Genomic DNA, 71,892 nt, shown 5'->3' on the forward strand with positions numbered 1-71,892 from the left:
GTCTTCACGTGCTGGGAGCCGAGTTGAAATTCCATTCTCACGGGGCCTCCAAAATGAAGACTTGCGCGAAGTGGTGCAACTCCGGCACAAGACACGATCGATGACGTGGATATTCACCCTTTCCATCGACCGAGTGGTCCGTGTGCATCAGCCACGCCTTATGTCGTGGGCGGTACATCAAGTGTCGTCCACTGCCCCCCTGATTGGACAAACCTGTGTGAAGTTAAATTCCCTAGCCAGGGATCTGGGGAATACGAACTCTATTTAAACGACTATATTCGTGTTATTCTTGTTCTCCTGCCTCGACTGTCATCATGTAGAATAAACCTCCTGTACAGTTTCCTCTTAAGCAGTCATCTCGAGTCTCTAGTCCGACACCATGCCGAGCTGGGACCTGCGGGCCTGAACGAGTCAGACAACCCAAGGGCCCTCATCTCTAACAGCGGCGTTTGTTAGCGGTGGTCGATAGCAAGCGCAGAATGAGCAATTGATCCGGCGCGTAACTAGTTCTGTCGTTATGAGAAATATTAGAAAAAACAACAACTATACGCCAGCATCCAAATCTTCGGCGTCGATGAAAAAATTCGCACCAATACAGGCCTGCTGTCAGTAGTATATTCGCAAACCATGCGCCTCAAATAAATTGTTTGAACTGCAATGTGCAGCTGAAGGTTCGCAAAGAATATTGAATATAATTTTTACTCATCAGCATTCTTTGCGCTGTACCCCAGAGCACAGAACTGTGCCATACCACACGAGGAAGGGTGAGCAAACGTGCAGGCGAAATGCGGGCGTTTCACCATAAAGGACTCGTACATGGTACAACTGCTTGGTTCGCACCCGATACCGTACTTTACCTCATTCACTTTACTTTGTCAGCCGGTAATTATGCAAATAATTATGCAGTTATAACAAAGCTTCCCCAAAATTCCCATCTGTGGTTGCTAAACCTCTTTACATTAAGGATTTTACTTGCATCTGCGCATAAGTGTCGTAACCTTTTAATCTGTCGCATGCCTTGGTTTATACATATTCAGAGCAAGCTAAAGCTTCATGTTGCGGCAACACAAGATGTGACATGTACTAAAGAAGCCGTGATAATACCATGTGCTACCCATAACTTTTTTTAGCACTCAAATGTTCTTGTTTACTGTTTTATTGTACGATTGCACGTCCCTGTAAACACATGGTCAACAAGCACACATTACTTCACATTAATTTCGCTTTTTGAGTAAAAAAAAACACTGCTAATAACTGGTACATTCTTTTTTTCTTTTTTCGAATTGAATTCTTTGTGTAACACGAGGTCGCGGGTTCGATTCCCGGCCGCGGCGGCCGATTTTCTGATGGAAGCGAATAGCAAAAACGCCCGTGTGTACGACGTTTCGGCGCGCGTTAAAGATCCCCAGGTGGTCAAAATTAACCCGGAGCCATCCACTACGGCGCGCCTCATCGCCTGTGTTGCGTCGGCGCGTGAAACCCTACAATCAATCAATCAATCAATCAATCAATCAATCAATCAATCAATCAATCAATCAATCAATCAATCAATCAATCAATCAATCAATCAATCAATCAATCAATCAATCAATCAATCAACCAATCAATCAATCAATCAATCAATCAATCAATTCTTTGTGTAAGATAATATTTTTGCTATGGTGTACAGTAGTAGAGCATCATTATCATTTAGATGTTAATGTGATTTCGTCTGGCATTGTGAATATGTTTATTAATTATTGATGTTACATAGCAAAATAACATTTACATGTTCTTGTATGTTTCTATCAGTGTCATTAATTTGTCAAACTTAAAATAAAAGCACCTGTTTTTATATGCATTGTTTTTCATGTGTAAATCACTTCCATGGCTTTATGTTACCTAGGAAAAAAACACTTGTATGTTTTTATACGCGTTGTTTACCATTATGAATTAACAAAATTTGCGCTAACTCGACATACAGAGACAGGAAGAAAATATGTCCAGTTAGCGCAAATTTCGTAATTCATAATGCACCAACTAGCCCAACAACACATTTTACTGTTGTTTACCATGTCTACATCACTCAAATGGCTTTGTGTTACTCAGGCGAAAAAGCATCTCTAATTTAGTTGAGTTGTTTTCCATGTGTACATGAATTATCTGTCATTGTCTGTGTGCCATGGGTACAGGGACCCCCTGTCAAGCTGTCATACGACAAGCCTTTTTGTCTCTGTTTCGCTGAAATAAACCTCAAACTACATATTTTTCATACTTGACATGAAAACTACCTCTTAATGCCTTTTTCTGTAGCACCAATGCCACCTGTTTCACCTTCCATAACAATTGATTTGTTGATCGTATGGTTTAACGTGCCGACGCAACGCAGGTGATGGGGTACGCCGTAGTGGAGGGCTCTGGATTAATTTTGACCACCTGGGGACTTTCAACGAGTGCCGAAATCTTTTACACATGGGCGCTTTTGCTTTTCGCCTCAATCAGGAAAGCGGCCGCCCCAGCGTGGAATCGAACCCGCGTCCTCGTGCTCAGCAGCGCAACGCCTTAGCCACTGAGCCACCTTGGCAGGTCACCTTCCATTATAAGAAATTATGCATATGGTAATGGCCCTTTCAACGTGCACCTGCACGAAATTTCTGTACTTAGTTTTAAGTGCGAATGCACTTTATAAGCGACCCCAAACCTTCCACCGCCGGCGGCGGCGGCGGCGGCGGCGTCCGCAGTCCTCCTCTCCCTAGCAACGGCGTGGAGCGGAGAGGAGCGTCGGTAGCAACGGCGCGGTGACGTCACTTCACCACGTGACCGCGCTCGCTCCGCCTCCTCGCCGTGGCTGCGCGGGTGCGCGCCGCTCCCCGCACCGCTCCTCGCGCCGTGACGTCATGGTACGACGTCACAGCGCGCCTCCTCTCCCCAGCAGCTGCCGCGCGCCTCTCTCTCCACCGTGACGTCACACTCTCTCCTCTCCCCCTCGCTCGGCTGCAGCTGCCGTGCGCCGCTGTCCCTCTCCCCTTGCGCTCGCCTCCTCTCTCAGCCACCTGGCTCGGCGCGGCGTACCCCCCTATATATGCAGCGATAAACTGCCAGACCTCCGTGGGTCGGCTCGCGCGCGCTCACGGGCGAATGCCAACGGATTTTAACTTTACTCCCCCTCATAGCATCACCCCGTGCATTCGCACTTAAGCATGTTCACCCTCGGGGAAATGCTTGGGAGTTTTTTTCATTACTGGTGAGTGTGAAGGGGCCTACGTTGAAAGGCATCTATGTTGAAAGCAGCCTTGTCGAACCCCGGTTCTTATACTTTTTGCCCCTTTGAACATTAAAAATTACTTGAAGGAGTACTGACATGAAATTTCCAATCTTAAGTAACCATTTACAGTAATCACTCATTAACTTGAAGCTGTAAAATCCACTAAATTTTTTTTGAGGTAGGCGGAATTTAAGTTATGCGAAATGTCGCAAATTTGTGACCATATAATTGAAATGAGAGCGAGTGCTGGTAACAAAACCTCCACGTCAGACAAGAGCTTTCGAAATACAACAGAATCGACAGCTGGGCTAGTTGGTATCCGTCCATCCTAAACAGCGCTTAACAACACAACGACGAGGAAGAAGGGACACAGGACGGTGCTGACTCTCAACTAAATCTTTAATCGGAAGAAAACACACATATATACAATCATACACCACACGTGTCCCTAAACGTCATATAAAGTGTTTCTCCTCCTCCTCCTCCTCCTCCTCCTCCTCTCTAAACGTCATCACTACACAGCGGGGCACCAGCAATCTTAGCGTAGCCCACTCCCTCCCCCCCCCAAAAAAAAAGTTGTCTAAAGAGTGCGCCCTGGGGCTTCGCTTTACATTTGATCTTCCGAGAGGCGGTCAGCTACAGTTCCTGGATTTGCGTTTGTCTTTGGAACCAGGGCATGTATGCTGGGCATACTGTCCTAGATCTGCCAAACCGCTTTTGAATTACAGCTCTGGGCACTCCAAACTGGTTAAATGTGGGATTGCCTTTTCTGTGTTAAGGTCGGCCGTTTTTAAGTCTTGTACGCATAACATTGGCAGTAGTTTTGGGGCCCAAATCATCAGGCTTAACTCGGCTGGTTTTCCTGAGGAAATAATGGGCAGGAGTGCACAGAAGCTACTTAAAGCTGTGAATTCAGCCGCGGGGTGTGAAGCCGGCCGTCCGGTTGAAAGAAACCGGACCGCTGTTATCCCCTACATGCATCGTATCTCATATGACCTGAAAAATGTAGCCGGTCGTTACGGGGTTTGGCTGGTTTTTTTGGCCCCGAATAAACTTGGAAGAATATGTAAAATGGTGGAAAATAAGTTGTCAGGACAAAAAGCTGGCAGCGGGTGCAGTGTGAAACATGTGTCACCTTTTGTTCCCTGCTCGACGGGCACCGTATACGCCTTGCCGTTTTCATGTGGTAATGTGTACCTTCGCCAATCAGGCAGGTGCGTCAATGTACGGCTCATGGAGCACCGTGGTTCACTCAAGAATAATTCATTTGCACATATCACTCGGCACTGTAAGGCCCACGAGGAAAAGAGTCAAGAAAAATGTAACCTAGTGTATTCTTTGGCGCCACAATGACGAGTTGACAAGAGAGTTGGTGGAAGCGTTTCATATAAGAAAAAGTGAAGGCAAGTGCATTAGCCACGCTTCTGTGACACTGTACGATAAGGAATTTGCCTTCCTGTCAAAGAAGATGCCTTTGGTTGTGTTTTTTTTTTGGGGGGGGGGTGAGCAACGATAAGATTGTTGGCGCACCGCTGTGCAGTGATGACGTTTAGAGACACGTGTGGTGTATGATTGTATACATGTGTGTTTTGTTCCGATTAAAGATTTAGTTGAGAGTGAGCTGCTGATCCCCGATCCCCGACTGATCCCCGACCAAGAAAGCGTGCTGCCATTCCCTACGGTACGTCCCTGGTGTAAGCGAAGCCTTGTCCCGCGTGCTGCGTAGTTATGACGTTGAGGTGGCACACGTGCCTGCGTGTAAGCTGCGGAACGCACTCGTGGGCGGTAAGGACAGGCTTCCAAGAGAATCGTTTCCTGGCGTAGTCTACAAGATTTCATGCGCAGATTGCGATTTCGCTTACATAGGTGAATCGGGTAACTTCAAACAGAGATTACGGCAGCACCAGAACGATGTAAAAAACAAGCGTGTGGCGTCGAATGCTCTTGCCGAGCACGTGGGTGCAACGGGCCATGGGATTGATTGGGATAATTCCACAATCATCGGCCAAGAAAGGAACTTCAGATCGCGGCTCTATCTCGAGTCTCTGCAAATACAGACGACGCGTCATACACTTAATCGAAATGAAGGATCCCTCCCCCCGTCGTACACACGCTGCTTACGTCACGTGCTCAAGAAAAATAAGCGTGCATGAACTTTTATTCTCCTCATTGTGAACAAGGCTTCAGTAACGAAGCCGAAACGTCTTGTTGTTGTTTTAAAGTTTTTAAGTTTCTTTTGCTCGGTGTCTCCGCTTCTACTCCTAAGTCCAGTTTTATGTGACCTGTACACAGAAGCCTACACACTGGAAAGACTGCTCCCCTCATTCTCACAATCGCACACTGTTCTCATACCGAAAACAGATGTAAAAGAAGAGCTCAGAAAAGTAACTGCGTATAGGCCGATATCTTTGACGAATGTAGTTTATAAAAAATTAATGAAAGTCTTAGCAAGGAGGTTACAGGTGTGATAATAGACATAGTAGGCGAACACCAAACATGTGGGATAAAAGGAAGGTCTATAACTAGTAATATACACATAGCACGGAGCATTCTCGAGTGTTGTGACGGCATGAACGAGGTTGTAGCCATGCTGCAAATAGACCTTGAGAAGGCCTTTGATAAGGTCTCTCATGAGCTACTCTATACTATTTTGGAAAAAGTAAACCTAGGGAAAGTAATAAGGGAGGGCGTAAGACTGGCGTATAAGGAGTGCTCAACAAGGCTGGTAATAAATAAGTCAGTGAGCCACCCAATATATGTCACGCGTTCAGTACGGCAAGGATGCCCGCTGTCCCCTTTACTCTTTTGTTTGTACATCGAGTCGTTTTGTGCTAGTATAATAAACAGTAATATTATTCATGGTTTCCAGTTGCAGGCATGCTAGGTACGTGTATTGGCATACGCGGACGACATCGCTTTATTTTGTCGTGACAGAAAAATCATAAGTAGTGCAGTTGCGTTGCTTAGGACGTTTTGTGAGTATACTGGGAGCTCGGTAAATTGGAGCAAGTGCTTGGGATTCTGGCACGGCAATTGGGACGTAACCGCTAGTGTCTTTGAAGGTGTGAACTGGCAGCTTGTGCCGGTCAAATACTTAGGCGTTCCACTTGAAAACTACAGAGATAGCGACCCGTACTGGCGAAGCCAGATGACTACGATGCGTGATAAAGCGGAAAAGTGGGAAGGGAAGGGACGTGCGCTGTCGATGTTTGCGCGCGCAACGGTGTGCAACATGTTTTTCTTCCAGAAACTTTGGTACGTTTTGCGAGTGATCCACTGTTCTCGCGCCAATGTTCAGCGGCTGCATCGCGTTTGTGCGGTTTTTGTTTGGGGCTCGTCCTGGGAAAGGACGAGTAGAACGAATCTTTTCCGAAGAGTACGCCAAGGCGGGTTATCGCTCTCTCATCTTTTTTAAAATACACTTTATAAGCGACCCCAAACCATCCACCGCCGGCGGCTGCGGCGGCGGCGGCGTCCGCAGTGCTCCTCTATATTTAAAAAAGAAACAGCATCCGGCGCCAGGTTTCGATCCGAGGACTTTGCGGCCGCAGCGCGACGCTCTACCGACTAAGCCACGGACGCCACGCTGATATCAGTGAGAGTAACGCGCCTTATATCTTCAACGCATTCAAACTACGTCGTCAGCGGCGTGCGTTGGCGACTCAGCGGCGTTATAGCGGCTTGATAACTGCGTGGTGTACACGTGATACTACAAACCCGATGGAAGAGATGGAAGAGAAGGCGGCGAGGCGGTGGGCTGCGGGGGCCGAGCGCAAGCGCCGCAAGCGGGCCGACAACCGTGCATTCGCACTTTCACATTCTCCCCCTCGGGGAAATGCGGGGGAATTTTTTGAGACAAGTTGTGAATCGTTTTTATTTCTTGCGCGAGGTAAAGGACCCCCTCCTGCGCACTGTTCTTCAAGTCAGGTTAGGCCGACTATTGCCCCAATTCATTGTTACGTCATGTCAAAGCTACAAGGGAGGAGTTCACGGGTATTTAAAAGAAATTGTACAAGCGACACAATTTCTTTGCGTACGGTTCTCGATGGAGTACTTGAGTGCCGTGTTGAAGAAAAAGTTGTATAAAGACCTTGCTGATACCTGTTTTCCGGTTCCTTTATACCGATCCATGTTTCCGGTGGGCCCCGGGCAGAACGTTTTGAAACGGGTAAAAGCTATGGCCATTCCGCCTGGTGTAAAAACTTTTTTCTTTAAACTGCATGCTGGAGTGTTACCAGTTAAAACATGGATGTCGGAGAAGGGTCTGTTTGTGCCATGGGGTGTGGACTGTTCTTTGTGCAAAAAGCCTGAGACGGTGGAAGATGTCTTTTTGGATTGTTGGGATGGAGTGTTTTAATGGGACGTTCTTCAGCTAACCTTAAAAAAGAGTTTCCATTGAGCCCATATGACATCCGATTTTTAGCGGTGGAAAACGATAATGGAGTGCCTTATGACCTAGTGATGTTGCTCGTCCTCCATGGAATATGGAGGTCACAAATGGCGGCTCGGCACGGTGACGTTGATGGAAAGCCGACAAGGCAGTATTTCTGTGAGAGTGTTCAACGTATTGCAGAAATGTGGAAGAGTCAACAAAGTACTCCTGAATGGTTGAATGAATTCGAAAAGGTATTATCTATGCCCCGTTTTTAGATATGTTACGCTGGCTTAAGTGAAGTCAGCGCTTTTATTATATGTACCGCTGTTTCTGGATTTTGTCTGAAACCGGCAATAAAGAAGAAAAAAAAGCCGCGGTGGCTCAGTGGCTAAGGCGTTACGCTGCTCAGCACTAGGTCGTGGGTTTGATTCCCGACCGCGGCGGCCGTTTTTTTTTCTGATGGAGGCGAAAAGCAAAAACGCCCGTGGGTACGAGATTTCGGCGCACATTTAAGATTCCCAGGAGGTCGAAATTAATCCGGAGCCCTCCATTACGGCGCGCCCCATCTCCTGCGTTGCGTCGGCGCGTTAAACCCTACAATCAATTAATCAGATGAAATTCGCAAAACACCAGATGAACTTTCTAACAGTTTGCTGTGCTTTTGAGCAGCTCCACCCCATAGAGTGAGCATTTAACGGAATAATTTTTTGACATACACACGATGCACAAACGGAGAAATTGTTTGTAGGACGCAGGCGCCAAACACATTCCGTGTACTGGCTATTTGGGTGCATTGGTTGGACACAACAGAAAAAAAAAAAAAAAACACGTAGCTGTAACGACAGATATGTAAGACGTGAGCCACCCAGCACTTGCGGGTGTGATAAATTGTTTCCCGTGCCCTCTTCTGCTGTTTGTGATAAATTGCTTCCCATGCCCTCTCATTCAGTTCAAGTGTTAGGCATGAATGCTAGTACAGCGAAAGGGAGGAATTTAAAATTAAGCACTCATAATTCTCAACCAAGTACTGAAAAGCATGAAGTCAACATTAAAACATTTTTCGTTCTTCCGCAGTGTCTACAAGGTCTTTGGCACCTCACTGCACCTAGCCTAGCTAGGACTTTGTGCTGTGGAAAGCAAAGATTGGCTCGCTTCCGCACCGTGCCTGTTCGTTTAGACCAATAAAAATTAAAGCACGCAGTTGCAAGCAAGCATCAGCAAAGACCAGGGCCGTAGCCAGAAATTTTTTTCGGAAGGGGTTATGAGCTATCGGAAGGCAGGAGTTTTGCCCAAGGGAATACCAGTTCTCGCTTACGCGCTGCCCGGAAAATGTTCGGGAAAGGTTCGAACCCACAAACCCCCCATCTGGCAACGTTCCTGGCAAAGACTGCACCCAAGGTCTGATGAATCTACCACACACGAATGCTCAAGTTCACCGCCCTGCCGCGATACTTTTTTTGTTTGTTTTAGTGCAGTACGACATCAGTCATCCAAACTTTTTATGGGCCTGGTACTGGTACTACAGCGGAGTTATGGTGAAGTCAGTGACTGCCCAACAGGCAACATGAGCAACACGTTTACAGCAGATACGAGACGCGTTCGTCAACCAACAGCTCGACACTACACTTGACAATCGTGTAAGCAACCGTCCACGACAACATATAGCGCGGGTAGCGGCTGCGTTGACAGAAACTCGGGCATCAAACAAGCGCCGAAACGAACCTACCGCTGCAGAAGCGCGTACTTGCGCAATAGTGATAAAAAAAAAAAACACATTGCCGCAGTGCATAGCTTCTTGATGCTGTTCGCAGTGCCTTCGTGATAAAAGAAAAAACAAACAAAAAAAAGCCCACGGCCCAGAAAGTGACGAAAATGTCTTTATCCCGTGATTTTTGGCTGTGACGTCACGACCCCGATCTGTTGTTGGCCGGACAGAGCGTCCCCGCATAGCTGTGCCACGCAGGCCGTGTTGGACTTTCCGCTGGCGCAGTCTGTCCGACGTATCGTCGCCGGCCGCGCAGTCGCGCACCCGTGCGCTGGCTGGAATAGTCGCGCGAATGACGTCAGCAAGCGGACGGGCACGCTCGTGCCGCAGCCTCCCCGGAATCGCGCCTGTTCTGCGCCTGTTCTGCTCACAGAGCGCGGTAGCTGCAGTGCCCGCGTCCTGTCCTGCATGCGGCATTCGCTCCGTCATGCTGCAGGGCAAATCTGCAGTGTAGGTTCGTTGCTCCTTCAATTGGGGGTAGCAACGTCCCAGCACTGATGCTGATTTCAATATCCTTATCACAAGATGCCCGACAAATTAAAGTAACACATGCAGAATTGAAAAGCTAGTTTTATTCACAGCGTGCCATCCTGAGGTAGTCACACAAGAAACATTTTGTGTGCCTTGTGACTTCATAAAAAAAAAAAAAAAGACACAAGCAACCTTAAAGTCGTGCTACTAACAGAGTAACGTGTTTTTTTTTTCTTTCTGTACAGTTACACGATACACCGAAACAATCTAACGCCAATTCTGGCAAAAAAAGAAAAATCTGAATGTCTAGTTTCACAGTAATTAAAAAATGGGATGATGCTAATCGATGCACTTTCTGTTCATGGGTGATAAATAACAGCCGCAGTCATCTCCACTCTTCTTTCTGAAAAAAAAAGTAAGACAAAGGGATGGAGCGTAAAAGGAATGTTGCATTTCTTGTTGCATGTTGAAGCAGCCTAAGTAAAAAATCCTGCGATAACACACCACGCTATATAAATGCGAGAATATTCCTTATTACTCCTGTAATCCTGGTTATTACCCGCCTTAGCGGCGGCTCAGTGGCTAAGGCGTTGTGCTGCTGGGCCTAAGGACGCGGGTTCAATTCGCGGCCACGGCGGCCGCTTTTCTGATGGAGGCGGAAATCGAGAACGCCCGTGTGTTCGAGATTTAGGCGCACGTTAAAGATCCCCAGGTGGTCAAAATTTATCCGGAGACCTCCACTACGGCGCGCCTCATCGCTTGTGTAGCGTCGGCGCGTTAATGAATCCATCAAATAATCCTGGTCATTAATAATTCGCCTTACTATCATTCGACACCACTTTGTACAGATATGAAGCTCTGCGTAGCCGCCCATAATAATTGGCCGCAAATGTCGGTCGGCTTGGTACACAATGTTTTCAGTAGGCACAGTCCTACTAGTAAACCAATTTGGCAAAAAAAAAAAAAAAAAAAACACGTGTCTTGTAAGCGTGCTGATGGTTTGAAGCAACAAACTGAAAGTCGTGAATCAATATGTAAATCATGCATGTACATAGGAGTCCACCGACATATGCGACGGATGGATACTACCAGTGTAGGAAATATTTGGACTAGGTACTGCTTGCAAACCATGCAAGCCATGAAAGGATATGGTAGATCGTTTTTCTAGTGAAGAGACGAAATCTCGCCAATCGCTAATAACTTTTTTAGTTGTGAGCATTCGACACCGGCACCCATAAAAAATCCGGCACCCCTCCCTGTAACGGCGATGATGGTTGGACGCCAAGCTTTCTCGTGGTAAATCATCGTCGTCTTTACACGGTGGGGAGCGGGATTTTTCTGTCTAATTTTGCACGTCCATGCACCCCTCTCCAAATCCAAACCGCTTCGACCATATCGAAATGGAGCAATCGGATAGACGGCGGCTTCATGACATGCATGGACCCATGTTCGATTACAGCCGCGGGAAGCGTTTTTTTTTTTCTTTCACTGGACCCGTTTCCGCGTTACGGACGCCAACAGTAAGAATACTAAAGCTTCACTTTAGTGTAGCTTCGCTTGTGTAGGTTTTTAACGCGAAGCTCGTAGGAACGCATGCACGCTGCCAATCAACGCTTGGACACGTGCTTGTGTTTACGTGCGAGCGAGGAAGCAGCGCGAGCGGCGCATCTTGTGGATTGTGCATGCCAGGCGACTCCCCCTGCGCAGAAGTATGCGCGTTGTCCCAGACAATTCTTCAAAACGGTCTTGCGCGCCTGGCCGGCGGCTCTTTTCCCCCGGGGACCGCTGCCGACGACTGGTTCAGGCACGGCGAGCAACGGACGGGCCCAGCTGCCACGCTTGGGCCTTCTGCATGGAACCCCGCGCCTGTGTACCCCATCGGCGGCACCGGTCTACCGCACGGCTGCTGACGAGAGCACCGGCCACCGCAGCTGAGGGCAGCCAGCGCCGGTACCTCGGGAAGAACCACCCGGTCTTCGAAGATCGCTCCTGGCGCCGCCGGACTTTAACCGCAGGCATGGACTGTTGTGAGCGGCAAATGAACCTCTGTGTTGTCGAACAACTGCTCCAGCGTGCGCTCCTTGCCAGGAGAAGTAAGGGCGAACTGCTTCGCTGGCGCCCAACGTGGGGCGCCACTGCACGTCTACCAGGGGAGTCGCCGACCGAGACCCAGGAAGACCGCCAGCCACCTCCCGGAGCACAGCTGGCGCACAGCCGTTCGCCCCGACGTTCCGTAAGGCGCCGGACATTGGAGTGAATCGGCGAATGTGTCTCCTGTGCCCTGTATGTTTGGTTCCACTGCCTAAATAAAGCCCTTTGCATTCCAACGTCCTGTGTTTGGGCAAGGCCTGGCCACCTAGTAGACAGCACTACCCGCAAGCTTTATAGGGCTAAGTGAAAGGAAAAGCTGGCGGTCCCGTGCACTCAAAAAACTCCTTCGGGGCAACCCCATGCGCATGCGCGAAAAAAAAGAATGGCTGCGGCTTAGCTCAGCTAACCTTGGATATGCAAAGCAAAAGCTTGGCTTAGTCTTTGATGTAGCTGTATTGCCGACCACGGCTCAAAGCCGTTCGGTCCCGTGCAACGCTCACAGAAGGAGGCCCGGCGAACGTAACGTTCCTCCTCGCCGGGCGCGAGACGAGTCACATAGCCCGAAACGAACCCGCGGCGCATGCGTGGGAGGCAGCGGGGGTGGTCTGCTGCCTATCAGCTGATCGGCCGCAACCGGTTGAGCAGAAAGACTGTAAACGGGGCCTTGTGCGCAGCGCCGAAAGCGGGCCCGGCGAATCACGCAATGCGCTTCGGGGGATGTGTCGCAGGGGGTGTGTCTGCGGTGGCGCATCCGCGGCGAAAGCGCTGGACGAAAGTAGTAAAGCTGTGCTCTAAAAACTGGTTGGAGAGGAAGCAAAAGGAGACGGCGCATCAGAGGGAGCGAAAAAGACCTCTCTCGCAGCAGGGGCGCAAAGAGCGTGTATCGGAGCACAGGCGACAACGGGGGCCAGGGCCGGGAAAGCGTCAACGTGGCAATGGCAAGCACCTGGTGCTCGTAGCAGCTTCGCTGATTAGCCACGTACGCGGAGTGCATGGGTGCATTTTTTTAGTTGCACTTGCCATCGAATTTCCTGTAGTCTAATATTTTCTCAACACCTGATTTCGGCTTCCTGTTCGCTTTCTCGTGTCGTCAGTCCGCCATTGTCGCTGGCTGCTCCTTGGTTCGTCTGTGTTCAATCGCGATAAGCCAAGGTGTCATCTTTTTCGCAGACCAGGTTGCAACACAAGAAAAAAAATTAGTGCCCTTCCACTCTGTGAATTAGGATGACCTGCAAAGCTGGACGCAGTCCACGGAGTGCACGAAACAAAACACGTTAATCTTAATTTGCGATGGAGCACACTTCCTAGCCAATTAGCAGAATGAACCTCTGAAGGATCCAACCTTTGTTCTGGTAGACAGAATGGAGCTGTCTATGTCCCTCCCGTGTCATAAGCGTCGTGCTGTTTAGGTTAAACGGTCCCATTGGGCCGTTTAACGTCCGCGTTTAAACCTCGCAGCAGCACAGCGGACATGCCCTTCCTCCTCCCTCCCACTATTCTCCGCTACAAACCTGCGCACGCATAAACCGGCAACCGGTCGTGTGCGCGGGCTTAAAAGTGACAGACACGGCCGAAAATATCCCCCGACAACCCTCGAAAGAACGGATATTGGCTCGTTCCAAGCGGGCAAGTTGCTGGTCGCTACTTGACGAGCTGAAAGCAGCTTTTCGTTGTTTTTGCGCCCATTCGCGCTTGTGTTCGGGACAACGCTTGCTCTTCTTGCTCTTCTTCCTCCAAACGAACGGCATGCATCGTCCCATAAAGATTTAAAACCTGGAAGCCCTTGAGCTCTACACTCGCGTACAAACATGTGGCTGTCCGTTTTCCTTCCCCCTCGTACGCATCTTACTGTTTGTGTAAGATGTCTGTGTCACCCACACCACTCGATTAAGGAGGACAGCCTAGTAACCGCATTGATCCATGTAATTTCTACATCTAATTCTCCCACCAGCACAACCGCCATTTCATCGGTAGCGGTATGAAGCCTAGCTGTGCGTGCACGCCCCCCTTTTTCTACCCGCAAACCGTGCACGCATAAACCGGCGACCGTTGATGGCGCATACGTAGGCGTGAAAGACACCGGCGAACATGTCGCTCGGAAGGCCTTCCAAGCTGAAAAAAAAATATGGACTCAAGCCGGCGTTCCAACTGGGGAAGTTTCTCTTCTAGGGAGCAGCCACTTGGCGAAGTGGAATTTGAGCGGAAACGGCGACGGCGGGTTTCGGTCGTTTTAGGGGGCAGCCCTTTCGCAGCCGTTACCTGGGCTTCGCGGGAGCGGCGTCTGTTTATGTCCGCGTAACTGAGTGAGCGAATGCAGCATCGACGAAAGAAAGAAAACGGAGAGGAGCGCCCAGCGAAGGGTGAGGTGGAGCACGAAACGTGCGGCTACGGCTTCATCGCTCTCACTGCTTTTCCTTCACAATTTCCCCAGACGCTGGTCCTCCTCGATTATCAATCCCGGATCGTCCGCAGACTACCTCCGGTGCTCGATTTTCTTGTGTATTCCTATGGGACTTCCGGTCCGAACGCAGTCCTCGGACTGCCCGCGGACCGCCCAGGACTGGTAGATCGAGGATTCCCGCTCTTCCATTCTCCGCTAATCCAAACCACGTGACGTTTGCGTGGCAGGTTCAAACACGACATGCAAAAACATGCTCGCTTCTCCCTTGTGAGGGGCTTATCCAAACCACGTGACATTTGAGCGGGAGGTTCAAACTTGATTTGCAACATGCTGGCCGGCGGCGGCGGCGCACTGCGAGGTAGCCGCAGAGTAGCGCACGCCGCCTTGCGTTCGCTGATCACGCGAACACTTCTTGAGACGCAGCAGAAATGCGCTGTGTCCGAGAAGACTGCAGCTCGCGCTGCGCACAAATGTCATATTAGGTAGTGTAGTAATCGCCTGTGCATTTTTACATGCGGAGCATCTCATGCTCGGGGCTGTGTCCCTCCCTCCCTTGTCCGCCGTCCGCACTCTACTGGGCATGCGCGTCTCTTCAGCCCCGTCAGCGTCTGGGCTGATGTCAGCTCAGTTCACTATAAAAAGAAATAGTTAGGCGGTGCCTGGTTTCGATCCCACGACTCTCTGGCCGCAACGGGAGGTACGTGGCGCTCTTCCCACTACGCTACAAACCGAGACGGGAGCATGTGCTACGAACGCGCCTTATGTCCTTCCCTCATTCAAACTACGCCAAGAAGCTACTGATACAACGAAGGCACGCGAAGCTGAACGTCAACGGGTACGACGAACGGAAAACTAATAGGAACTTCAGTCGACCCCATGGCTGCTTAGCATACTACTCAGGGTTCCCCTACGGGAAGATGGTGTAATTTTTACGCCCACCCGTGCTTCTGTTTATTTTTCGCTATCATCTGATAACCGCACCACCGCCGTTAGCTGCCGACAGCGCAACTTGCCAAATGGGCATCGGTGGAGGCGAGGGGGAAAATAGTTGTGAAAGAGGTTTCAGCGGTGGTGAGGAGGAGCCCCGGAGCGGCGCCGAGTAAATCGATGACACCGGAATGAAAACTGGGGGGGGGGTTGGACATATACTGCTTTGCAGTAAAAAGACATGTCGATTGCGATATCTTGTAATGTTGCATCGCACTGCCGCTAAGGTGCTTTGATTTTGCGATATACAAAAGCAAATGCTTTGATACGCGCGGGTACAGACCACTCGCTCCTCCTCCCTCTGCTACGTAACGTTTCACTGATGGATTGGAGAAAAGTTAGTGCAACGTTGAGCTAATCAGATTTTGTTTCCCGCCTTACGGAAGGGTCACTGGAAGTGGTGCCTGGTTCCGTGGCCGTAGCTCCTCGACCTCGGCGCGACTGCTGACGAGGGGCCGTACGAGTGCGCTGTCCCGCCACCCGGCCCGAGCAGGGCCGCGTAGGACGTCCCCGGCGCGGCTGCCGCCTGCTGGACAATGCTCAGCGCCTCGGCAGCACGCAGTTGCTGGAGCGACGAGCTCAGCGACGGCAGAACCTTGGGCTCGCGGTACAGCGTCGCCGCCGCCAGGTGGGCCGTGTGGGGCTGCGTTCGCGCCGGCAGCGACGCCGCGGCGCCGCCGCCTCCCTGCAGGGGGTAGCCGGGGAAGCGGCCGGCCTGGCCGCCGCCGTACTGCGGCCCGGAGGGGCCGCGGCCGAAGGTCGGCGTCTCGGGCGCCATCAGTCCGGCCACCCCGCTCGGGTGCAACACCGGGGACACGAGCACGGAAGCGCCGCTTGTGGGGCTGAACGCCGCCGGGCTGAACGCCGCCGGGCTACCTGCGGGGGAGAACGTGTCTCTTAGGTATGGCCTTCCCTCTGCGTTCGAGCCGACCTCCCAATATTCGGCACACCGCCCTTGCGGGGAAAAATATTTTGCCGTATGCAAGTTGGCTGAGGGTTCACGTTGTACGCAGAAATGCGAGAATCTGTAGACCACTTGTTCACCTCGGCATCCGCACCGTTAGGTCACTTTGTCCGCGCGGAGTTGTTTACCGGGCAGTAAGCTCGAGCTCCTGTGATGACGCCGGTACATGGCGCCATAGCAAAGAACTTTTAACGCAGTTTGAATTGAATAGGACGAACTCACGTTCGAAGCGAACAGACGGAGAGCGTTGGACAGGGGAGCGCGCCGGTTGATGAAAGTGGCTCGAATAAAATCCAAAGATCTGGCTCTCCTCTCCCTTTGACGCAACGAACTGCGATCTTTAGCTACAGCTGCACGGAAATGCCAGCCTGGCGTTTAGACTGTCCGCACTTTTCTTGCTTGGAAAACAAGCAGGGGTCATGGATGAAGCAAATGAAAATAAAGCGTCGAAACTGAATGCAGGGGAACGCTCCGAGCTTAAAGATAGCAATCATGAAAACAGACTAGAAAGCAAGGTAATCATACAGCAGCATTTTTACGAAATAGAAATAAGTCCACGTTACGTTACAGGGAGTGTAGTAATGCTTGTTGGTAATGTCAGAGGGGGTCAATTAATTGCAGAGGTGCAAATCCGACGTGAGGCAAAAGCAGCAGAACCATTTCTTTTATCGTACCATATCCTCCACCAGCCGCACTATATCCTCCGGCAGCCGCGCCGAATCCTCCGACGGGTACGGCGAATGTTCCAGGAGTGGCGCCGTATGCTCCGGAAGGGGCGCTATGTGCTCCGGCAGCCGCGGCATACCCTACGGCAGGGGCGCCGTAGCCTCCAGTGGCCGCACCGTATCCTACCGGCCCCCCGAGGACGGACGTGGCGGAGAAGGGGCCCGGCACTGTCGACGACAGGAAGCGCTGCGGCTGCGTGTGTCCGAAGATGGCGGGTTCCAGCGAGAAGGGCTGTTCCCTCGCGACAGCGCCGCCCGCGGCGGCCGAGTACGGACTCGCGAAGCCCGCGCTCGCCGGCGCGGTCTGCAGCTGCGCTCCGTAGTGCTGCTGGTGGCCGCCGCTAACGGAGCTGTACTGGCCGCTGGCGCCGAGTAGGCGTCCCGCCAGCAGCACGCCAAGGCAGATCCACTGCGTGCAAAGAACGGACCCGGTCAGCTATGCGTGCGTGCTGCGCGGCGAAGCCAAATAGGACGAGAAAAGGAGCAACACTCGCGAGCGACCGTTGCTCCTCAAGAGGAGTAACTGTGGGAGCGTGTGTGTCGCGGGCATAATTCGCGGAGTAAATTGTCGTACTCACCCATCTAGTGAGCAAAGGGAGGACGCAAAGCCGCACTCTCCCTGTACTGGCGTCGTCGCTATGCGGTCTGGCGCATGTCTGTTCACCGTTTCATAATTTGCAAGCAAACGTAGTTGCCAACAGAGGGTCTTTTATATAGTGCCATAGAAGGAAATCTTATTTTTAAAAATAAAAAAAGCACCTTCTCTAAGCCGCTCCTGGCACCGAGCGGTGATATGTGAGAGACAAACGCCTCTTGTTCAAGTTAATACGCCGTGTCACGCAGATCTCGCGAGCCATATTACAGGCCAATGTACAACAACAACAACGGCAAATCGTAAGCGCACACTACAGGGAATCGCTTTGCTGCTAGCTTTTATTAGCGGGACATGGCAGTGCTGCAACAGACCCGGCCGCATTTTTCAGTCCCATCTACCAACGCTAAATTGAAGAAGTCAGCAGCGCCGAACTTGGTTTCGTCTACGCAGGCGCATGTGTACTGTTTTCCTAGTATTTCTCTGGTATGAACTCACACATATCAGACCAAAGACATTTGGGATAAGTTCCGAACGTTAAGAAACTTGTCAGGTGCTGTTAGTTTAGACCGATTAGCCTCCTGCCGCCGCGAAAGGGATTGGTTTTCTTTTCTTTGACGAGAAATAAACTATGCTTGTGAGCCTCTGCTTGCAGTCGAAGCTCAGCAATAATGCCTAGAGTTGGCAGAGCGTAACTTGCAAGCGGTTGCACCGCTGGGAATTCCGGCGCCAGCAATAAACGCAACGACGCCGAGTGCCGACGTTTTGCACGTGGCTACCAGTTTTGTGCCCATTGCCCCGTCTGGCCTAGCGGGTAGCGCGTCGGGATCGTGTTGCGGGGGCAGTGGTTCGAGTTGCGCTCAGCGGGCTGATTTTTCCCGACGCTCCTTTGAAGTCCTAGCTCGTTTCCGGGGGGCCTGGAAACGGAGCAACGGTTTGGCCGCTTTGGACGAACCGTTCGTCCCCTCTCGTAGGGACTGACTGATGGTTGTGGCAGCGCAGCCAGCCCCCCAACGGAGCAGTGGCACTCTCCTTTGGCTAAGAGTGAAGAAGCGAAATGGATTGGACTGACCGCAGCAAGTACTCGAAACGTGTAAACCAGTATAGTACTTCTGGCGTCGCCTTAACTTCCATTGTAGTTGGCCAACCGCAAGAAAGCCCAACTTGCTTGCGTAACCCAAATTCAGGGCAGGAAGTCGTTGAACTCTACGATGGCTTCGGCTGCAGGAAGGGGGCGTTGTGGATGAGTCCGCATGAGCGCGCGCACGGCCCCCTTCGATCAGGGACGTTTTCCCCTGTGGCGGAACGCTCGAATCCCGGGAAAGGTGGACCGGCCAGCGGCTCACCCTTGAAGTGAACACGAACGACTCTCGCACACTTTCTTCTTTTTCGCATGAGCAGTGCGAAGCTGTAAGCATAAAAACGCTTTCCGCTCTAGCGCGGCTTGTATACCCGATCTTTTCCTCGTTGTGCACTGCCAAATGGTGAAAATATACACTGCGAGTTCCGACGGTACAGAACTCAGAGAATTCACTTGGTACATCTACATCAAGTTTTCTTCGCGGAAAGCAGGCGCGACAAAGTTGGAAACAGTTTTTTGACCCCACTGCTGTTTTCGCCAAGGGCTAAAAGCATGCACTGGCGTCGGCATCCTTGGAAGCAGCTCGGCAGAATGGCGTTTGGTGTGCGGGCCCAGCGATGCACACACCGCTCAAGCACGGCAAGCGTTGGGAATGGACATCCACGAAAACATTTCCAGTAACATTGGCAGCGACGTTACTTCCGAAGCTGAGGCTCTTCCCAGTTCCGAACTTCAGTCTTACTCGAAAGGGTCCACTGCTGACGCCCAAGAGAGGCACAAGTCCCACAGCAGTGAAGCGACCTGGGCTCGGATCCTAACTTCCTTCCGGTGAAGGTAGATTCCGCCTGTTCTCCTTTTCCTCTCCTTTGCTCAGGCCGCGTCCCTTTAGCGCCGTACGAAAAATAAATGCTTAAAAATACAGCGGAGAAACAATCGCAAGAAAACAAAGAAGAAAACAAAAAGGCATTCTCTGCAATTTCCCACCGTTTTTTTCGGCCCAAATGCGCGTCATTACTCCGTTTCGCTACCACTAGTCGTGACAAACGCGTTTCTATGATACAGTAGACTCTCGACAGTAGACTCTCGATCTGTGATACAGTAGACTCTCCCTTGACGCTCCGAATCTGCCCTTCTTCGGCCAATGATACCTGAACGAAGCCGCAGGGAAAAGGAATCCAACCCGTACTCACACATCTCATGGCGATTCCGTACACACACTGCCGTCCGGTGAAGCGTAACGTCCTCGCGTCGATTCCTGTACACCGCGCGCGCACCAGAGGTAAAATTGGCCGCGTCTCCACCACTGTGGCCGATCTTATAGCCGCCGGAAGCAACCATAGAGCGCAGGTGGCGATTCCGGGGCCGATAGGCAGGCCCAAGCGCGGCCACACGTAGCGGGAAGAGGCCACGCTATTTCCGGAACCGCGGTCCAGATCTCTAGCGCAGGTCGAACGCCGGCCTCTGAGATAGCTGCTTCTGCGGCAGCCCACTCTCGGTTGGGCCGCCGCCACGACACCCGCGTGGCGTGCAAAGCTGTGCAGCCCAAAAATTTCATATTTCGGGAAGTGTGCTTTATTGCATTTTTTGGTGTAGGGAGAAAAAAAAAAAAAAAACGTCGCGGAGTGGCAATAATTACCTTCTGCCACGTAAATGAGCCTCTCTTCCGCCTGTCCCCTCTCTCCTCCTCCCGTGATGAATGCGGTGGAGCTTCGCTTGAGCCAACTCAATTTTGCCGCGGTCCTCGTGCGCCACCTGTTGGAACATTTCCTCACTGTTGCACTTGGAATGCTGCCTCGAGGCCTAGGCTCGGGCGCGAACACTAGTTGTATTGTTGGCTCAAAACATTGTTTTTAATGCGCATTTTTCATTTGCTATCGCGAATATCAAGCAGGCAATTGTTTTCAATTTAAAAACACTGCTGGTATAAGTTGTGTATTGTTGTTTTACCCCTAATGTGCCTAATGCTTTTCTTATTGCTCAACAATGTTGCCAAGTATGAAATATGTTTCCAGATTTTGGATTTGGAAAGTTTTGCTCATATATAAACTTCTCGTTTGAGAATTGGCTGCGCTTTGGACGCGTGACTGAATCGAGGGACGGACAGACATACAGACAGACAGAAAGACGCCAGAATGTTCGTTTTTCGGTAGCCCAAGAAAGACAGTCGTCTTTTAAAATGTAAAACGGGCGCAAGCTTATCGTGGCTCTGTAGGGCACCAGCCAGATAAACCCAAGCCTGTCTGGTGTTCGGAGCTGTCACAGTGACTCACGCCGGGTCTTGGCATGGAAAGTGCTCGGACGTCGGGCGTAACAAAGTTCAGCCCCCTAACATCTATGCGCGTAAGACACATCGGTTTGTACTGTACTGTTGAAACCACCGTACGCTGTATAAACCCAAAACAATTATCTTCTAAATGCCAGCCTGGCTGAAATTCATCATGTAGTGGCAATTCATTGTTCTCCACCCAAATTAAGAGCTTGTCTTTTGTGCCTTGCATTGCAAGCCTATATAGCACTGACGCTACTGCAACCTACCTGCATGAAATGGCCCGGTTCTCGTCTTATCTCCTTTACCGTTATAGACAACTGGCGTCGTCTATTGACGTAGCATGTTATGCTGCCGATCAAGAATTTGAGCAGAGCGAGCAAATGTGTTGAAAACCGAGGAGTAATCAACACAGGTTCGAACAGGAGCCGCGGCCCCGCCTCCGACAGACTGGAGTCCTCTCCACGTATTTCTGAAATAATTTGGCATTGCCCGAGAATGTGGTTGCATGGCGGGAAGATTTTATGCTGATCTAGAAACTGGCATAAATCTCGCAGTAGTGGCAGAACCTTTATGATAAGGACGGCCAGTTTCGGGAAGGGCAGTACGAGCGGAGAATGGGGCTCAAACATGACGGAGGGACCCGAGTCGACCGTGCCCGCCCGTGCTAGGTCACTTTCGACTAGGGCTGGGCGTCGATAAAAAATTTTAATCAGATTAATCGGATGCCTTTAATCGATTAATTAATCGAATAATCAGATGTGTTCATTTAGATGAGTAAGGCCTAAAAACAAATAATGTTCAGTTTTTCCTCACGGTTCTTTTTATTTCCACGCTGTCGATATTAGTTTGTAGAAATCGTTTTATACAACTAATGATAATTTATCTAGCTGCGGAGGCAAACGACCTCGTTAGCATTTTCAGGCAGCAAAGAGTTTCTTTTCTTGTTGACAGTCATCCCCGCTGTGCTGAGCACACGCTCGCATGGCGTTGAGGTTGCCGGAACACATAGCATCATTTTTACAACAGATGCTGGTTTTAGAGGGAGGGAGCTCTGCACCCTCCACTATTCCAAGGGATCCAGGTCGTCGTCGGCTACTTCTGCCATAGAGCGGTATAACGGCGCCTGGCAAGGTGTGTTTTGCTCTTCATTTTCCGCCACAAAATGGTACTTTCGCTTTTTGCTGGGAGTATTTTCAGTGGGCGTGGCGGACGACTTAACGGCCAGCTGAGAACACCTTTCCCACACATGTTTGCGGCGATCTCTGTCGAATGGGAGGCTTAGCGCAAAAAAAGACGAGGATGGTGGCAGACGAGACAGGTGGTCTTTTTGCGAAAACATCTTGGTACGCAGGGTTCGTTGGCCAGCGTACAATGCTGCTGTACAATCTGCTTAATAACTTCGAAAATCTAAATTCTTCAAACAGCCGCCGCCGATCATTTTTGCTGGGGTGGTTCCGCGATGCGGAAGCATGCTGTTTCGGTTAAACGAACCCCCAAAGAGCATTTTCTGTTCAGAGCTGCGCGGCGTTAACAGCACGGAGTTCTCCCTTCGCCTGCGGGCGCGACTTCGACAGGTCGTCTAAACTGGCAGCGACGGTCTGGACAAAAGCAACGTGGCCGTTCGGGGTGGCGGCCGCTAGTGAAAAAGGAGAAGGCTGGTACGCGGAACGTCAAAAACGCCGAGTCGCACGCAGGGTTGAAGACAGCAGGTCTTTCTCCCGTGGCACACTACACTTCAACCGATTAACCGATTAAAAAATTGATCGCGATTAAAGCATTAATCGATTAATCGGAAGGTTAATGGACCGATCGCCCACCCCTACTTTCGATGGAGAGTAATCCTGTCATGTGCGATGGTTAATTACAGTCCAGTGAAATGGTTTTGGGAGCCTTGAAAAAAAGTAGGGAGGTCTGACCGATGTTGCGATACGTTAGGTCTTTTTCAGGTGCAACGAAAGGCGCCCATTACGAGCCCCCTTCCGCGCAACATGCACCCCGTCCACAATGAGTAGCGACGACAGGGCCCGATCTCCGGAATTACACAGTCAGGCGTTGGGGAACTTCCATCACCTCCGGCTCTCCCAGCACGAGCGACTCAGTGGCGGCAGGAGAAGCGGCCATTGAACTGGCGATGGCGGCCCCCACAAAAATCGGGACAGTATACAATAAGCGACTATATTAGAACGTAGTATGTTTAATGTATTTACAGGATAATTAAGCATGTACAGGGGCTGTCGAAGCTCAGCAGCACGCACTTGCCTAACTTCGGTCGAAGTCTTACTTCTTCCTCGCTCTGGCTACCATGTAACAACACATCTAGTTTGCTGCAATTGAATACTCGACTCTCCCCGTCACAGTACTTATGACGGTGAGCAGTGGAAGACCGTACTGCGCAGTCCCCCGGGGTACTGGGCTGTCCAACTGGCCGAAGACGCTTCAAGAGCCCAAGAGCTTCTAAGTTACCCCAGCTGACAACTCAGTAAAGCTGTATCCTCTTTTTCACAGCGAAGGCGTGCACTCTTCAGAACGCGGCAAGGTAAAGCGCTCGCAAAGGTCACGGAACAGGGGACCGGAAGTACTTCCGTCTACAATAACCGAATGGTGTCGAATTCGGCATGTTTGGCTTGCGTCAAAAGAGACCAACCCGATGCAAATGACATGTGTACAAAACGGCCGCGCTAATCGCTATCTCAGGGAAGCAAAGTGGGCGTCTTCTTCCAAACACGCGGCTATTTCGGGAGTGTGTCTCGCAGTTCAACGAGCCGGCATCGCACGACGGTGGACAAGACGGAAATTGAAAAACGGGCGCTTTTCCGCGTTCGTGGCTCGATAAGGGCGTCACTGGCCGCTTGCAGTGCTCCCCACCCCTGACAGCCTCCTTGCAGATACGCCTCCACTGGCACGCACCTGTCGCGGCACATCTCGGTCACCTTTGCCGAGCGCCGAGCTTTTCGAGGCAAGGTTAAGAAAAGGAGGACTTTGAGGAAGTGGCTTTTAATGAAAAGAAGCATCGCCAAGGAACGAACACCTCTTACGAAAGACGCAGTTGGCGAGCAGACACGCAATAAAGTGCGGGTTATAGTGCATGTATAAAGCCACCATGAATGAAACATTGCCACCACTTCGCCGCGCTCTTTGAACTGATGTAGCTCCATGGGCATGAAAAAAAAAAAAAAACTGCATCGAAAAGCACTATACGCAAATGGGCTAGCCTTTCCTCTCTCCTTTTTCTGCCCTTTTCAGTTTCAGAGCGCTTACGTATGAACGTAATGCGGGCAAGTAATAGTCAGTGGAGAGAACGAAATGCGGTCACTGACCAAGTCAAGGTGACCGCATTTCGTTCTCATCATGATACCTGACCAGACGAACTTTCGTCGAACTCTTGACTACAATAGTCAGTGGAGCTGACAGGATTTACTTTTTTTTAAAGAAGGCACGGCATGACACCGGTTAGCACGCCAGCGGCTGCGGGAGGTTACGGGGAGGTGGAGTGTAGCTCATTCTTCACAGCTCCCACTCGCCCACTGTGGAGACACTTAGACACCGGTTAGAAGAGTTGGTGGCTTTGCAGCTTAAATTTCAGAATGTGGCTAAGCGATACTGCGAACGGTATTCCCAGGAAACGCTCAGCTCAAACTATCTGAAACCGTCAAACGTCCACCAACTTTTGCTGAGTCCGTCTGTGCAAGCCCATGGGAGACGCGGGCACAGACTTTCACTGTCATTGCTGACGTCCCTCGTAAGATATGGAGTTCTTCGTTACGACCTTGCAGCTCGTCACTGGGCTCAGATTGACCCAGGTTAGCGATTTATAGACTGTTCTGTGTCTCACCAATGTAATACCCTCCTCGTAGGGCCTTACGGTTATCGTGAGATAAAATAGATACCCAGCTTCCCGCCCTCCGCACTCCTGTAGAGGATGCACGTACGGGTCCTGAACTGAACAAGTGAGCTGAGACGGGCTAGTTGGTGCATGATGCTACTTAGAAAAAAAAAAAAACCGCGCCAAAAACGATACGATAGGAAGTAAAGACAAACAATGCGCTGAACTGCCAACTGAGTTTTATTTAGATGAACAACGAATATATACTAGAAACAAAAACAAGAAAGAGACAAGGAAATCCATAACAGAAACACACAAAAAGGAAGTTGATTGTGGAAACGGAAGTAGCCACGTGTAATGCGTCGATCATGATCCTAGGTATTTAATCTCCCTGTCGTACAACTCGATAGATGGTGTGCTCACGCACCTATCTCCCACTGTGTGGATAACGAATGCCTCGTGTATCTACCTCGTGCGCAGCTCGCGATACCGCTTCAAGGTGACGGTGCTATAAAATGCTGGTGGGGAGAGCTGGCACTGCTGGCACTTTGCACCGCGTGCAGCTAGATTGCTGCCAGTGCCTGTCCGTAAAGTGTTTGCGTGCTCCCTGAGCCGATCGTTAATGCAGCGGCCAGTTTGCCCTACATAGCTTTTGCCACACAAGAGCCCAATCTTATATACCACACCTTCTATACACTCTCTAAAGCGATTGGCATGTCTTTTGCTGCATCTTTTGCTGTTTACCGGCCCCGCATTCACCCGACCGCACATACCGCTAAGTTTTCTAGGAGCCGAAAAAACAACACGCACGCCCGCGCGACCACCCGCCTTTTTAATCCGATGGGACACGCTATGGACGTACGGTATCACCGCAATTTTTGGGGCCCCTTCTTCCCTTGGGCATGGTGTGCGTTGCTTGTGGGCTTGCGATATCGAAGTCTCCGCTGCGCGCTGAGCAGCTCGCGCGAAAAACCTGCATCGGTCAGCCTTGCAATCTGGTCCTCACAGCTGTCCTGCACACCATGAGGGCACGACCTTTCTAATGCATTTCGTATTGCATCCCCGTGAAAGTTTCCAGTTTTCTCTATTGCCCGGCCGAAGTGACAGCGCTATCGGTGGACACTAAGGACTTGTACTACTCGCTACCGCAGGATAAAATCCTTGATGTGGTCCAAGAAGCCATCGACAAGTTTGGCGCCATCCGCTTCCAGAGCGCTTGAAGCCGGGATCAGCACCAGTGGCTTTATGGAGCTGCTTCATTTAAAGGGCGAAGCTCATCTTGCTCGGGCCCTGTCCCGTCCCTCGTACACGGCAGCATGATGATGATTGTGGCAGGATCCCCCTAGGGATTGGCCAACGAAAGATTGGCCGAAGAGGTCAAAACGTTCAACGCGTTCGTTGCTACCCAACAAGGAGGAGAAGAGGTTGTCGTTCGCCGCCTGCGAGCTCAAGACACGTACCGGGGGTACGCGACACAAGACGCTCTGCAGATGGCGACCGCCAAGGTGGCTAAAATGTCACACACCGAATTCGCCAACTTACCCATGGAGATTCTCATCGTCCAAAACAAGCCCTACATAATCACCACAAACATCGACGTCGTCGACGGGCTTGTCAACGGAGCGGTGAGAAGACTCAAGCTTTGCGAGCGAGGAGTGGTGGTCTTGACGCGGCGGCGCCCGGTTTCGATCCCACGACTCTCTGGCCGCGAAGGGAGGTACGTGGCGCTCTTCCCACTGCGCTACAAACCGAGACGCGAGCATGGCTACGAAAGCGCCTCATGTCTTTCACTCATTCAGATGGCGCGCGCCATCAAGACCTATAACAACGTGTCGAGTCTTTATATGATGTGTGGGCGAATGTTTCACGGTTTTACCGATAAGCATTTTAGCTTCGCCCCTCTCACCATCATTCACTTCGGGGAGATGGCGGGATTTTTTTACCAGCGCTTCTCTTTGCTGCAGCTTTCTGGCAAACACTACGTTCAATAGTCAGGTGTGCGTATTGGGTCATGCCTGGCGCCCGTATTAAGTGATCTCCTGCTAGCTCGGAACGACCGCGCCCTCTTAAACAGCCTAGATGGAAATAACATTGTACGCGTATTTCAATATGCGGATGACTTTTTAATCTTATTTCTTCCCAAACCAGGCCAGTCACGAGTTTTGTCATGTGACATAGTCACCACCTTCGAGAATGCCCTTCGCGATTTCACCTTAACGTATGCGTTCCCATCGGAAAACAGCCTGAGGTTTTTTAAATGCAGAGCATTTCAGTAAATCACGATGTCACCCGCGTTGACGTCCGTAGTCCGCACCGCACCCCTCCCTACTATATAAAAAAATACTATCCGGCGCCCGGTTTCGATCCCTCGACCCTGCGGGCGGAACGCAATGTACATGGTGCTCTACCCACTGCGCCACAAAGCCGACACAGAATGGGACGCTACGAACGCGCCTTATATCGTTGACTCATTCAAATTACTGCTGACGAGCGCTCTCTCGTCAGCAGTTGCCACAAGTGCAACAACATTAACGTAACGCAAACTACTTAACGTCGTGCGCGCCCGGAAATGCTCTGCATTTGATCGTGCCCCTCGCGAGGGGGATGTTTCACTGCGTCTCCTCTCGGTCGCGGGACCCGTGGCGCCATCTGGCGAAGGCGCGGCACAACTCGTAGCACTTTCTTTGAAAAAGCGCCTCGAAAGCGCGGAAAATATGAAATAGGGATGTTTCGCTTCCTTCCCTGTTCTTTTTTTACCACTACTGCGCAAGTGCGCCCTTCTGCAGCGGTGGGTTCGCTTTGGCGTTTTGTTTGATTCCCGATTTTGATCTTGTACTTTCGCCATGATCATGTTTGCTGGAAATATGCGCCTCATTCAAAGAAGAGCCTGCTGCCGTACACATGAGCCAATTCGAAGTCAGTGAAGCGTGGCATTGCTCTTTAGGCAATGCGATGCATTAGAGAGGTCGTGCCCTCATGGTGTGCAGGACAGCTGGGAGGACCAGATTGCAAGGCTGACCGATGCAGGTTTGCCGCGCGAGCGCTGCTCAGCGCGCTAGCGGAGACTTTGATATCGCAAGCCCACAAGCAACGCACACCATGCACAAGGGAAGAAGGGGTCCCAAGAATTGCGGTGATCGTATGTCCATAGCGTGTCTCATCGGATTAAGAAGGCGGGTGGTCGCGCGGGCGTGCGTGTTGTTTTTTCGGCTCCTAGAAAACTTAGCGGTATGTGCGGTCGGATGAATGCGGGGCTGTAAACAGCAAAGGATGCAGCAAAAAACATGCCAATCGCTTTAGAGAGTGTATAGAAGGTGTGGTATATAAGATTGAGCTCTCGTGTCGCAAAAGCTATGTAGGGCAAACTGGCCGCTGCATTAACGATCGGCTCAGGGAGCACGCAAACACTTACGGACAGGCACTGGCAGCAATTTAGCTGCACGCGGTGCAAAGTGCCAGCAGTGCTGCAGCTCTCCCCACCAGCATTTTATAGCACCGTAATCTTGAAGGTGCATCGTGAGCAGCGCACGAGAGATGTCAGCAATGACAGTGAAAGTCTGTGCCAGCGTCTCCCATGCATGCTTGCACAGACGGGCCCAACAAAAGTTGGCGGTCGTTTGATGGTTTCAGATAGTTTGAGCTGAACGTTTCCTGCAAATACCATTCTCAGTATCGCTTAGCCACATTATGAAATTTAAGCTGCAAAGCCACCAACTCTTCTAACCGGTGTTTAAGTGTCTCCACAGCGGGCGAGTTGGAGCTGTGAAGAATGAGCTACACTCCATCTCACTGTAACCTCCCGCAGCCGCTGGCGTGCTAACGGGTGTCATGCCGTGCCGTGACTTTTTAAAGACGATAGTCTTTCTTGGGCTACTTAAACCCAGAAATTTTGGTCTGTCTGTATGTCTGTCTGTCTGTCTGTCTGTCCGTCTGTCTGTCTGTGACTCGATTCAGCCACCCGGCCAAAGGAAAACAATGCCTGCGCAATAGTCTTATATAGTCACAGCTAAATCTACCCGTCTATATCCGGTGTAATGTTCATACTTGTCAACATTGTTGAAGAAGAACAAGACATTACGCAAATATGAGACAACAAATCAATACAGAAGGGATATTTGCAGTGTTCCTTTATAAAAATTCAGACATGCTTGGCTTTTGCGAAATTAAATACTTCATCAACTGCAGAAAAAGAATTCACTCCGCCGTCGCCTGCTGTCGCCCGCGCCACTATAGCTTCTGGTGCCATTTTAAGAAATCAACCGGCAACAGTTACGCAAGGTTCCAATAGATAGTCTCCACGTTCTGCTTGCAACGCACGTGGAGTAGCTAAACGCGGTTCTATAAACGTTGAAGTAGGGTGCCTCGATTAACGCGCGTCTTCACCGTACGGCAGCGTTCGCATCGAGACACCCGGTTTGGAGCACTGGAACGCGGGAAATTTAAAATGATTTAAGCAAACATATGGCGTCTTTACCTTGGGAGGAGCGCGACGCAAGAGGAACAACATCAGAGGTGAGCGGTAAAGCAAATTTACTTCGCAAAAGCCGATAAAGACTATCGTCTTTTAACGGCATTTGCAACGAAAGGAGCAGATACGCGGCCAAATTTTTCGGCTACTAAACGCAGAAACTTTGGTCTATCTGTATGTCTGTCTGTTTTTCTGTCGAAAAGGGAATTTTTATTAAAACTGGTTACAGCTAGGACCCTCTGTACCTAGCTACTACACGCTTCGACAGGGCACAGGATATACGCAATGGTCTACAGAGGAAACGAAGTGAACATCACACAAGTTTACAAAAAACAAGGTCCACCGCACCGAAGGCTCTTTACAATAATGTCCACGGCACAAGGTCCAGACACCAGAGTTTACACGTGGGAGTCAACATAAAATCCACAACAGTTCACACACATCAGTTTTACTCTGTGCTCATGTCTACGTCCGCACATAGAGCCATGCTGAGCCAGGCCTCGCTGCTGTGTGAGCCAGGTTGCCTAAACTGCGCCTTGGCTTCGGTCTGTAACTTTATTCAGTCACCCGGCCAAAGCGAAACAGAAGCTGCGCAATAGTCTTATGTATACCCACGGCCAAATCTAAACGTCTGAGTCCCGTGGCAATGTTCATACTTGTCAACATTGTTGAACAAGGACAGGATATTATGCAAATATAAGGCAGAAAAGCAATACATAAGTAATGTTTGCAGTGTTCCTTTATTAAAAAAAATTCATGGATGCTTGGTTTTCGCGATGAAATACTACATCAACTGTAGCAAAAAAACTTTACTTCGTCGCCTGCTGTTGTCTGCGCTACTATAGCTCTTGGCGGCAATTTAAGAAATCAAACGGCAACAGTGACGAAACGTACCACTATATAGGTTCCACGTTCCGCTTGGAACGCTCTTGGAGTAGGGCAACGTGGTTCTACAAACGTTGGAGTAGCGTGCCTCGATTCACGCGCGTCTCCGCCGTACGGCAGTGCTTTACTTCGCTTCACTTTATTTCCTTAAAGACCCCACAGGGGGGTATTACATAAGGGGTGGGTTGTACAAACATAGATACAAAAGCCACAGGTTAACATTGGAGATGCATAGACACACTTTGAATAAAACGTGATGGACAGGTGATTGAAACACCATCGTGGGGAAGGTCATTCCATTCTTTGGCGGCGCGGCAGAGAAATGGTGCAGAAAATGTTGAGGTGCCAGATCTGGGTCGGAAAACTTGAAGTGGTTGGCCTGCGCTGGCAATGAGGCACCCGATCTGGAGCAGTGGAACGCGGTAAATTTAAATTTACTTGAGCCAACCTCTACCGTGTTATCTTGGGAGGAACGAGACGGGAGAGGAACAGCATGAGATGGGAGCGGGAAAGAGAAGGGAAACATTTATGTGGCAGGGGTGCCAGTCGACTATCGTCTTTTGTCGACATTCGCCACGAAATAAGCAGAAGCGCGGCCATTATTCAGTGCCTGGAATGAAATCCCATCGTGGGCAGGGGGACTACGCCTTTATGAGGAGTTGAGTACAGTTCAAAGTCCTGCCAGAGCGATTGCTGCATCTAGCAGCCGGCAGAGCGGCGTCATATTTGCTGCAAGCGGACCCGTGGGCGATGCGATGAGGTTTTTACGGGGGGGGGGGGGAGAGAGAGAGAGAGAGAGAGAGAGAGAGAGAGAGAGAGAGAGAGAGAGAGAGAGAGAGAGAGAGAGAGAGAGAGAGAGAGAGGGAGAAAAGGGCCGAACTGTCTGGGAAAAGAGAGAGAGAGAATAACTTTAATGAAAACCAGCGATGTTAGCCGAGCCGTCGGGCTGGCTTGCTACGCTAGATGAGAGAAGAAAAACAAAAAGAAAAGAAATGTGAAAGTGAAAAGATGTAATTTCCTGAGGCCAAAATTTTTAATCACAAAACACTGTCCAGTTCTGTGCTCCGAAGAAACTCCGAAAGAGCTTTGATTGCACGCGCACCTGACTGGGACCCGAACACGGACCCAAAACCGCCCTCAGCTCAAGTCCCGCATCAAGCTGCCTGCACAAAGATAATATGAGTTTCTGTCTGTGCACGGTGTACTTTGGACATGATGTCCCCACTTTGCGTTGGCAATCGGGGAGACGCTTCTTAGCACCAATCAGCCATGCTCCCACCAAAGATGAAAGGACAGATAACACAGAGACCCAAAGTTTAAACCTGAAGGCGCGCTCTGGGAGCAACATTGACGTAGACGAAGTAGTTGAGAGAAAACACTAAAGTAAAAAGTTTAGAAGACAGAAGCGGCCGTTTGAGCTAGACCGAGGGTCCGAAGCCCGAGGCACCCAGCGCAGATGCCACGCGGGGTGTGGAGCGCCGCGTCCCCGCTTAAACCCAGGCTGGGCCGATGGCCCCCGCAATGGCAGTGTCTTCCGGTCTTGCGGCCCGCGCACACACCGCTTATGGTCAAGAGATCCAGAGTCAAAAGCTCCAAAGAGTCAAAAGATCCAATAACCACGTGACATCCGAGTCAAAACATCCAATTGGTCAAAAGGTCCAATGTGGGTCAAAAGGTCCAGAGTCAGAAGATCCAACGAGTCAAAAGGTCCAAAGTGATTCAAAAGATGCAACAAAGTCAACAGATCCAGAGGGTCAAAATTCCGAAACCGCGTCACAAGGTCCAACGAATTATGAGAACCTTCGGAGCCATGGCTAGGGTATGCAATATAGACTACGTCATGTTATTGTACTTTAAATGTTGTTTTGGCTCCCCTACTTGAACTTTCACTTTTAAATGTAGAAGCTATGCACTTGGCGAAGCCGTGGCTGATTTGAACGTTATGCACAGCACCATTCATCAAGCTTGTTTTTATTTATCATTATTTTCTCAGATTGTTCTCTTTTCTCGTTCCTCTGCCATTGGATACTATTACATTAGAATAAGTTGGTAGTTATTGCTTGTGTAGAATGTGAGCTTCACTGATGTCAAGAGCCCCGACCCCATGTCGCTCATATTCGGCTACGCTGCACCGACTTGTATGATTGCGGCTGAAAATATTCCGGACAAATGTTCTTACATCTTGTTAATCAAAATCAACATCCATCAAATAAATGACCATTATAGAGTTCATGATTACGCCCACAAAAAAATCAAGAGTTGGAATATCAATGCTACATTGCTACACTTTGGGAAGCTCGTTACTAGGTTTCCAAGCGATCCGAGTAGAACCACGTCATGATAACCTGAAGCCGCTAGTTGCAGTCCGCCTGTCTCTTTTTGTGACACTCTCGATAATGTAGTACCAACCCCTGCTTGTGTGGCTTCGCTTCCATAAGTGATTTTTCCCTTTTGTGCAGCTAAAGAGGTACAGGCGGTGGGGAGCTGATGATGACAGTGGTCTAGGATGAGAACAAAGCCACGGCCAAAGTACGGCCAGTATGCGTTGAGTAAGAATGCCGAAAATGACAAATTAGCTATCCTTTCAGCAAATTAAATATATGTATGTTCCAGAAAGCATTAAGAATGCCTTTGGGTATTTCGAACCGCGAACACACTGAACAAACCGATTTCTTGGAATAGGGGGTGACGCCGGGACGGAAACGTCCGGCGGGGTAGGGAAAGTGCCCTTAGAAAGTCATTCCTATTAAGGCATTATTTGCGTTGTGTCATCAGTAAATAGAAGAGCACATGGATGCAAAATGCCAAAAAATTACGAGTTCTTCGTGATTGAGTTAGAAAGCGACTGGTTCCTATCCCCTAGCGAAGGCCATCAATTACGCAGCTGTTATCACAGGTACGCAATCGAAAGTGGAAAAAAATTGTTTCATTCACTGATTTTTAAGCAAAGATGTGGTGATAATAAGTCGCTAGAAAGAAAACGATATATGCAACAATAATATTATCCCGAAGCTACAGTTATTCCGGCAACTATTCCGCAGACAGAGAGTGCTTCATTTGGTAAGGCCGCATAACCTTTTCGCTACGTTAAAATAATGCATAATTACAAGCAAGAAAACATGTATTAAATAAGTAAGATTTTAAGTGCGAATGCACTTCTTAAGCGAGCCTGAAGCGTCCGCCGCCGTCCGCATAGCAACAGCTGCGGGTGCGCGCGCTCCTCGTCTTCCTTGGTAACGGGGGGAGATGGGCGCGCGCTGCCTGGCCGCTGACATGGCACATGCCCACGTGGGGGATTGGCCAGGAATCTCCTCGTCTTCCTTGGCAACGGGGGGAGATGGGCGCGCGCTGCCTGGCCGCTGACATGGCACATACCCACGTGGGGGATTGGCCAGGAATCGGGCGTGAGAAGGGCTAATGCACCCGCTTAAAGGAGTACTGACACGAAATTTCAAAGCTGAGATCCGCTCTAGCAATCAAGTACAACGACAACACAAATAGGTGTCTGTGAATAAATGCATCTTTCTTTCTTTGTAGTTGTGTGTGTGTGTGTGTGTGATCTCTATTTCGCGAACATTACCGAACCGCGCAAATTCAACTCGTGCATTCGCACTTTCACATTCTTCCCCTCGGGGAAATGCGGGGAATTTTTGTGCCTGCAGCTGCCACGACGCACATATCTTGCTTCACACAACGCGCGCTTGAGTTGATTTTTTACCGAAATCCCCGTGTGCCGAAAGGCTCCGAAACCGGAATTCCCTACAATGAAAACACCGGAGCCGGTAAACAGCATTGTTAATGTGCGTTTCAGCACTGAGATAATTCCCCATGCCCGTGACGCAAACGTATTTTTGTATGAGAGCAACATGCATATACTTGAAAAAAGAAACACTAGCATATGGCTCGGAAATTGGTGCTTAGAACGAATGAACACGCTCCTTGTAGGGAAAACGAAGAGTTAACGGAACTATAGTATTGACCCTTAGCAAAAAAAAAAAAGTGCGCCAAGGTGAGGCCCATACAGAGACTAGATCCCCTGACTGGCCTTAGGCGCGTCAAAAGGTCCAATACGAGTCAAAAGATCCAATGAATGAAAAGGTCCAATGGGTCAAAAGGTCCACAGTGAGTCAAGAGATCCAACGCGTCAAAAGATCCAATATTGGACCCTTTGACTCGTTGGATCTTTCGACTCTTTGGATCTCTTAACTCGGAATCCGCACACACACGCCGCATGCATTTCTTGAAAAAAAAAAAAAAAAAACGGGGCATGGCGACCGAAAAAGTATGCTACAAAATAGAGAAAGCAAACTGAGCGGGGGCTCCGCGACAATATTGTGACGTAGCCAAGGACGACGCAGGTCTCTTCAAGGGACAAAAGTTTCATGGATTGAATTTCTGCTCCGCTAAGAACTCGAAGAATGCATGCACAAGCGGCGACAGAGCAGTCAACAACGTGGCGTGCATGCAGACGAGTGTCGGCGAATCGAATTCCGCAGCGTCTGCTCTGTGGCCATTTATCCTTCTGCGTTATTGTTTTCGGAGCCATCCGACGGATCAGATCGCTAACACTGAAGAACATTCTAGTCTATAGTGACCACAGGGTGACACACTGTTGCTTTCAAATGAGATGGCGGCATATAAAATAACGGGAATGCAACACGCGTCTCGCATCGAACACAGCCGAGCGCGGCCAGACGCTGAAAACAAAACGCATCAGTAAAGCAAGCAGAAGGCATCACTAGTGGCAGTATGCATATATATATATATATATATATATATATATATATATATATATATATATATATATATATATATATATATATATATATATATATATATATATATATATATATATATATATATATATATATATATATATATATATATATATATATAATATCAGCAGTGACACAGTGGAGGCAATGTTTCCTTTCAGCCTAAGCCCGCAAGGAAGATGATACGCGGAGGCACCCTCCCGTCCGTCTTTTTCGTTGCATCACACTTGAGTTCCGTTGCACCGGAATTCGTGAAGGAAGTTAAATATGCGCCTCTTTGTCTCTAAGACCCACTTCCGCCGCATACGCTTCTCGCCTCTCACCAGTATTTTCGCCCTACTTTTTTATGCTTCTTCTTTTCTTCTTCTTTGAGCCAGATCAAGGAAGAAACTGCGCACTTTGCAATACACCAAGCAGGCTTTTTTTTATGACCGGCATTCGCCTTTCTCTTTCTCTCGCTATCTTTCTTTTGTGCGCTCTATTTTATACTTCAAGTGGACTCGAAATCGTTCACACTCGCGAGAGACGACGGAGAGAACTTCCTGCTCCTCTAAGCAGGCGACCTAGCACGACGGAAAAGCCTCGGCAGAAAGGAGGCCTGACTCGAGGGGAGATCTTAGCGCGCCTCGCCAGAGAATAGAAAAACAGGTGCCGTTGGCAAGAGAAAAAAAAAACATTCAACAATGACCTGCCGGTGGACCATTCCTCCCGACTGTGCAACCATGATCTGTCTGCCGCTAATGAAGCCGACGGTCGTTACAACGCATTTTCCCGCGGCCACCCGGTTAGAGAAGCAACATCGGCCGTTTTCTTTAACGAACCGACCGAGGAAAGAATTCAGTACATTTCCACTCTGACAAGAAGGATGAAGACCAGCAAAGCTGGCCATAGTAAGTAGGAGACGACACGAAACACGTGTGTGTGTAAATGGCGATTGAGCATGCTGATCATGCGATTGAGCAAGCTGAACGAAACTTGGGGCACCAACACGCGGGGGCAGTTTGTTCTCCCCCCGTAGAAGTGCGTGTATCGACAGCAGTCGGGAATTCCACAATATTCGCAACTTCAGTGTGAACGGCGTAATTACGAAGAGTAGGAGACACTCGACGGACTGGTAGAGTCGTCTTACCGGGTAATTGCCAAATAATTTGTATAGGGATAGTTTTGATCAAACAAGAGTTACAACTGTTTTCTGTTATTATGCCGCCACAATGGTTCTGGGAGAGAGAGAGAGAGAGAGAGAGAGAGAGAGAGAGAGAGAGAGAGAGAGAGAGAGAACAATAACGATTTATTAGAGAGCTTGGCTCCAACCTAAATGAATGGAGCTAAACTTTCCAGTGGTTCTGAATCGGCGAGCACGTGAAGCCTATCTGCTCCCATCTCCCCTTCCCAGCTGTGCGCGCACAAAGGGGTGACTGGTGATGTGCGCGTGCTTTGACGGGAAGACTCCGGCCAAAACGTCACTCCAGGAGCCCTTCAAAAGGCAACACAAAACTCTGGCTTTGGAGACGAAAAAGCCGCCCGCATCTTCCCACAGGGGGAACTCGAGTAAATGCGTCGCATCTACTCGAGTCAAGCAAAGCGTCACGTCAAGCGAAAGCCAAGCAAAGACGCCCTTGACTGAATTCCGAACGCGCGCTCCGCCGCTTATATACGTTGAGGGGACTGCGTAAGCCGGTCCCAGTCGACGACGTCGGCGTACTTGTAAAGCGGCGTGGACTTTAGGTGTTTGAGCCAAGAGCGGATGTTGCTTCGCCGGAGAACGGCACACCGGTTATATGCGCAGCGCGCCCGAAGGAGAGGAAACCGCGGAAGAGAGAGTTCTGCACATGCGCCAGCCCCAGCGCGTCTGCCGCGGCTATGACGCAACACAATCCAACACAATCCACTTTAATCCAATCCGAATCCAATCCAATCCAAGTCAAGCCAAGCCAAGCCAATCCAATCCATGCCAATCCAATCGAATCCAATCCAATGCCCCTCGCGAGAGAGTGTTCGAATCCAATCCAATGCCCCTCGCGTGAGTGTTCGCTATCGCCTCGACTCGACGCGCATGCGCAGTGAGCGTGCGGACTACGGACGCCAACGCGGGTGACATCGTGAGTTACTGAAATGCTCTGCATTTAAAATGTCCGCTCAATGTCGGTTTATCCGCCCACGCTACACGGGAAAACCGAAACAAATACAGCTTCGCTGTAGAACAGATGCGGTAAGGGTGATTCCTCAGCCAACTTCTCGCCCAGCCCTTGTGTCGTAACAGGGGCTAGTTTATGCGACCAGACTGCATAGATTGGGTCAATCAATGAATCATAGATTGGTTAAGATGCATAATAATTATTCGCCATGAAGGACATCAGACGACGCGCTTCTATGTGTATACAAAATGCATGGAAGTGGTGAGCTCTGCTTCAATTTTGACCGCTTGGTGATCTTTACCTTGCCCTAAGTCTTGTACGTATTGGCGACTCCGTGTTTGTGCTCGCCACCTAGCGACTATCGCGAGAATCGCCCTAGTCAGGTCCGGTTGCGGACTTCCCCATGGCGCCGCACGCCTGTTTAGCGTCGTAACTGCGTAGTTTTCGTGATACTGCGGAAAGAAGACCCAAAGACGATAAAGCGGACGTGTAAGGAGCTTTATTGCGCCCCCTTCGGTGTGACGGCACGATTGAAGTGCAGCAGTGCATACTTTTACCGCCTCCCGCGAGAGGCAGACGACGCGCACCCCGCAAGACGCTGTGGACACGGAACCAACGGATTGTAAAAAAGAAGTGACGCCCACCATGCGAGTTTGACCAAAGCACTTCGCTCAAAACAACTACTTCCAGGTCAGCAGCTACTTGCTTTTTCATTGTGAAGCTGTTGTTGTTGTTGTTGTTGTTCCTTTTCGATTGGCACATACCCACGTGGGGGATTGGCCAAGAAACGGGGTGGCTTTTCGGGCTAAATCGCCCACCTCATGGCCCTATATACTTAGCCTGTAGGAATTGGGGAAACGGTTACCGAATTATATGATAAGTCTAAAGAATGAATCAGTGAATGATGTCATTTTTTGGGAGAAAAGGCTAAAAAATTTTGATCGAGTCGAGTTAGCAGGACATGCGTCTGGTCTCAGATATGTACGCGTGAATGGCCGCAATAATCCCTCTATGACAAAACCCCAGGGATGTGGCCCCGAACGAAAGAAGCACCGGCATCGACAGAGGAAGGCCAATACGTTGAATTGGTGCGGCTAGATACCGTTTCCGAATGAAAGAAAAACCGCGGCAGTACAGGAAAAAGTGTTCGATTGTTTCAACTTCACCGCAAGCAGCACAAAGACCGGAGGAGGTGAGACCAGCGCGATGCAAATAAAAGTTAAGCTGCGGTATCCTGCATCTGATACTTGTTAAAGTGACCTCACACTGGCGGGACTCGCAAAATCTCGCATTCCAAGTGTGAGCAAGATGGGCATAGTCATCCAAGCCTGTGATAGTACCTTCCTGTGTCATCCCTAGTCGTAGAAATCTGCGGAACCTTGCGCGCGCCAGGAGGAATGGGGTAGGGCTGAGGTCCACCGTAGGGCCATCTAAAGCTGAACCGGCCAAAGAGTCAGCCGTTTCATTGAGCCATAGGCCCCTGTGTCCTGGGACCCAGATGAGCCGGATGTCGCGTAAATGGGGAGGCACAAGGCGGCTGAAGGTACGGATAAGTAATGAGTTTTTTGGAGATGTTAGCGCGGTACAAACCGACAGGGAATCAGAAATAATAGCAACATTTAAATATTGTGAAGGTAATTCTTTTAAGGCCATAACTATCGCAAAAAACTCAGCTTCGAGTATAGGAGTAAAATCAGGTAAACGATAAGAAAGTGACCAATTAAGTTGTGGGCTGAAAATTCCCACGCCCGCCCTCTCCGCACGTTGCGATGCATCCGTTGCCACTACCACATGTGAGCGCAAGTTCCCCAGATGCTCATCCAGCAAACCGATTAGTATCCGTGTGGATAGCAGTTTGGCGTTATGGGGGAATACGTTATCGAGGGACAGAGGAGCAGGTACGACTTCAGGTAACATCGGAAGAATTTCCGGAAGACTGATGTTGAGCGGTGAAAGCAAGCTTTGGGCATACACACATTGAGGACGATTGTATCGAGGCCATGGATAGTTAAAAAACAATGCTGGCTGAGCCACCATCAATGACAAAGGTTTGCTCAAAGGAGACTCAAAGATTCCCATCATAGTCTGCACTGTTAAAAGTTTAAAGCGAGACTCTAGACACGGCGAGCGGGCTTCTAAATACAGAATGTTGTTTGCGGTAGGCCGAGACACAATCTCAGTGCTCGTCGCTCCAAAAGAATAAGAGGACGGAGTTTGTACGTTGCTGCACCCGAAAAGAGGACACACCCAAATTCTAAAATGGGTCTTACATAACCACCGTATATAAAGAGTAGGGTGTCCCTCCGCATGCCAATTTTTCTGTTGCTAACTCTACGCAACAATGCTAGAGCTCTTTCCCCTTTTGTGAAGCTGCATTGCATGCGCGTGGGCGCATGCGCGGCGCGCTTCCCCCGTGTGCTCTGCTCGAACATGTACTGTACCTGCCCTTTTCATATATCTGCTAGGTGCTAAACATATCTATTAGGTGCGAATATTGTCAAGATACATGTCTGAAATGAATCCCTGATTTCAATTAGCTTGGAACATTGTTTTTTTACTTCGCGCTTGAAGCAGCGCCTCAAATGCGCATCTGCACGGCCGCCCCGCGCGCAGCTCGACGTACTCGACGCTCAAGTCGGTGAATGACAAAACTCCCGCAGCTTCGACAGCTTTAAGCAGCGAACGCACGACGTTATCTTATCGGCGCATGCTGTGTCGCCTCTTTGTTTACTCTTATCGCACGTGTGATTCTAGTTTAGTTGTTTCCCGGAAGCAAGTTGTGCACGTTCCAAACGCCCGCAGTGATCCGTGTGCCATGTAACCTGCTAGCACGACTATTTACTAATTATTAATTAGCGAACGTCGCGGGCGGCTGCACATCAAAATATTCACACTTGAGTCTAAAAGCGGAGAATCACGACATTTCGAGAAAAAAAAAATGTAGCGGAAATTTAACGTGCGCTTCGAATGTAGAACGATTTAAAACACAGCCCGATTGCATAGAACTTGACTTCACCTGCAGCTATCCAACGCCCTAAACATTACACCACGGCGTAAGATGTTCGCTTTATAAGTTTATCCAGCACCCGTAAGTTGCATGCTGTCATCGCTGTCATGAGAAGTCAAATATTTTCTGCAAAGCGTTTACAGCAGTTCGATATAAACCAAGTTGTTCTAAAGGGATCTTTTTTCAGTACTGCTGATATGTTCAATGGTTTGCAATTAAATTTTCGTGTTGTCGTGGCATGCTAACGATATACTGAACTGGATTTTCAGGCTGCGAATCGAAGAGGAAGGTACCAAAGAAAACAGCAGTTCCAAGTCAGGACCTGCCAAAATCGTCAACCCATGATGCCGTGAAAGCTGCCCGGCATGAACAGCTGTGCGCAGAAAGACAACTAAGGATGCAGCAGTCCATCATTCATCACTGTAAGCATAAGTTGAAAACCATCCTCTAAAAACATACATAGCACCCATTTTATTCTACCTTTCTTGAAATCAGGGCGGGTAGACGTCTGCAGCCAAATCATGCAGCTCAGTTATTCTTGACACGCCGCTGATCACCACTGCTGGCCCTTTTGCTGTTCAGGTGACACAACAATGCTCATTTTCTATGCCATTTTAACCAACATCATTATTCGATGAAATCAGGGATATTACCATTTTCCAGGAGGAGATTTCGCGCACGTTAAAGATCCCCAGGTGGTCAAAATTAATCCGTAGCCCTCCACTACGGCGCGCCCCATCGCCTGCGTTGCGTCGGCGCGTTAAACCCTACAATCAATCAATCAATCAATTTTCCAGGAGGAAGGCGGGTTGGAACACCAATTTCTTCCAGCTTGTGTCAAAATTTAGTCACCACACCCAACAGCAAGCGTTGCAAGTCATGGCACCAAAAGAGTGGGCACCTTTCGTCACACTAGGTCTTTGGCAGCTTCGAGCCAACAACTCCGAGTGCAGAGCCAACGCGGGAAACAAATTTAGGCGATATCGCCATGGTGATATGACCAACGTAACATCTGTTGACTACTTCTGTGGGATGACGATGATGTTTATCCGGGGGCAAAATCTTGTTCAGCACACCTCGAATTTGGCGCTTTAAAATGAGTAGAAGAATCCGGGGCACGGCAGCGTGCCACGTCGATAATGTGGGTATTATTCTGGGGCGCATGACCGTTCAGGCATCCTCGTAAGACATTGGCATTCTTTCGTTGTCTATGTGAATATGTCACGTGTGTCAGCATGGGTTTGAAGCAGCAGCAGCATGTATTCTTGCATGGCCGTTTCCATTTCTAGTGAAGTGTACCAGACACAATGAATGTTTATTCAGCCACATATTCCCTAAAACAGGCTGCACACACACACAAAATTCGCAGCTTTCACAGGTTATTAGCAAAAGCTTTTGGGTGGGCGGTAACGTTTGCTGTTGAGAAGTGGAGGGACCTGAATTCAAAACCCAAAATTTTCGAAGTTGCCAAAAGCACTTTTTTTCATCTTCTCGGCCAAGTGTAACACATAATATAATAGTCGATACACACATATCTTGATACCCACAGACAAGCCGAGAAAAGAAGGCCCTCTCATAATAACCTACCGACGGTTGTCACAAAAATGACCATACAGGCACTTATCCACAGCCATTTCATCATTATGGTTTGCATATATAATGAGATGATTCGTTGCACAAAATACGTTGTCAATGAGCTTCTGTCCTGTCGTTTTAAGTGTGGAGCACTTTAGGGGCGCAGCTTGCCTTTGTAGCTCGCTAGGGGTCGAGGCGTCACGCGCCTAAACAGAAACTCCGAAAAGAAAATCGCTTCCCGAACCTGGGTCCCTCTCGTTAAGAAGCTAATGTCTATTCCGTTTCACCGCAAAAACTTTCGAAATAACAAAATGAGCGAATTGCACCTGCTGTTTGATTAAAAGGGTAGTGCGGTTCAGGCAAGCTCAAATAATCCGGGCTATTCATCCATCCAACAAAACTCATTGCTACACCATTGCGCAGCAACACATAAAAAGCCTTGCAGAGTTTTTAAAGCCTCATCAGTGCTCCCAATCTTCCGCTTTTCTCATTACAGTGCGTCGAGTCACTGTTCTGACTGCTAATATACGGTTGCTCCCTCAAATGTGTCACAGAGCCCTTGCCACGTCATATCAAGGTGCAGTACGCGGACCATTTCAAATCCACTCCATGAAGCAATTACTCTTTTGTGATGATTGCAAAATTTTCATCGACCAAAATCGTAGCAAGATGTAGACTCCTAAGCCTTTCGATGAAACAAAGCTGTATGTCATCGTCATGGTCACAGTAAAGTGCAAAGCTTCTTTGCGCTAGTTTCCTGAAAAAAAAAAAAAAACCACAATATTCCTCAGCTGGCACAACTTCCTTTTTTCCTTTTTAAGTGAAGAGCACTTTATGGGCTCGCCTTGTCGTCTTAACTCGGTAACGGTCGATGCGACTGCCGGAATCAGGCGGCGCAGCGAGATAACGGACCCAAGTAGATCCTTCTGTACCCGCGGTGTCAGGCAGTCACGCTGAGGCTTCGAGAACCATGCGGTTTAAATAGTCATAACCGTTCAAACCTCGTGAACCGCTGGCGCTTGTCATACATTTTCACATTGTTTAACGCAAAGAAAACTTCAGGTACATTAAAGGCAAAATCTGTGTATATAACAGGCATCCCAGCGTTCATATAGCTAGGAACGCTTGTTGGGATGGTTTATTACGAGAGTAAGCGAAAAAATCGGCCGCGCAAGAAAGAAATGGCGCGTTCGAAATAACGCCGAAAGGCTCCAGCCGCGCAAGAAAAAAAATGGCGCGTTTGAAATGCCGCAGAAAGGCTTAGCCGCGCAAGAAAAAAATTACGCGTTTGAAATGACACAAAGCAGCTCCAGCATACGAAATAAAAGCAAGCGCAAAAAGAACCGAACTCCCGTTGGGGCAGTTTCAGGCGGGGGGCGCGCGTGCACTGCGAAGGCGGGAAATTTGAAATGCAATGGGTGGAAGCAGTGAGCGGATAACGGCGCTGCAGCTCGTTATGGCGAATCACTGCTCTGCACTTCCGACAGCTATCACATTGAGTGGAGCAGCTTTACTTTTTGCTTCTTTTCTTTCTTTGTTTCGCAGGGTGCTCACGGGAGCCCGCTTTCACTCCTGCGAGGCCTGCTACTGCCCACGCAGAGCTGGCGTCTCAAGCTCGTGTGAAAATCGACAAGGCTGTTCAAGTTATATCAGGAGCACTTGTAAACGAATTTGTTTACACCGTAGATGGTTCGAATGTTAATTCCTTAACAGGACTGCCCTCACTAGTTGCTAGTGTCTGGGTACGGCCTATGCGGGAAGAAACAGCCAGTTGCCCACGAGCAGTCCATGCCGGTGCAGTCCATGCATGAAAAACAACAGAAACACTGATTATTACATACCAAGTAGTACTTCAGTATCCATTACTTTTACAGAAAATACATATTCTTGAATAGCTCCACTCGACTGCTGTTAACTCAACCCTTGTGCACTTGCAGGACTGCAAGCTCTGGTCGAATAAACCATGTTAACTAAAAATTCTATTATTTGCTCAAAACAGTCCACTTGCTTTTCAGCACTGAATCCTGCAAAAGTTCCTGAGAAAAGGCACCAGTTTCTAAACGCTGTTACAACATGAGACTATAATCCGATACCAAAAATACGAAGTCAATTTAACAGCTTACTGAGAAACACCCCAAGAAAGGCGATTGCTCTACTTGCTGAGTTAAGTCTAGCAGGATGTTAACTTTTAGCTCTGTTGTACAACGTGCACAGGTCAGAAAGTGGCTTACCTGCTAGGTAGCGGTAAGGTTATAGATAACGTGAGATTAAGCAAACCTGGTTATAGCGAACTGCAATATGCACCACGATTAGTTCGATATATCCAATAGTTCGAAATAGCCGAACCCGCCTATAACGAGTTTTTTGTTACGAGTTCGCAATACGCGGGAACCCCCCCCCCCACCCCACATCCTCCACCTGCCATCCCCGCATGCAGAAATGAACCTAATAAAGTACGCATTACCATACACGAAACTATCCGTTTTGTGCAAGCAATACCGCTACTTTCCGCTGTAACTACCTACTTTCCCAAAAAAGCGGTGATTCTTGTTTTCACTTTCGTTTTGGCGGCGTCAACTATACTCGGTTACAACTTAAGAACGGCACCACTTCATGTAGTGTATCACTCCGCCAAAGCGCCGGACCCGTGTTGTCAGTGCGCGCGCGTTTTGAAAGGGGTTTGCTATGAATGCGTGATATCGTCTGCCTTGTCTCACGCAGTTTGTTTGTCGTCACTGGAGTCGTGTATAAGCATATTAAGTCCAAAAAATCACGGGAACGGCTCACACCATGTTCAAAATATTCCCAGTAACGCCCTACTTGCGCCGCGCGGAAAAACATCCGGCTACGGTGATAAGGCACAGCGGCAACTTCTGGTGCCGTTCTTAAGTTGTCACCGAGTATATCATTCTCTACATGAGACATCATTTGCATCTGTTGCAGTCGGTGTCCTTCAATATATAAGCAATATTGGTGGAGCGCATTGACTGCCTAAAGCGCTTCATTAAGCATCGGACGGCTTCCACTCGCGACATCCTCCGCCTCTTCGGTGCTTCCAGCAGCGCCAGCAGCCATGACATCGGCGACGGTGTCGGCGTCCGAAGGGCTCACAGTGAGGGCAACGTCGTCATCGACACTCAGGCAATCCCCAGGCAGTCACGTCGCTCCATGGGAGGCTCAACATCTCCATAGCATCCAATCATAATCTCGATCGCCGCTCCGAGACCATGCATTTTGGCGGCAATTCTAGGCGCGCCGAGTTCGATATGTGAACTTCGTCATAAGGAATATGCCTCGCATGTATTTTCGTAACTGATCTTTCGTTGTTCAATATATAGCATAATTTGCTCTATCCGTGTTCGTTATAATTGGTTTGACTTACAAACTTGACAAACTTAACATACAAACGTTAAACCACAACCCTTGTGTGGTTAAATTATACAGCACGTAAAAGCAATGAAAATCAACTATATTTAAATAAAACACGAGAATAAAACTGACTCCTTTTACATATTAGTGCAACACAATTGTAAATTGACAACATATTTGTTTCAAATCATTCAAAACGCCCATAATGCGACATGAATCGCAATGATGAGTTCTAAAAAACCAAAAGCAGGTATAGCAGTGAGCAAAAAAAAAAAAAGGAAAAACCGGGCGGAATTGCAGAACTACACACAGTGACACACCATGTACCGATCTTACTGAAGTCATTGCTAATGCAATGTGACATGGATGGCTGTTTAAATTCTAAGCGGATTGTCGTTCATGTCGCCGCTGGTGATGCAGCACCAACACTAAAGTGGCGAGCGGAACATCCATGCCTCGAATATATGGCGTTTCCGTTCTTCGCCACAATCCGAGATAAGCCTCTGCGAGGGCGACGGAGCCCACTACATAACTGACGCAGTTCGACAGCACACAATACAGAGCAAAATCTAAACGTCTGCCAAGATGTAAGCGAACACGCGTCGCGCATTTTTTCGGAACGCGCTTTCGTCTAGATTCTATCCATATGCGAGTGCTGCGCTTCTAAGCGCACATCGCGCCATCAGTACGAGCGTAAAGGCAACAAACAAAACACCGAAAGTGTTCTTATTGCCCTGTTTCTTCCGACTCATATATTTTTTCTGCAGTTAGCGCTCAGACCAGATCATTATTCAGGAGGATACGGCAAAGCTCTACCCAGCCCGAACAGTGGTAGTTAAAAGTGCTCGACTTACCTGTCGCAGCGGATAAGAGCCGCAGCAAGGTGTTTGCACTTCTCTGACAGCCCTGGTGCGCATGAGCATGCACTGCCCTTCCACGATTCTTGGCTCGATAAAGAGGCAGCTTATCTTGAGCGAAATGCGATGCGGTTCCTCGGTCACACCCGACGTTTGCATGCACAGAGCGACGACCTCAGCTGTTTCCATCGTTCTGATCTTTGACGGGCCCGATCAAGATAAGGTCCTCGGCAGAAATCATGCGCTCTTCCTCACCAAAACAAGGCGAATAAACGCTCCAGTAAGAATCTTAGCACGGCAGCAAGCGGAACTGCGACGGTGGACCTGTTTTCCGACGCCCTTTTGTTTGTTTTGACTGATGTTGCCAGACTGCGTCGCGGAGCTTGTAGTTGCGAATAGCAACAACTGTTTTCGTTTTCGTTTCCTTCAGAAAAACAGCCGCCGCAGCAGAGAATCGAACGCACGACTTCGTGCCCCATAGCCTACCTCCTTATACACGGAGCCGGTGTGGTAGGTGTAGAGGGGTCGTCAATTTGCCATATTTCAAACCAAACGACTTTGTGCGATGTAACTATTGCAGGCTTAATTACCTGCAGTACCAAGCATGTGCTGAGCAAAACATCTGAAATCATTACCGCACAATTATTTAAAGCTAAACGAACGTCATTTCAAAATTGTTAGTAAATTCTTTCTCTAACATAGCAAAGGCAACAAAAAATTACAAGCCGTGGGTATTTTAGTACCAAATCTTTATGTTCCTTCGTTGAAAGGGACTTGATTACAACGAAAGCTACGAGTATTTCTCGCGGCGAACCGCTCGTTTCCGAGCTCTACAAATCAGGAAACGCGTTTGCGTTTTGAAGCAGGCTGTAATAAACCGGCTTTAAAATTTCCACCTCTACGAAATTTGGCATATGGTTATAAAGCGCCAGACTAGTCGGTGGAAAATACTAACTTGATTCCAACGTTACAGTTTTGAAGTGCTCTGAAGGAACCACTGTGTGCCGTTTCAAATCCACTGGTACTGTTCATTGCGCACTATTGCGGGGACGATGGGCCTCCTCGATTATCAGTACCGGATCGTCCGCGGACTGCCCGAGACGCGATCCGGCGCTCGATTTTCCCATGTATTCCTATGGGACTTCCGATCCGAGGGCAGTCCTCGGAGTCCCCGAGGACTGCCCAGGACTGGTAAATCAGGGAGGCCCAATATGGGCCTCCTCAAGGTTGCCATCGCGCGAAATTTGAAAACTGCTTGGCAAGGTGCAAGTATTTCTCCTTTCCAGGTAAAAAACTCCGAGTTGCAGCAGTTACCTCTGGCTCCATTCTTGTTTTAAAAAAAGTCATTTCATTAAGCAATGCTGACTTATGCCTCTTTTGGAACGTACTCAACTCCTGGGTACTTCTCCAACTTAAAGGAGCCATGAAGACAAAATACAAGTTGGGTGTATTAGAAAGACTGCTTAGTCCCAATAACAATGATACCAATATCATCGCAATCTTCGAACAAATAACGGAGATATGAAAGAAAACGCGTGAAGCAGTCGCGACCCCCTAGCCAATTTTCCGCAACTTTTCTATGACGTCACGGAACCTTGTTTGTGCGATTGGCGGCCGTTTAACTGACCTGTCGCGACGACACATGACTGGACGTCTGTAATGGGGCCTCTAGTTCCATTTGACCGCATCACTTGAATACTAACGTGCAGTTAACGCACTGAAAATTATTTATTGTTGGCCCGTATGACGTCATTCTTGCTCATAACACGTGACTGTGGCGCAAAATCTGAAAGATTTTAATACTTCTTGCTTTTTTTTCGTTAAAAACATATTTTGTGGCTGTAATGAAGCTGAGTGAGATACTGAATCCTAGTTCTTTCAAATTAAAGGAAGTTGTATTTTCTCTTCATGGCTCCTTCAACATAGAAACTGTCCCGGCATTGCTAACCCTTTTCCACTGGGCTGTCCAGCCGTATTGAGACTCTCAGCCGTAGTGCACATGCAGTTGCAGTGAAGCAGTCTATCCTACCGCGACGTTGCACCGTAGTGAGACTAGTATCCATTTTTTTCTGACGTTCCGCCGTAACACACTTTTCGCCATATATTGCAAGGAATCCCTGCGGGTGGGCTTCCGGATTCCCCACAACGCCCAATCAGCGTGTCGGCGAATTCGGCCATCAGTGAAGAGACCCAGCACGCGGTTTTTTTTTTTTTTTAACGAGGCACCGCTATTCGCAAGTGGCGCGCCCTATAGGAGGCGCGCAAAGCGATCGAAGATGTATGTCCTACGGAGTAAAGCCCCTATATTTGGGAGGATTGGGGGGTTCCCTCTATGGACCGCCGCTTATGAGCGCGTTGAAAGCAAAGGGGGCAGCTCTACGCTGAGAAGGCGTGACGTAATTTAAACAGTTGGCGGGAACAATTACGTCATGCATTGGCAACTTCAGCCTGCGTAAAAGTGACGTAAAGCTACGTAACAGCATAAAAATGGTGGTTGTTTTTGTCGCAAAATACAAGCAAAATGGGGCAAAAAATTGCCCCGGCTTACGACGCCGCGAAATGTGTGGCAATTTGCAGCAGGCGCAGTTTCGCATGCGCGCTGTTTAAGGCATGTTTCTTACCGAAACAAATTATAGTTTCAACTGCTTCCAAGTCAGCGATCATGGAGCATACAAATAACGTGCAGTATTTTGCTTTTATGTTTGGCAATAAAATAAAAATTATTTGTTTGGCGTAACCGCAACATAAGAGGGCAGTACAAGCCTCTCCATGACAAAGAGAATCCAATGAATGGCATTTGTCCATACTCGTTCTAGTAAGCTGTTGGGTCACATGATCGAACTCAAGAGAAAAATAACAAAGAAAAGTGAGTATTTGGTTCATTAGAGCGCTGATTGAAGTCCAGCTTGACGAATGAGTGAATTGGCGACATCGGTGCGCTCCGCGGTGATCAGGCGTAGCGCTTCGCTGCTCTATGTGTCATAGAAGCGATGGTCGCGGCCGTCTTTTCCTGTGATCACGCCATAAACTTGCAACGATGGCGTGGCGGCGGTGGCGGCAGGGAAGGTGATAACGCAACAAAGCTTGCATTGAAGCAGAGAGCCCAGCTGTGTTACTAAAAGCGATTGAAAGAAATGTTATGTTCTTCAGCTCGACATCCGCCTTTCGCTCGCTTTTGGATCAACGTTACTCGATCGCCTTGTGGTGTTCACGCCGAATTTGACCTCCAGAAATGTGTTTTTCTTGTCAGCCTCAGCTACAGTCTTAATTTTTATAGTACATGCCAAGTGTTTTTATATCTTTCTTGCACAATATTTGATACCTTGGTAGCGATCTTTATGAGTGAGTCGTCAAATTACACTGCATGTCGTCATAGCTATAGGTGCAGCACGTCACTGATTGCTTACGTCGTGCTTACGCAAAAAAACATGGGCGAATTTCCGGCAATTTGTGCAGTCGAGAATAGCGCGCCGGGTACGTAGCGACAACTGAAAACAGAGTAATCAGCGTTGCCGAACGAACCTTGCGCTGAACGAACTTTGCGTTTGGCAACGCTGATTACTCTAGTTTCAGTTGGCGCCACGTGCCCGGTCTTGAAGAAAAATTTCGAGTACGGCAGGCAGTATGATAAGCGAATAACAAAAAATGGGGCGGCCGTCTGCTCTTGGAACAGCCTAGCAAACGACGGCAGCAGCGGCCTTTGCTTATAGTGCGCATGCGGCTACTCTCGCCTAGTTTGCCGTAACACTCCATCACGAGGCGCTGATCGACCAAACGGTCGACGCTCCGGTGATATTGGTAAAAAATTGGGCGGGTGTACATTGTTGGCAGCTGTTTGTCTTGTGTTACTGTCCAATGGTACATTTTAGGCACGTGTTTGTTTTGTGTCACTCATTGATTTTGGTTGTTTAGCTGGACTTGTCCTGCCACCAAATATTTCTAATATTTTAGGACGTTCAGTTTCCATTTTTAATGTTTGTTTGCACTGCCTCTGATGTATAAGGATGTATAAGGGGGCAAATGTGGCTATTAAACACAGATTTCCTGCTCACATTATTCTCACCATATTGTTACGTGTGTAACCAGCAACAGAGCGCAGACGCCAATCGTCCAGAGCCGGTGTGCGCCGTTCTGGCGTGTCTCCATCATCCTCATCCTCATCATGGAAATCACAAGCATGATCATCAGCGCCTAAGCCGCGAGGAAGACAAGAACGTGCCCCCTTCGTGAGCGCGTGTTCTTGGTGCGACTGCTACCAGGCATCAGGCACAAGTTTTCCAATATATACCCTCTTTTCTCTCTCCTGCTGGCCCTCATCAATTGTTGCACCGTGACACTGGTGGAGGTGCTGGGTACCGGAGCATCTGATGCCCAGGTCGCCCTCTGAAAGCCCTGAGCGACCTCCTAGCGTCTGCACGCCCGTACATCGCTGCAGCCGCCGCAAGCTAGGCCTACCTCCAGAACACGGCCTCCTGCTTGACACCGCACCAAGGCGCCAGGTTTCTGAACCAGAGGTAATGGCTCAAGCATCGCTGCCGCCTCAGCTGATGCTTCAGCAGCCCCGTACTCCCAGCAGCTTTTACGGAACCGATTCCGAGGACGTAGATGACTGGCTTGACCAATTCGAGCGCGTCGCCAGTTTCAACAAGTGGACACCTGCACAAAAGCTTGAGAATGTCTACTACTCGCTAGAAGACGGGGCGCGGATTTGGTTTGAAAATCGCGAACGAAGGTTAGAGACATGGGACGACTTCCGCCGGGAAGTGCGCGACAGCTTCGCCAGCAGCGACCGTCGAGACCGTGCGCAAAGCCTTCTGGAAATACGGATACAAAAGCCAAATGAAAGCGTCGGGATGTTTGTCGAGGACATGGCCCGTCTGTTCCGGCGCGCGGATCCCGATATGTCCGAGCCCAAAAAGCTTCGGTATCTCATGCACGGCGTCAAAGAACAGCTCTTCGCAGGCCTTGTGCGCAACCCACCGCGTACTGTGCAAGAATTTATTAAGGGGGCAACTGCCATTGAGCGAGCTGTGCAGGAGCGGTGCCGCCAGTATGCCCGAACATCGATCAAAACTCCGAGCCCGTCCGCGGCATCGCTGTCCACCACTATGGGCGACAACAACCTGCGCGAACTTGTCCGCTCGGTTGTTCGTGAGGAGTTGGCAAAGTGCGGAATAGGAATAGCACCGTCGGAGCCAGCTGTCATCTCGGTTGCGGATGTTGTGCGGCAAGAAATTCGCCAAGCAATTTCTGCTCCTGAGCCGCCCCGAACCCCCCAGCTTATGCCCCAAATGGATTACGCGACTGCTCTCCGCTGTCACATGGCCACAGCGCCGACCGCGGCGACTATGCCACCCCCGACGTACTCCCGACCGCAACCTCCTGGATCTTGGCCACAAAGGGAATTCCCGGCTCGTCCGCAAATCCGCAAGACCGACGTGTGGCGCACCGAGGACCGCCAGCCATTGTGCTATCACTGTGGCGAGCCAGGGCATGTTTATCGACGCTGCCCCTACCGCGAGATCGGGCTACCAGGATTCCCGCCGACCGCCCGCCGTCCTCGTTTTGGCGAACGGCCCGTCGCCATTTCTGAGTACCTCGCCACGTGTCAGTCTTCCGAGGAGAGTCGTCCGTCACGTTCGCCGTCGCCAGCCCGCTATGCTTCGCCCACCCGTCGCGATTACAGAGGCTCCCCGACAAGGCGGTCTCCAAGTCCGCGGCGGGGAAACTAAAGGGAGCAACCTTGGGAGGCAAGGTTGCTAGCGGCGGAAGCACTGAAGACCTCCCAGTACCATCGACGGCTGACGATGTTACGGCGGCAAACAAGGACGTCGACGCTATCACGAGTGCCGATGTTTTAGTCGCCATCGACGGAAACGAGGTAACGGCACTTGTGGACACTGGAGCAAGTTATTCAATAGTGAGCCAGCAGCTCGTGGACCGACTAAGAAAAGTGAAGACACCATGGGACGGACCCCAAATTCGAACGGCCGGCGGCCACTTGATGACACCCGTGGGCACATGCACCGCCAGAGTTAGAATAGGGGACAGTGATTACGTTAACCCGCGCTTACCGCAAACAAAGCGAGAAAAGCTCTTGGAACTGTTGCACAGCTTCACCGACTGTTTCTCGTCAACGTCACGCGTCCGACAAACTCCGCTCACAAAACACCGCATCATCACGGACGAATCTGAGCGCCCCGTTTACCAACATCCCTACCGCGTGTCACCAAAGGAGCGCGACGCGATACGGCGGCAGGTGCAAGAGATGCTCGCTGATGACGTCATTCAGCCTTCGAAAAGCCCCTGGGCGTCGCCAGTCGTTCTGGTGAAAAAAAAAGATGGCACCTTGCGATTCTGCGTCGACTATCGCAAACTCAATCAGGTGACAAAAAAGGACGCATATCCGTTGCCTCGGATAGATGACTCCCTTGACCGCCTGCGGCACGCTCATTACTTTTCGTCCATGGATTTGAAGAGCGGTTATTGGCAGATAGAGGTCGACGAGCGGGATCGTGAGAAGACCGCCTTCGTAACTCCCGATGGGCTGTACGAGTTTAAGGTTCTTCCTTTTGGCTTGTGCTCCGCACCCGCAACTTTTCAGCGTATGATGGACACTGTTCTATCTGGCCTGAAGTGGCAAACGTGCCTTGTTTACCTAGATGACGTCGTCGTATTCTCAAATACATTCGAAGAACACCTAGAGCGACTGTCATCCGTCCTCCAGGCCATACGATCTGCTTCGCTCACACTCAAGCCGGAAAAGTGTCATTTCGGCTATGAGGAGCTTCTCTTTCTCGGCCACGTCGTTAGCAGCGCTGGAATTCGCGCCGACCCTGACAAGCTTTCAGCTGTTTCTCGTTTCGAAACACCTACTGACAAAAAGTCCGTCCGGCGTTTCCTGGACCTCTGCTCATACTATCGGCGATTCATTGCCAATTTCGCCCACATTGCAGCCCCTCTCACGCGCCTTACTCGCAATGACGTCACTTTTGTCTGGTCCGCTGAACAGCAAGAAGCTTTCGAGCAGCTACGGCGTTGCCTGCAGACCCCACCTGTTTTAGGCCACTTCGACGAGGAGGCCGCCACTATGGTGCACACTGATGCCAGCAATGTGGGGCTAGGCGCTGTCCTCGTCCAATGGCAAGATGGTGCCGAACGAGCCATTGCCTACGCAAGCCGAACGCTGTCACGGGCCGAAAGAAATTACTCGGCCACCGAAAAGGAGTGCTCAGCGGTTGTGTGGGCCGTCCTAAAATTTCGACCGTACCTGTATGGCCGTGCGTTCAAAGTTGTAAGCGACCATCACTCGCTGTGCTGGCTTACAAACCTGAGAAACCCGACTGGCCGCTTGGCACGCTGGAGCCTCACACTCCAAGAGTTTGATATGACCGTCGTCTACAAATCTGGTAAGCGACATTCAGATGCCGACTGCCTCTCGAGAGCGCCGGTCGGTAACGCGCCCGCTGATGACGATGACGTCGACGATGGACCATTGATTGGAGTCCTCAGTGCGGCCACCATTTCGAAACAGCAGCAGGAAGACCAAGAACTGCTACCAGTGATCGACTTCTTGCAAGGCAAGGCCAACAGGACACCTAAGTCTTTTATTAGAGGTCTGCCAACATTCTGCCTTCGCAGCGGCGTGTTATATAAACGAAACTTCGCCCCGAATGGCCGGCGTCACCTGCTCGTCGTTCCGTCACCCTTACGAAACGACATCTTGCAGGCTTGTCATGATGAGCCGTCCGCTGGCCACCTTGGTTACGCACGCACGCTTGCAAGAATCAAGAAGGCGTATTACTGGCCCAAGCTCTCGGCGAACGTGAGGCAGTACGTCCGAACTTGTCGCGACTGCCAGAGACGCAAGGCGCAGCCCGGCAGACCAGCCGGATTTCTCCAACCAATTCAAATTCCCCAAGTGCCGTTCCAGCAAGTGGGAATGGACCTGCTGGGCCCCTTTCCCACCTCTACAGCGGGAAACAGGTGGATAGCAGTCGCCACTGACTACTTGACCAAGTACGCCGAAACAAAAGCTCTTCCAAAGGCCACTGCGCTTGAAGTGGCACAGTTTTTCCTCACAAGGATAGTTCTCCGACATGGGGCTCCCAAAGTTGTTATTACGGACCGTGGAACCGCATTTACCGCGAAACTTCTGCACGAAGTACTCACACTCAGCGGCACGTCTCAACGAAAAGCCAGTGCGTACCACCCTCAGACGAACGGTTTGACGGAACGGCTCAACAAAACCATCGCCGACATGCTCAGCATGTACGCTGATGTTGAACACCGGACCTGGGATGCAGTCCTCCCCTACATCACCTTTGCGTACAATACGGCCCAGCAGGAAACGACTGGAATGACACCGTTCACCCTCCTCTACGGCAGAGAAGCTACAACAATGTTAGACGCCACGCTGCTTCACGACATCACCGACGAATATGACATCTCTTCCCAGCAATTCATACAACGCGCTGAGGAAGCCCGGCAGCTTGCCCGCCTCCGCATCACCGAACACCAGCACCTGGACGCCTCCCGTTACGACCTTCGCCGCCGTCACGCGGCGTTTGCACCGGGTGACCTTGTTTGGGTTTGGATACCCGTTAGACGTCGGGGGTTATCGACGAAGCTTCTGCGCAATTATTTCGGGCCGTACAAGGTGCTTCGTCAACTTAGCGAAGTAACTTACGAGGTGGTACCCGAGAATTCTGGTGTTGCCGGTCGTCGTCGATCTCGACCAGTCACTGTCCATGTAGTGCGTTTGAAACCGTATGTTTCGCGCTAAGCCGACTTCACGACCATTCTGGCTTCGGACCCTGTTGACAGTGATCTTCAGCATCGAGACGATGCTATTCCGGGAGGGGGATAGTGTTACGTGTGTAACCAGCAACAGAGCGCAGACGCCAATCGTCCAGAGCCGGTGTGCGCCGTTCTGGCGTGTCTCCATCATCCTCATCCTCATCATGGAAATCACAAGCATGATCATCACCGCCTAAGCCGCGAGGAAGACGAGAACGTGCCCCCTTCGTGAGCGCGTGTTCTTGGTGCGACTGCTACCAGGCATCAGGCACAAGTTTTCCAATATATACCCTCTTTTCTCTCTCCTGCTGGCCCTCATCAATAGTTGCACCGTGACAATATTGTACATAGATTGTTCTTAGCTTATGTACCTATGATTCCAAGCTATTGCCTTCAAACCTACCTCAAAAACTTTAGTTATACCGGGGTGTCAGCTCAGACCAAGTTATGAATGTATGTGGTACTGAGGATTCTTTCAGGCATGCCGGTTGTTGCATTTTAAGTTGTCGGATACATAGATATAACCCAGATGAAGAGAAGGACGGACCAAGGGGGCAGCCTTGGTCTGAACAAGGAAGTCAAGGATCATCAGAAGCCATAGACATTCTTAGCTATCTAATGTACATACTGCTGTTCTTTCTCATTAGTGGACTTGGCCGTTTTTCATCATCCTATGGTGCCTGGAAAGCCGAGAAGGAAGAAGACGGGGATACTAAACCAACCTATCGTGTCCAATCGGTAATAGTAACGTTGGTGACCCCAATGTGGAGGAGGCATTGTCATAATCCGGAAAGAAGAATGCACTAGCTGAAAGTAAAGAACAGCTCATCAGCAACAAAACACAAGGCTTTAAAATGAAGCGAAGACGGTGTTGGATACTCCTGATGTGGAAACTTCAGGCTCACTCATAGAGTGGCTGCAGTCGAACAACGATGAGTTGAGCAAGCTGAATGCCGAGGTTAAAAACGTTTACCTGACGACAAGTTCGACACAATTATGAAGTACGATGACGCCACCATAGGCATGCTGGGTCAGCTAAAGGCTAAGAAAAGATCGCTATGGAATGGTCAACGCCTGCCAGGATCGACAGCCCCAGCACCTTCTTTAGTGGATTCTCAGAGTGACGAGTGTCATCTCCATGGAAGCTCCATGTAGCTCCCAGCGCTGCAGCTCCAAACATTCAGTGGGGAGTTGTGCCAGTGGCTCAACTTTTGGACGCAGTTTAAAGGAGCGATGAAGACAAATACACGTTTATTTTATTCCAGAGATTTCGTGTTTTATAGTGCCCCAGCGCTTGTCTGGATGTGAACGATGCTTTATTCACTGAGAAATTCGTTTAAGTTAAAATATTGATTTTCCCGCTAAATTGTGCGTTTTCGTGGTCTGCAATGACATCACAGGAGCCGACCTCTCTGCAGCTGATGGGGGTACCGGTTAGTGAACCTAGATGGCACCATCATACCATTGCAAGCCATTTTCTGCCTTTGGTTTGTTTTTGACCGCATTTAAACCGGGCATGTTTTGGTCAGGGAGAAAAGAATCGTTTCGTGAAACATAGTGCTCACTCGACAGATATGGTCGCGTAAGACACCGTTGCTTGCGTCAATCGGCCAGTGTCGTCAAGCCTCGCAGTCCTGTGGGGCTAAACCAAGCATAGTGCGCACAGTACCAACAGCAGTACGCATCGTTACTTCGATGTTTACGTGTGCTTTCGTAACTTCCACTATTTGTCCGCCAATTCTTACTGCTTTAAAAAGAATGTGCCCTACATGTAAACGCAAATAGCTCGTTCAGCAACCTTATAGGGACCGGGCAGCTGGACGGGTGGCGCCACCACTCGGCGCTCCCATTGTCAGTGAAATGAGCCGGTGCATTGGACTACACAGCCTCCCGTTGTTTTTGTCGTGTTTGCTTCGGTGCTTTGAATGTTATGGTGGTGTTGTGAGCCTATATGTGCGGTGAAACAGAGTCTAAACAGATGTGTTGGGTTCTTAGATGCAGTAATGACTACGTAAACTTGTCGGACGCTTCTAAAGTTGGGTATCGGCTGCAATGGCATGAGCGCTTTTTGCAGCGATCTGCGCTTGGCTACACCCGTTCTGAGTACGAATAAAACTACTATTAGTAGTATTATTTTCTTCTTAAATGCACTAACGGCTACATTGACACGAGCGCTTTTTGCAGCGCCTTGCGCCTGGCACCGCGCAATCTGAGTAGGAATAACTAATATTATTATTCATTTCTACCGCTTTAAATTATCTCCACTGGTTTCAATTACTACGGTTTCCACGCCAGCCTTAGCGCTTGAATACCTCGACACCTGCTTACGAGTTGGATTACCGTGTAGCCGTAGAAATGTTGCGGTAGTTTACACTTTCTGTAACCGTGAGCTTTGTGCCTTCGGTTTTGGTTAGCGATACTGTGACAGCATGGGAGCCTGAAAGCCGAAGTGGAGATCCCACATTTGTGGTGGTCATTTTATCAAGAGCCAAAGTTATTCACCAACTCTCAACAGCCTAAGCTACAAACCATCCACCATCCCTCCTCCTCTTCCTGTTTTACCACCTGCGTAGAATAAAGGCTGGCACCGATAGTTAAAAAATGTGGCAGCGGTAACGTCAGCCGGTGTTTTCGATGCGGCGCATCTCTTGCTCTGAGGCATGTCCCTCCTGCGTCGTCGGCGTCCGTCCGCACGCCACCTGCGCATGCGCGACTCTCCTCCGTTCGTCTCTCCCACAGCTGTGCGCAACTGTCACTCCCGCGCATTAGCAAAACGACAGCTGGCGCGCTTGGTTGGCGCGCGCTTCGCTGCGTTAACAGCTGCTCCGGTGCGCATGTGCGCGCATGGGCGACTCTCTCCCGCGGCCAAGCGCTGTGAATATAAAGCGGGTATCGCTCCGCGGCGGTTCAGTCAGCGCTCGCTCTCGTTCTTCTCGAACATCGACGATGAAACCAAGATTCGACCACTGCTGCGGCAACCGCTCACTGTGCACTTTACTGACCATAAAGTCATCATTCTTAAATGTAATAAAGAGCTGGGTGGTGGTCGCTAAAACACGTGTACTCTATCATTTCGCGTATGCATGCGCCGCGTCACATCAAGGTTCCCTCGCGGGGAGATGGGGGCAATTTTTTATTGCTTAAGTATTCTTTACAGAGTAGCTAAAAAAATCGTGTAATGCCTGGTGAAGACACCAGAAACGCGCGATTAGTTGCCTCAAATATGGGTGCATCAGCCCGAGTCCTCCAGCACAGACAGATTTCCGACACGCTGGACGAAGTTTAGATTTGGAGAGGGGGCATGGAAGTTCAAAATTAAACAGCAAAATCATCTAGCCCTACGTCTAATGATTATGATGGTTGAACGCAAAGCTTTCTTCCTGCGAAATCGAATGGGAAATGGTCAAGGTCAGAGACGCTGCGATCAAAAGACCAAACTGCGTGCTGGTCAAATTCGACGCTCAACTAGTCAAAGTTTAAGTGCAGAAGGCAATCAAGGAAACCCATACGATAGAGCTTTGCGATAAACTCTCATCGTCGTTAGACGAAGGTGTGCATGATTTTTCAAGCGTAGGTGGCAGCTTGTAAACCGACCGCAGAATTCAGTTGTGAAGCTGAGTACAGGTTTCGGGCGCCCTCCTGTCTTGCGTCCTTCAGCCACGCAGGAATTGGTTTTTGAAAAACCATTTACCAACTAGCCAGCAACCTTTGCAATTCATGTAAAGCAATGCTTCTCCACGACAAGCAATAACGTTCTACTATCATGCGGTATTTATTCTATCAACGATTCCAGATGACTGTAGTAAGGGCATTTCTGTGAAATTAAACACGTTTCAGCAGTAGGTAATGAAGTTACGGAAGCGTCGTCCATCACAATTTCTGTTTTTGGGTAAATCTTAGAAGACACCCCCCCAACTTTGTCTTTCGCTTGTGCACGACGTCGATGCCGTTTCGTCATCAACTGCCCAAGGCCAGCGCCGCAGCATTCCTAGATCGGTTGCACACACCGGCTTTGTGGGAGCATTTAGCTGCAGTATACTCCTCGATACGCGAAACTGCATGCAGGCATAAAAAAATTGCATGAAGCAACGAACTTTACCTTCCAGCTTGACTTCCAGCTTGGCGCATTGAGAGTCGTCTGCTATTTGTAAATACTGAATATGGGCGTAAATCACACACATGGCATGCCTCGTGAGGGTCACATCCACGCTCAAGATTTACCGATCTGAAAAATGCACGTGGGGTTACGTACGCTTTGCAAGCCGCACCGCCGAAAAACGACAGAAAGCCATGCACAGTTACGCTGCGCTGACCGCCACCTACATTCCACTGACGCGCGGTTCGCCACGGGCGGCGCTGTTCGCTGAAGCGACGGTGGTGCCATACAACGGCCGCCCGGTCCCTATAAGCTCTGCCTAATTTACGTTTGCTTTTGCCGGCCTCCTACAATCGCAGAGCTGGCTGGTATGACAACATAGGTTCTGTTGCGGAAAATGAGCTAGTGACTCGCATGGCGATTCCATTTTTTCCGAGCTTATTTGAGCTAAGTTTACGTTAAAAGTGGTGTCAGTATGATTTTAACGAGGCAATATTTTTAATGAACCAAACTGGTGTTTTCTCTTCATGGCTCCTTTAAGGCAGCCGTCCACGAAAAGTCTAGCCTGAACTATGGACAGAAGTTTCATTACCTTTGGTCGCTGCTGGATGGGTCAGCTGCTGCATCCATTGCAGCCTGCAACCGGCGTTACCCAGACGCCGTGTAAATTATATTGCGATGCTTTGGTGACACGCCGGATTGTACCGGAATATCTGGTGCAGCTTGGATCGCTCCCTTCAGTCATGTCATCGAATAATATTGGCGGGCTCCAGCGACTACTGGACAACGTGCATTGTCGCGAGCGCGGTCTGGCACCCCTGAAGGTTTGTTCACACATGTTTTCTACGATGACGACAAGCGTGCTTCTGACATTTTAAGCAAACACTTGGTCGCAGTGGGTGACTAAGGCGTTGTGCAGCTGAGCCCAAGGACGTGGGTTCGATTCCTGGCCGCGGCGGCCGCTTTTCTGATGGAGGCAAAAAGCAAAAATGCCCGTGTGTTCGAGATTTCAGTGTACGTTAAAGATCCCCAGGTGGCAAAAATTAATCCAGAGCCTTCCACTGTGGTGCGCCTCATTGCCTGTGTAGCGTTGGCTCGTTAAACACCATAATGGGGTTGCAGTGGTCTGTCGTATGCAGCAACAGTGTTGTTTTCGAGTAAAGTTGCATAGATTACATAAAACGTTACTGTAGTTTGGTTCCGAAAGACGTAAATTTTTTACTTGACCTTTCATTGAACGTAACTTTCATTTACATTTACTTATTTATATATTTGTTTACAACACTACTAGCCATTGAAGGTTGCAGCAGGGGTAAAAGCTGAATACACAGTGTACACATAAACAACAAATCTAGCTGTCCTTCAAAGCTTTCAGAGGATTTGCATCTTCTGAACACCTCGGGTGGGAGAATTTCAATACACTATTGTACAAGAAACATAATTTTTAATAATACGCACCCAGGCAGCACGAGCATGTGCGGCCAATCTTTGCCCAAAGAACATTGGCCCGCCCTTTTCCTTCCGGCCAATCTTCGGCCAAAGTGTTCGGCCCTTAGTCCAAAATGGTCCTTGGCCGTGCAAGGCCGGACCTTGGCTGTCATTCACTGGCCAATCTACTATGGCCGCTAATACCATTGGCTGACCGACCATTGGCCGAAGAAGTATGGCCTACTATTGGCCAAGCATATATGGCCTACCATTGGCCGAGCATGTATGGCCTACCATTGGCCGAGCATGTATGGCCTGCCATTGGCCAATGATGTATGGCCTACCATTGGCCTGATTCAGATTATTCTGTGCAGGCCAGAGGAAGCCCGCCCAAGGCTGCTGCCATGCATGCCCTACAGCAGGCCGTTAACCTTGGATTAACATCGAAAATATATAATTATTGAATTTTAATTGCATCACAAATGCTCAGAAAATGTAATTTTAAATACGTCCAAATGCATTAGTAATGCATTTTAAATGCACAGAAAATACTGCTTCAAATATACTCAAAATATGCTACTAGTGTATAGAAAATAAAATCATCAATAGATTGAGAGATGCCTTGCAATGTGTCTTTGGGGGAATTGTTAACGTTAACGTTCAACTAGAAAATTTCATGTTGTCGTTTCGAAAAGTTTAAAAGGCTCTAGCCTCAAGATATGCTCCATTGTGAAAATGTAAACCGGCCATGCTCTGATTGCGGGCCAGCAAATGACTGAAAAGAACAGCATGTATGAGCAAGATTGGCAGTTTGAAAGTTGTTTATTGTACACCTCAGCAAAGTGGCCAATTCCGCCATTACTAAGCAGCAGGAATGAATGTCTTTCAGCCACCTCTGCAGCCAGCGCAGATGCAGCGTTGTGCATCAGAGTCCTTGTACTTCGGATTCTCCACGCGGGAAATTTCACCAGCACCTGCAGTGAAAAAAAAAGAAAACAGGGGAAAATATTAGGGAAACACTTCTTTTTTAGAGGCAAATAAATGTCAAATCAATCAGGCCTTTTCTCTAGCCGTACCAACGTTCCTCGTGAGCAAGGATTTTTTAGTTTCCCCTTCAAAGAAAAAAAAACCGTCATGAAAACAATGCCCATTTGAAGGACGTAAGGCAATTTATGTAATGTTAAGCATAGTTTATATCGTCATGCGGCAGCGACATTGGATCTTCAATACCATTATAAAAAAGGGATGGTGGTTGGGGGGGAGGCTTATGTATGGAGATTGTCTAGGGATAAAAATTAGCAAAAATTAGTACAAAAAAAGACACAGCTACCAACGTTACCAAACATGCAACAGAGTTCTTAGCGTTACGCTGCTTCTCTTTCTTAGGCGCTTGAGTTAACTTGAAATGGTGGCCATTCGAGTTTTTAAGTGCAATGCACTTCTTAAGCGACCCTGAACCTGCGTCCACCGGCGATGTCCGCGCACGTGGAGATGGGCGCGCGCTGCCTGGCTGCTGACATGGCACATACCCACGTGGGGGATTGGCCAAGAATCGGGCGTGAGAAGGGCTAATGCACCTGCTTAAAGGAGTACTGACACGAAATTTCAAAGCTGAGATCCGCTCTAGCAATCAAGTACAACGACAACACAAATAGGTGTCTGTGAATAAATGCATCTTTCTTTCTTTGTAGTTGTGTGTGTGTGTGTGATCTCTCTTTCGCGAACATTACCGAACCGCGCAAATTCAACTCGGGCATTCGCACTTTCACATTCTTCCCCTCGGGGAAATGCGGGGAATTTTTTTAATTAACTTGGACAAAACTGGTCTGTGACCTCACAAGACGCTAATAAAATAAGATAAATAGTAATCTTATTAACTACAATTATTGTTATGTGTTCCGTATTTCGGTGTCAACTTCTTCGGAAATTACGTGCTAAAAAATAGTGCGCAGCGAAACAGTTTAAAAATGCATGGGCAGGATTGTAGTAGAAAGCTTACATAAAAGTAATAGATTAGCGTAAGCACTCAAAAATGAGCGATTAAAACAAGCAAAGCAAGAAAAAGTGTATTTTTGCCTACACACATATGTAATTTTCTTGCTCTCCGTCGCACATAACCGGTAATTTTATACTTTTTGCTGTACACAGACAACGTAATCAATTATTAGGGAGCGACGCGGAAAGTAATTGTAAATTCTCGCGTCGTTTACATACAAAAAACAGATAAACACCTGTTAGCGTCAGGGACCATCAAGTAAAAAGTAGTGGCTTCATAAATACTCGAGACACCTAAAAGGAACTCGTTTAAGTATACCCTTTAGACTCAAATGTGCAATTGCGGCTGCTAAACACACACAACTGATAAGCAGCCCGCGCGCATCCGCTCTAAACTTGCTGTTTTGTGGTGCCTTTGGCACATTTTTGGAATTATCACTCGACCACGAGCGGCCTAAGGGCACCTCGAAACGCGCACACGTGTTCGTGAATGCGCGACAAAATGAATACAGCAAGGAGGAAAAAAGTTGCTAGGAAACACAAAAGAGGAAGGGTGGAACGTCCTGAAGTTTCACGAAGTTTTGGGGGAGCGATCAAAGGAACAAAAAGAGACGAACCCGGCCGGGGGACCTGTTCTGGGAACCGAGGGGTCTCGTGCGGGTAACTGGTTGCCCCCCTCGCATCCCCCCTTCCTTCTCCGTCCTTCCTTGGCTGGTTCTTGGTTCTGGGAACGGAAACTGATTGTAACTTAGCGGCGACTCTCATACAGTTTGTCTTAGATGGACAAATCATTTTAAGTCACTGGGCATGAAGCACTTAGTGTCGCTACAGCCACTTGCACCGAAGATTACGTGTGTGGCTTTTAACACTTTTGGTCACTTCCAAACAGACGGCACAAACTCTTTCATGGCTTTAGTTGACAGAATGGCGACATGCGACGGACAAAAATCGCGAAGGCTACCCGGCTTCTCGCCGTATGGCCAGGGCATGCGCATTAATCGGATGCATGTATGCCACAAACTGGGTTCCTTCCCCGTACGGTGGCTGCTGTAAACATGCGCAGCTGTGAGCGGCTGCTGCGAACACAAAAAATTCCCTCGCACTTCCCCGAGGGGGAGAGTGTGTACGTGCGAATGCACGGTTGTTGATTGCGCGATTACGGTGGATATCGTGATCTTAATGAGTAGTCGAGAGATTACACACACGCACACAACTACAAAGGAAGATATTTCACTCGTTATTGCTGGTACCGTTGCCTGGTCCGCCATCATCGTTATCGAGATGTAGGACCAGCGACCGCTCTCGACGACGGCGCGCGCTCGACTAATACCCTCCCGCGCCACGCGGCCGTACACGAGCGCCCTCACGCGTCGGAATGCGGAGCGCCCGCTACGCGAGCGAGAGCTCTCCCGCCCGAAGTGGAGAGGAGGCGCCCAACACCCGCAGTCACTGAGCGGAGAGAGGAGGAGGAGAGTAGCGCCCGCCATTACGGCGAGGGCTACACGAGCGCCCTCACGCGTCGGAATGCGGAGCGCCCGCTACGCGAGCGAGAGCTCTCCCGCCCGAAGTGGAGAGGAGGCGCCCAATACCCGCAGTCACTGAGCGGAGAGAGGAGGAGGAGAGTAGCGCGCGCCCATCTCCCCCCGTTGCTAGGGAATACGAGGAGCGCGCGCACCCGCAGCTGTTGCTATGCGGACGACGGCGGCGGACGATTCAGGCTCGCTTAAGAAGTGCATTCGCACTTAAAAAAAAAAAAAGCTGCGTCCCTGAATACACTGATTTGATTGTTTGTAGGGTGCGATACTTGTGTAGTGCAGGCGGGGAACCTCTTCCCCTTTCACACTCTGTTTGTAGGGTTTAACGCGCCGACGGAAGGCTCCGGATTAATTTCGACCACCTTGTGGTCTTCAATGTGCGTCGAAATCTCGTACACACGGGCGTTTTTGCTTTTCGCCTCCATCAGAAAAGCGGCCGCCGCGGCCGGGAATCGAACCCGTGACCTCGTGCTCAGCATGAATACACTTCGCAAATTTCTCAAACGCGTAAACATGGGCGGCGGACTTTCGGTGAACAGGCTGTGTTTAAAACGTTCCTGGCTGTTATGTGTTTACTGAAAGTGTTAGTCCTAAATAAGCTCACAATGGAATAACTCTATCTACAGAAAAACTCGTAGCAACAGTCCCCCGGCCACTCAGCAAGACCCGAGCTAAAAATTAGGCGCAAAAAGGGTAGCACTAAAATCCTTTTTTTACGTCTTCTTGCTGTCGTTGATTTGTGAGTACATTCCGTTGCGCGGAGTAGTTACGGTAGGAAATCTTGCTCGCAGGTAAAGGTAAGCTTAACAACCACAAGCGGATTTCAAAAAAGACGTTAACAAACTTTGATTGCAAGGCAAACATACATCGATTAATTGTTGTGCGACACCGTACGCGCAAACAGCTGGTAAATCGTCCTTACGGCAATCCTGATAAAAACGCCGCTGCAACGCGCCGTCCAAGCAGATGCTTCGTCCGCACGACGACCGCGCGTTGAGGAGTCCGAAAACTTGTAACACCACAAGACAGGCAAAAGAAACGCAGCGAGGGCAGACAAAACGTGAAGGAGGGGTGAGCCGCTCCCCGCAGGTACCGGGCACAAAGGAGGAGGTAGTGAGCGGCAGTGAGAGGCGTCGAGCTGCTCGCCCTCGCAAGCATAGCCAGCGTTGTCCATCTAAGGCCGATATTTTTCAGAAAAAGAAAAATTTCAAAGCCTCCACAGCGATACCGTCGTAACAACGCTGGCAAAGTGCAAGTGTTTTCATACATATATATATATATATACTCGTTGAATTAGATGTTTTTGCTTTGCCGATTACGTTGGAACACCGCCGCTTACATATTTGTTCCCCGAGTTTCTCTCTAATACAGAGAGCTTATATGTATGCCTGCCTTAGACAGCGCAGTAAGTGAAAAAGTAAACATCGAGGAGAAATTCTCAGTACGTTTATTCATTTCAGATGTATTTTATCAGGCACTTAAGATATGCTTTACGTGACTCTTACGATTCAGCAACTGAAGCAGTGCCTCTAGTGTACTCGAAATGTATTTCGGCAAAGCTTTTTTAATACAATTGAAATGTATTTTCAATAAATATTTTTCCTGCATTGAGAGTGTATTTCTACCACGTTCGTTCCACAAACCTACAATGCATTTGAAATATATTTCGAATATATTCGGAGTATATTTCTATGCTTCAGCACACTTTTAAAGTATACTCAGAGTGCTGCTCTAAATGTAGTTAGGTAAGCGTATTTTTTAAATATTTTCAGTGCATTTGGACCTAGATTGTTTGGCGGGAAGGAGTACATTTTCGATATATTCTGAATGCCTTAAGCGCGCATTCGTGAGGTTCGGTACATTCCTAATCTGTTTGTAGGGTACTTAAAAGCACTGTATTTTTTCTGCTTTTTCAATAATGTATTTTTAATATCTACTAAAAATTAAGAAAATGCAATTTTTAATGCACTTCAAATACATGTACGAATACAAAGCTTATTTGAAATGCACTTCAAGCATACTTGTAGGTATTTCAAACGTATTATTTTTCGCTAAGGGCCCTTATCCTCCCTCTCCTACCCCTCCTCTTTCCTCAGTTACACTCAGCCTGACGTTTGAGCCCACAGTAGACTTTCGATTGATTGATTGTAGGGTTTAACGCGCCGACGCAACGCAGGCGGTGAGGCGCGCCGTAGTGGAGGGCTCCGGATTAAATTTGACCACCTGGGGATCTTTAACGTGCGCCGAAATCTCGTACACACGGGCATTTTTGCTTTTCGCCCCATCAGAAAAGCGGCCGCCGTGGCCGGGAATCGAACCCATGACCTCGTGCTCAGCAGCGCAACGCCTTAGCCACTGAGCCATCGCGGCGGGTGACAGTAGACTTTCAATTCCTGCCTAAGTTTTTACACTAGCATATAGTCCCGCACAGAACCTGCGCTTCTTTTTTCCATCTTTCGTGTAAGGGAAAATTTATAGAAGTAGCTCAAAAGCGTTTTAGAAACCACAAAGGTCCGCTAGGCCGGAAATGTTCGTGAAAGAATAGGAAGCGACCGGTGCAAGAGTAGAGCGCATGTGGGAGAAACCTGATGGGGGTGACGGAGGCGTAGGGGCAAACATTTTTGTGTTTAGGCAAGACACGACCTCATGCCGGATCTTACTTCAGCAGTGTCACCACTAACCTCCACTGGTGTGTTGTTCACTTTATAGATGGCTTGTCGCTGACGATATTGAATATACTATTGAAGTACTTTGCCAACTGATAGCCTCACAAGGAAATTGTACGGAAGTAATACTTCGTAATGCTCTCGTAATAATTCATTTTGGAGACAGATTGATCACCTCGGCTGCGTAAAAGTGGCGGCACTCAAAATCGTGAATAAAGCGTTCAAATGCGGTAGATTCGCTACTTTGAAAAAAAAGCTGTGATACATACGTTGCCAGTGTGAAAATATGTTTGTGGTAACGACATGGACAGGATTGTTAAAGCGATAACTGAAAGCATGGTATGACGTAGGGAAACAGCGCGTAACGTTCCTTTAAATTTCCATGTTATAACACGCATACGCGTTTCATCACACCCAGGGAATACATTATTTCCAAATTCAGGACGCGCCCAGCACGTGATTTCGTACTATTAAGGTATTCACAATCGTCGTATGCATAACAAAACTTGTTGCTGAGCTAGTTGGTACATAGTTCAAACAAAGTTAAAAACGTGGCGCAAACAGCAAACGTGCGCACTCCTGCGCACGTTTGCTGTTATCATGTATGCATTCTCGGCACTTGATCTTGCGTGTTTTTGGCCCCTTTTACATTTGTCATTTTGATTATACATGGTTTTGTTATTCATGTTGTTGATATATCGTATATAAATACGTGTGGTTTCTGGTGAATAAACAGTTGGAAGTTGGCGCCTGTATCTGTGTTTCTTGTCTCTCTTGTCCCGTCTAGTTTGCGCCACGTTTTTAACTTTGTTTGTCGTATGCATAGCTTGCATTAGCAACCTGCGTGCAACCTCGTAACGCTTGTATTATCCTCTGTGCATGTCAGGAGAGTTCTTATGCCCTGGGTGCCAGAAATATAGTGCTTCGCAACTTCCGTAGTTCCCACAACTTTTGATGAATAACTCACGTCGTTTCAGAGCATTCGCATTTCATATAAATATACATTAGAGCGTAAAACCTCAGCATAGCCTGTAGCTATCGGAAAATACATATTTCGAATCCTCGAAGGGTTCTTTTTTTTGTCCAGGTACTGAACTCTATAGGAAATAAAACTGAAATGAAGCGTCAAGGATGTTCCACTCACCAATGACGAAACATCGTGTTTTCGGCGAAGTAGCTGGGTCACAAGACATTGTGGCACAGGGAAGTATGTAGTCATGTATGGCAGGGCTAAGGGGTATGTTGTTATTACGACGCAAATTTAATAATATTTATTAACACAGCAAATGTCTCAAATGAAAGGCTGATGTGAATCAGTAGCGCCACGTGTATCACGGGCACTTAGCTGTATGCTAGGAGCATATGCATGAGCTTGGTAGGATGGGAAAAAGAAAATAATGACTTGTCTACGTGCCTATTGCCTGTTTTTGCTTTTATTCATGGGTATCATGCCTAAAGTAACCAGAGTGGCACGGTACTTCCAAACACCACACGAAAGCTAGATAGATCTATTTTTTCAACAGCTGCCGTTTTTTTTCGTTTATTTTAAAAGAATGCCCTGTCACCGCCCTTGCGGCGCTAATTTAATACCCTCGTGTGATGTAAATGTAGCGTTTAGGTATACCTTTTTGTTTAAGCCAGCTTCGGCGCGAAAAAAATGTTTGAAGTTGAATTTAGCATCCCACACACTAACATTTCAGTTAAAGCAAGTCTCATGTCAGCAGCCCTACCTGCTTTATCACAGCTTATAAACTAAAGGAGAGATTTTTCTGCCTATAATGGCCTTAATTAGCTGATTCACAGAAAGGGAGATTCACCGTAGAGGTTACTGCCACCGCCAGGCCCTCACGAAGCTACATACCATGCTACTGCATGCCATAGAGTCCCCACGGACAAGCAGCTTGTTCTCCCGCACAATTGTATTTCCCGTCCACCGCGACCCCTCCTTCCAGAGGTCGTCACGTACATACACGCAATTCTCTGTCCGGAGATCTTTTCAACATGGGTGGCCGCAGAGAAAACGAGTATTCCGCGTCCAGATGCTTGTCGTTCGTCTTCGGACCTTTGTTGGCCAAACAGGAAAGAAGTAATTCGTGGCCAGACTGTTGCCGTTCGTGTTCCGACTTCCGCTGGCCAAATGGGAAACGATTAATGCGTGGCCAGACGCTCTTTGTTCGTCATCAGACATATGGTGGCCATGGAGAAAGCGTGTACTCCGTGGGCAGGGTGAGGCGCTGCGATCGCCGAGGTGAGCAGACGCACTTCACATCGGCTCCGTCGTTTATGCCGAATTTCTGAGGACCATCCCGCCTCAACCGTCCCAAACAGTACGTACGTGTTAGGTTTAGCACCCGCTGCCCAGTGGCACCAGTTTTGGGCAATTTCGCCCATTCCTGCGCGTTTTACGGCCGCTTTTCCCGAGTGAGGCGAGGCCCCCGAGCTAAGCCTAACGAGGGCTACGACGATTCCGAGCCATGGCGACGGCCACGTCGACGGCCGCCGCCGCCTGCGACGCCCCCGGCGTCGCTCCCGACGGGGCCGGAGGACGACGCAACGCCGTCGACGACAACGATGACATCACGGCCATGGATATAACCCCCGCCGACGGCCTCCACCGACGGCAACCCAGTCTGGACCGCAGTTCGGGGAGAACAACGATCACGGTTCCCGGCACAGCCGACGACGACGGCGCGGATTTGCACGCCACCGCCGCCGCCGCTCCGGGCGAAGAAGGCCGCGCCAAGTGGATTAACGTCGCACCCCGGCGCGGACGCAAGTCGCAAGCAGGCACGGAAGGGTCCCTCCCGCAGCAGCCCCTTTCGCCCACCGGTAAGCCGAGCCCCGACTCCGCTTCGAAATCTCGCACCCCTCGTCAACCCACGCGGGCGCAGTTTGCCCGCAAAGTTAACGCGACCATGGCGAAGACGGCCAAGATGCCCAACTTCGCCCCCCGAGACGAGCACAGAGTCGTCGTCCGACCACGCGGAGGCCTAATGGTCGGGAAGGCGAGGCCGACCGAACTGACGAACGCCATCGTCAGAGCGGCCGGAATCAGCGCAAGCGAAGCGACGGAGGACACCGCGAGCCCCAACGTCGCGCAAAACATCGTGGTGCTCAGCACGCCGAGCGAAGAGCGGGCCAGGCGATACGAAACGATTCGAGCCATCACCATGGAAGACCAAGTCTTCGAAGCCTACGCATACCGGGCGGCGCCGGAGAACACGGCCGGGGAATCATCAGAAACATCGGGATCAACGAGACGGCCGCGGAAATCCACAGCCGCGTCGTGCACAAGCACAACCCTACGGCGCTGGACGCCCACCGCCTCGGCCAGTCGGAGGCGGTCGTCGTTCTTTTCGACGGCGGCAAGGTCCCGTCTTACATCAAGTACGGCAGCATGATCGTGAGGTGCTACCTCTACCGTCATCACAGGGAGGTGTGCAAGACGTGCTGCCAGGTGGGCCACCGCAAGGATGTCTGCCCCACGCCCACCGCCCGAGTCTGTTTCGCCTGCGGCAAGCAGAACCCGGGCCAAGACCACCAACAGCACTGCAAGCCCAACTGCAAGCTGTGCGGCGGCCCGCACGCCACGGGCACCAAGAACTGCAAAAATAAATTCAAGACGCCGTTTCAAGTGAAGAAGCGGCAGTGGCAACGCAAGCTCGAAGCCGAGGAGGCCCACGTGGCGCCGCCGCCGCTGAAGGTCAGAATATCCAGAAGGGATGATTTCCCGGAACTCGCCCCGCGCAGGGCCGATAACCGCGGCCGGGAGAAAAGCACAAACCGGAGCCCGTCTGCCGGCCGAGCGGCGAGCCGCGATAGGCGCAGAGGCAAATCACGCGACCCCACGTGGGCCGCCGTCGCCACGGGCGGCGCAACTGCGGTGGCGCGCCAAAGGTCAAAGTCTAAAGCGCGGCGCGCGAGCCGCTCCAGCTCGCGGCACAACAGCACGAGACGCCCCGCCGCAGCACGCTCCGGCTCCGCGGCCCCGGACGAACTGCAGCAACTACGCACAATGGTTCAAGAACAGAAAGACACGATCGAGAAGCTCACCACCACGATAGACAGGCTCACCAGCCAACTCAAAGAGCTCCGGATCTCGCAAACGGGAGGCAAGAAGGCGGCGGCAGCCGCGACCACCACCTCCGCCATCGGCCCAGCGCCGAGCCAGCCAGCGCGCCCCCCGCAAGGGCAAGCCCGGGCGCCGCAGCAGCGGCAGGCGACGAGGGAAACCAGCCCTAAGCCGCGCCAGCCACCGCAGCCACAACCGCCAGCGGAAGACCAGGACTCCCCGACCCCCGCCAAGCGGCGAGAGAAGGAGCACCGCAACCACAACGTGCAAGAAGAGACGCTGGACACGGAGGAAGACGATGACGACGACGCCGAGTCGATCGTCTCGTCGGCGTCGAAGCAGACGGCCAGCAAAACGAAGACCCCCGGGTACGCGGGTCTGAACAACCGCTGCCGCCAGCTCTCCAACGTGATGAACCATTGGGGCAAGAACCTGGAGGGCATAGAGAGACGTATTACTAGCCAAACGAATCGAGCAATCAATCAAGCAATTAATCAACTGGCACAACAAATCAGCCCCGAAAACATGAAGGCGTTAATCCTCGACGTCGTTAAAGAACACTTTTACAACGGAGACGCCCAGCACCCGCCATCATGCCAAGCCACAACCGCACAGCCCCAAGCCTGAAGATTTGGCACTGGAACGCCAACGGCTTCCGGTGCCGAAAGGCAGTGCTGCAGCAACACCTGCGGACCCTGGCCGCGCCGGACCTCCCCGACGTGATCATGGTCCAAGAGACGCACGCAGAAGACGGCAACGCGATGTCCCTGCCGGGCTACCGCGCGCACGCCAGCCCGCCCAGCGCCCGTACCTGCGGGAAGGGAGCGGCGCAGGGCGTGTGCACGTTCGTCCACAGGGGGCTCGCCTTCATCAAGCACGAGCACTTTCTCGGTCCCCGGGGCAGCTCCATCGAGCACTGCGCGACCGAGCTGTCGATCACCTCCACCCACAACAGGAAGAAGAAGACGACGCGCGACACCATCCTGGTGGTGAACGTCTATAGCAATCCTCAGCATCGCCAACAGAAGTTTCGCGCACTACTACACAAGGCACGCAACGCAGTCTCTCAGCACGCCGACGCCACTGTCGTCGTGTGCGGCGACTTCAACGCACAGCACCGGGAACTCGGCTACACCGTCACGACGGCCAAGGGCAGAAGCCTGCTGGAAGACGCCGCCGAGGCCGGATACGTCCTCCTCACGGACCCGTCCAACCCGACGCGCATCGGCACGTCGACGGTCCGGGACACCAACCCGGACCCCTCGTTCGTGCTCCTGCCCGGCCGCAGGACCGCGCGTTGGAGGAACACGGGCCACAACCTGGGGAGCGACCACAATATCATCGAGGTCACAGTGCCGCTCCGCTCCGGCGGCGGTGGAGGAGCCGGGCACATCAAGCACCGCCTCACGGACTGGCACCAGTTTCGCGCCGCGGATCTGGGC

General features: G+C 49.8%; 1 protein-coding gene and 1 long non-coding RNA gene across 2 annotated transcripts; one reads left to right on the forward strand and one right to left on the reverse strand.

Moving 5' to 3' along the window:
- Nucleotides 1-9,961: 9,961 nt before the first annotated feature.
- Nucleotides 9,962-46,187, reverse strand: LOC144152068 (uncharacterized). The gene is made up of 4 exons (XM_077683272.1): nt 45,857-46,187; nt 16,973-17,432; nt 15,716-16,210; nt 9,962-10,258 (listed from the first exon to the last, which is right to left on the reverse strand). Exons 1-3 carry the CDS (start codon nt 46,046-46,048, stop codon nt 15,723-15,725), a joined length of 1,140 nt encoding a protein of 379 aa, XP_077539398.1. The 5' UTR covers nt 46,049-46,187; the 3' UTR covers nt 9,962-10,258; nt 15,716-15,722.
- Nucleotides 37,519-43,904, forward strand: LOC144153075 (uncharacterized). The gene is made up of 3 exons (XR_013319306.1): nt 37,519-37,741; nt 40,328-40,480; nt 43,179-43,904. It is a non-coding gene; the product is annotated as an uncharacterized LOC144153075 (long non-coding RNA).
- Nucleotides 46,188-71,892: the final 25,705 nt, after the last annotated feature.

Source organism: Haemaphysalis longicornis, unplaced genomic scaffold (genome assembly GCF_048455015.1).
Source record: "Haemaphysalis longicornis isolate Haplotype H1 unplaced genomic scaffold, Haemaphysalis longicornis Haplotype H1 scaffold_9, whole genome shotgun sequence".
NCBI classification, from domain to species: Eukaryota; Metazoa; Arthropoda; class Arachnida; order Ixodida; family Ixodidae; genus Haemaphysalis; species Haemaphysalis longicornis.

What these genes read in the sequence shown, in the direction of transcription:
- LOC144152068 (XM_077683272.1), bottom strand. Translation starts at nt 46,048, where the DNA reads ATGGAAACAGCTGAGGTCGTCGCTCTGTGCATGCAAACGTCGGGTGTG. An exon ending in GCTCTTATCCGCTGCGACAG is followed by an intron (nt 17,433 to 45,856) that starts GTAAGTCGAGCA and finishes CTTTGCACGCAG; the next exon opens with TGGATCTGCCTTGGCGTGCT. An exon ending in TGCGGCTGGTGGAGGATATG is followed by an intron (nt 16,211 to 16,972) that starts GTACGATAAAAG and finishes TCTCCCCCGCAG; the next exon opens with GTAGCCCGGCGGCGTTCAGC.